Source organism: Chenopodium album, chromosome 18 (assembly GCF_948465745.1).
Source record: "Chenopodium album chromosome 18, dcCheAlbu1.1, whole genome shotgun sequence".
Classification (NCBI taxonomy): domain Eukaryota; kingdom Viridiplantae; phylum Streptophyta; class Magnoliopsida; order Caryophyllales; family Amaranthaceae; genus Chenopodium; species Chenopodium album.
In genome coordinates, this window is record NC_137851.1 from 44,730,846 (window position 1) to 44,802,934 (window position 72,089).

Genomic DNA, 72,089 nt, shown 5'->3' on the forward strand with positions numbered 1-72,089 from the left:
AAAGCCCCTAATTAGAGTATTTATATCCTTAATCCTTCCTATACTCTAAAAACAAAAGAACTATCAAAATGGACTGTAAAAGACAGTGAGTCGACGCGAGAACGACCACAAGTCGTCGCGCACTCACGCACCAAGCCTTGCATAAGGCTTTGCAAGTTACTCTGGGTTGTGTATGGTGTGAATGTGGGTTGTGTATGGTGTGAACTGGAATCTCACTCTAATTTCACTAAGAACAAGTGAATTCAATGAAGAAACTCCATTGATGAGCTGAGAAGAATACAAGGATTTACAGAGAGAATGCTGAGGAAGAAGAAAGTGATTTTATTTCACAAAATGATTGAATGAGTTTATTACAATGATTAAAGGCATTTATACCCTATAAAAGACTTAGAAATATCTAAAAATATCTCTAACAACCTGTCACACTAAGTACATGTATAACTAACTTTGCTGACTCAGCAAAGCTTATAACTAACTGATTCCTCCTATTACAATGCTCCCCCATTGATATCAAACTTGTCCTCAAGTTTGAATTACAAAGTTAGGAAACTTTTCCTAAAAAATTTCAGCAAACTCCCAAGTGGCCTTTGAAGCAGGACAATTTTTCCATTTGACCAAATACTATACATCAGCTTGATTTTGATGCTTAACCACTCTTCTCTCCAAGATAGTCTCAGGTTCCCATTCCTCTTCTTCATCCTTACCATGCAACCAAGATGGAATATGAGCAACTGCAGGGATCACTCCTCTAAATTTCTTAAATTGAGAAACATGAAAGATTGGATGTATCTGAGCATCCTGAGGTAATTTCAGTTTATAAGCCACCTTCCCAATAGTTTCAGCAATCAAAAGGACCATAAAACTTTGAACACGGCTTATCATGTGAACCCAACATAAGAGATTTCTGTTTGTAAGCTTGTAGTTTCAACTAAACCCAGCTTCCTACAGCAAACATTCTGTCATTTCTCTTCTTATCAGCTTGAGCCTTCATCATGTCTTGAGCTCTTCTCAAATGAAATTTTACTTTTTGCAACATTTCTTCCCTTTTTTGTAGAGACCTATCAACAACAGCAACTTTAGATTCTCCAGGAAGATATGACAAGTGCAGAGGAGGTGGTTGACTGCACGAAGTGTGAAAAGTTGTATTGTACCACCACTCAGCTAATGGCAGCCATTTACTCCAATTCTTAGGGCATTCACTAGTCATGCACCTCAAATAGGTCTCCAAACACCTATTCACTCTTTCAGTTTGACCATCTGTTTGAGGATTGTAAGCTGAAGATAACAATAAATTAGTACCCTGCAACTCAAACAAAGCTTTCCAGAAGTTGCTTAAGAATATTGCATCCCTGTCACTGACTATTGATCTGGGCCAGCCATGTAACTTGAACACCCCATCCAAATAAGCTTGAGCTACTTCCAATGATGTATAAGGATGAGACAAAATACTTGCTGAATCTGTCAACTACAACAAAGATAACATCATTTCCAAAAGAAACAGGTAACCCTCCAAAATAAAATCCATGGAGATATCAACCCACACTTCTTGAGGAATTGGCAAAGGTTGTAATAAACCAAGACTAGCAACATTTTCAGTTTTATTAGCTTGACAGACTAAACAATTTCTCACAAAGTGAGTTATAAAAGTAGACATTCCCTTCCAATAGAATAACTCCTTAACTTTCACCAAGGTAGCATCTCTACCAGAATGTCCACCCTGTCTAGAATTGTGTAGCCATTGAAGTATTACTACTTTTAGCTCATCATCTGGCCCCACTACTAACTTGCCTTTCCTTCTCAATGACCCATCTTGAATAGCATAGTTAGGAGTAGTAATTCCTTGAGAAAGGGACTGAAACAAAGCACTATCATAACTATCTCATAACTATCTCTCAGCTTTTGTGCTAGATTAGAGTCAAGCACTGTGTAGACACCCAAATGTGTTTCCCCAAAACCAAACCCATTTATGAATACCTTTCACGTCATTTGATTATCAAACGAAGTGAAAGTGTGAAAAGTCTGGTGATGTGGATGTTTTTTTAAAATATCTCTCTTTTTGTTTTCAAAAATGTTTCTTCTTTCACTCTATTTATGAAAATATCCAGTCAATTTAGGTTGGTCTATGATAGGGTCCAATAATAGTGTAGTTGGATTGGGCTCGAAAAGAGTTTTCCAACGATATATTATAAGCCCAATTCCGATGAATAATGAGGAAGTTATGGATTAAATTAAATTGGACCTGAAATGAATTTTATATGCGGCTCAATGATCTAGAGGAGGGCCTATTAATTATTATTCCTAAAGTTATTAGAATTGATTTTAATCTTCTAGAATATTTAGAAGATTCTTTTTGATTCTAATAGTATTAGGATTAATAATTATATTTTAAAGAGTTTTTAGTTGGAATAAAATAAGTGTTTTAGGATAAACCTGATTTTAATTTGATAAACACGGAATTTGCTGCTTAATCATATTAAGAAGAGGATTCCGCGTACAAACGCGTTTTATCTTTTAATTAGCGCCAAACGACAGAGCCTGTCACCTGGTGCTGATGTCTGTCGCCTGGCGACAGATGCCAGTTTTATTCCGAATAGGACTTGATTTGTTTTCGGACTATTTTTTCTATAAATAGGGTTGTATCTCCCCATTTTCAATCATCAAGAATTCACAATCAACAATTTAGAACCATCATCTCTCTCTATTCTCTCTCTAAAAGCTAGAAGCTTTCTCTCTCTCTATTCTTTTTCAAAACCTTCCCTCATACAAAATTCCTCATACATTAGTTCTAGACACACCTAGCCAAGTTCGAAGTTACCTTCACCCTAGACGTGAAAGGTTGATAATTTCTGAGGGTTTGGTCCCAAATCTCTATTTCAATTATTTAATTTAATTGTTTATTATTTTCCTTGAAGTTACTAACGCGTGTATTTTGTTATTAGAAAGAGATACGAGGCATCAAAGTAAGTAATTGCTTTAATTGTTATTTTGATATAGAAAGCATGCTTTGATTATTTTAATTCCTAGTATCATGTTAGGATGCTTTTATTGATTTCTAATATCATGCATGTTTCTAAGATGCTCCCTATTCTTTCTAATATCATGTTAGTATCATGTTAGGAATAAAGCTTTAATCTTTATTGTTTAATGACATGCTAGGGTTTGTTATTAATCTTGTTAGTATCATGCCTAGGATCTTGCTATTATTATTAAGCGTTACTGAGATTATGATTGAGATGATGATGATTGTTGTTATAATATTATGTTTCTTGATATTTATTATTTGTTATTGCTTGATCACGCCCTCTCTTGCAGGTTTAAAGGGAATTTGTACTTGTAATCACGCTTAATAAGATAATTAATAATCTTGTTTAGGCTAATATGATTATAATTCAAGTGATCGCCAATAATAGATTTGTTTGTGCATTAATATTCAACCAACATAGACTAAACAGGTTTAGGGTTAACAATTGATTGTATGTTAGTCAGAAAGCGCACGTGAATATGAGAAGAATAAAGTAGAGGCCTATTTAGGGCAGGTTCAATCTATTTTAGGTTGGATTTGTACCTTCATCCCCGAACTTCCAGTCATGGTTCCAGACCTATTGGAGTTAACGATCTCCTAGATCGTTAAGGGGTTTAACCTTCACCCTGTGAACGGTTTACAAGTTCCTAAAACTTGTTGGCGACTCTTTTACTCTAGTTTCCTTCCCTTTGGACGCCACCATGCTTAAGTGTATGATCACAGTGGGGCTCAAGTGTGGGATACTTGAAATATTCCCTACACACTATCAAAGCCATGCACAATAATTCTGCACCAGTTACTCTTGACAAAGCATCTGCTACCACATTCTCACTTCCTTTCTTGTATACAATCTCATAGCCGAATCCCATAAGCTTAGACAACCATAACTGCTGAAATGGTGTTGAGATCTTTTGCTGTAAAAGCCACTTGAGACTCTTTTGATCAGTTCTAATGATAAAATGTTGCCTCATTAAGTACTGCTCCCACTTTTGAACAACTGTAACTACAACAAGTAATTCTTTTTCATAAACAGATAACTTCTGCCATCTAGGTCCCAATGCCTTACTCAAGAATGCCAAGGGATGACCAGCTTGCATCAGAACTGCCCCAATATCTTTATTTGAAGCACAAGTTTCAACCTCAAATACTTGTGAAAAATCTGGCAGAGCTAAACCGAAGCTAAACTCAAAGCTGACTTCAATTCTTCAAAAGCTTGCTGCTGTATATCAGTCTATTTAAACTCTCCCTTCTTCAATAATTGAGTTAAGGGTTTGCTAATATAGCCATAACCCCTAACAAACTTTCTGTAGTAACCAGCCAACCCCAAGAAACTTCTCAATTCCTTAACATTCTTAAGAATAGGCCAATTCCTAACAGCTTCAACCTTCCTAGGATCAGTTTCTACCCCCATTCCAGAGATAAAGTGACCCAAGTATTCAACCTTGTCAATAGCAAAACAACATTTACTCATCTTTGCATACAAAGTATGCTACTTCATCAAATCAAAAACAGCTTTAAGGTGAATCAAATGCTCATGGAGAGACCTACTATAGATCAATATATCATCAAAGAAGACTAACACACATTTCCTGAGAAGTGGCTTGAAAATGTGATTCGTCTAACTTTGAAAGGAAGCTGGGGAATTTGTAAGCCCAAATGGCATTACTAAAAACTCATAATGGCCATTATGTGTTTTAAATGTAGTCTTAAACACATCTCCATCATGAACTCTCAACTGATGATAACCAGCCCTTAGGTCAATCTTACTAAACACCCATGACCCAGCTAGCTCATCAATAAGCTCATCTACTACAGGGATTAGAAGCTTGTCCTTCACGGTCTTCTTATTAAACTCCCTATAATCCACACATAACCTCCAAGTTCCATCTTTCTTCCCCACCAAAACAACTGGAGAGGCAAAAGGGCTGCAACTATCTTGAATTATGCCCTGATCAAGCATTTCCTGCACTAATTTTTCAATGATATCCCTTTGAGCTAAAGGATACCCGTAGTGCCTGTTACTTACTGGATTTGTCCCAAATTCTAAAGGAGTTCTATGATCAAAAACTCCCCTACTATGTGGCAGGGACTTAGGTTCCTCAAAAATATCCTTATATTCCCGCAAAAGATCAGCCACAACAGCAGAAACACTAGAAAGCTCAATATTACAGCAAAAAATTCCAGAAATTTCCTGTTCTGATGCTATATGTAGAAAATATAGTTGTGCAGGTTGACTGAGTAACTTTTCAGTATTCTGACTCACAAAAACAACAGGTTTTCTAGGTTTCTCCCCCTGTAAAACATGGTGTTCAAATGTGTCTCCCCAAAACCAAACCTAGTGATGAATACCTTTTGCGTCGAATGATTATCGAATGAAGTGAAAGTGTGAAAGGTCAAGTGTTGCGGTTGGTTTTTATTAAAATTCTTTCTTTCTGTTTTCGAAAACAACTCTATTTTATGAAAACAGCCAATCCAGTTTAGTTTGGTCCACGACAAGGGTCCAATAATAGTGTAGTCGGATGGGGCTTGAAAAGAGCTTTCCAACGATATATTATAAGCCCAATTCCGATGAATAATGAGGAAGTTATGGCCAAAATACTAACTGGGCCCAATTTGATCTTTACATGCAGCCCAACGATCTAGGGGAGGGCCTAATAATTATTATTCCTAAAGTTATTAGAATTGATTATAGTCTTCTAGAGTTCTCTAGAGGGTTCTCTTTAATCCTAATAGAATTAGAATTAATAATTATATTTTGATAAAGTTTTATTTGGAATAAAATATTATTTTATGAAAAATACGATTTCAGTTTCATACGGACTTTACAAATCGATTTTGATTCATATGTGGACTCCGTGTTGAAAGCGCGTAGAAATCTAGGCTGTCGCCAGACGACAGGCCTGTCGCCACGCGACAAGGTCGGTTTTGCAGCGACAGCGTGGAGTTTTATTCCTTATCAAATTCTACCTATTTTCGGACTGTTTTCTTATAAATAGGGTCCTAAACCTCCGTTTTTAATCATCTACAATCAACAATCTCTCTCTTTCTCTCTCTAAACCTAGAAGCTTTTTTTATTCTTTTTCTAAACCTTCCCTCTTACAAAATTCCGCATTCACGAGATCTAGACACACCTAGCCGAGTTCGAAGTTGCCTTCGCCCTAGACGTGAAAGGTTATAATTTCTGAGGGTTTGGTCCCAAATATCTCCATATTTCAATTATTTAATTTGATTGTTTGATTTTATATTTTCCTTGAAGTTACTAACGCGTGTGTTTTGTTATTAGAAAGAGGTACGAGGCATCCAAGTTAGTACTTTAATTGTTTAATTGATATTATGATATAGAAATCATGCTTAGATTGTTATTTTGGTTCCTAGTATCATGATTAGGATGCTTTCCTTAGTATGATATTTAGGGTGATTTGCTTATATCAATTATGATTCCTGCGATGCTTCCTATTTTCTTTCCTAATATCATGTTAGTATCATGTTAGGGATAAAGCTTTGATCTTTAATGCTTAGTGACGTGCTAGGGTTTGTTATTAATCTTGTTAGTATCATACCTAGGATCTTGCTATTAATATTATGCTTTATTTTTAATGTGATTATGATGATTGTTATTATCATGTTGCTTAATGATTATTATTGTTATTGCTTGATTACGCCTTTTATGCATGTTTAAAGGGAATTTGTACTTGTAATCACGCTTAATAAGATAATTAATAATCTTGTTTAGGGGTAATATGATTATAATTCAAGTGATCGCCAATAAAAGTTTTTCTTGTGCATTAAATTCAACCAACATAGATAAACAGGTTTAGGGTTAATCCTATTGATTGCATGTTAGTCAGAAAGCGCACATGAATACGAGAAGAATGAAGTAAAGGCCTATTATTAGGGCAGGTTCAATCTCTTTTAGGTTGGATTTGTACCCTCATCCCCGAACCCTATTTGGTTCAAGACCTTTTGGAGTTGACGATCTCATGGATCGTTAAGGGGTGTAATCTTCACCTTGTGAACGGTTTACAAGTTCCTAAAACTTGTTGGTGACTGTTTTGCTCTAGCTTCCTTCCCTTTGGACGCCACCATGCTTAAGTGTATGATCACAGTGGGGTTCAAGCTTAGGGTTAATGGCTTGAAATATTCCCTACAGTTTTTGGCGACTCCACTGGGGAGGATTTCTATTTTAATTCCTAAAATTTGTTTTGGCAATGATTTAGAATGAGCGGATGAGACTCGAAAAGTTCTAAGTATTTCATGTGCGTAATTTTGATTAGCATTATTGTCATATGCATAAAAAAGGTCCTTATTGGATAAACCATCCGAAATGAGTCAAAAACATAGGATTTTTACACGTAGGAAACTTGAGAAATATCTTTCACAACTAGAATTGAAATAATACTGCGAAATCTGGAAAACTCTAAGAACGTAGATACCTGCTGAGGCATGTAGGAACTAGCGTCTAGAAAACAGGGCTTGTCGCCTGTAAAGTGCTTTTGTCACCTGGCGACAGGGGCACTTTTGCGGCGACAGTCCCTGTAGTCTGGCGACAAGTTCTTCCAATACCGAGCCAGAACTCTGCCTTCTTGTTTTGACCATTTCTAGCACTGTTTGCTCGATTCTACTTCCCGATTGAGTTTTTCTCACTATTCTGAAACCCATATGTGTTCTACATATGGACATAACCCTCTGGGGGTTCACGCTCCATCTACCCAATCGAACGCTCCTGGCAACGATGGGTACATCCGAGTTTGTGAATCTACCAAACCATGGAAGCAAGTTTTTAACTTGCGGGATCCCATCCACTCGCGCCAACCCTTCCAAAGGTAAGGCTTCCGCGCGGTGCATCCGGACTCATAACCATGGACCCTCTTTGACTAACCCATATCCCGAACTTTAGAGAACTAGAGCCATGATTAGGTTGCAAACTCATTGCATCATGTCGTGACTACTTGACTATTTGTGCATTCTTTGCTTGTGCATACCTTATATGTGCTAACCGTTTGTTTGACTTATGTTTAAGTCTAAATAAACCAATTAATGACTAAAAAGGACTTTGTCTAATTAATGAATTAATTAATTAATTTGACTAATTAAAGACCAATGAAATAATTAATCTAACTTAGTACGACTTTAGGCATGTCCCCTTAGAGTACAATCATTGGAAACAGTCCCAAATTAATGTTCCAGAAATGGCGCAGGAGTTTGGGCTGTGGCGCTGCAGTTTATTGTTTGTCGCCTGGAGACAGGTTTGTCGTCTGGCGACAAGCTTTAAATTGTGGCGACAGTTCTGTTGTTCCGGCGACAGTCCAGATTTTTACTCGAGTCATCACGACGAGTCTATTTAACAGTCTAATAATCAGTTTAATCAATTTGTTAAGTCCTTAATTGAGTCTAGGCACCTAGTCCCATGGTCATACACAAGAGTCAAAGCATGTCACTTGCACTCACTTATAAAACACACACTTAACATGTATGTTACACCTTGATCATGTCTAGAGAGTCTTGAATGCGTGTTTTCCGTCATTTTTTTTAGGGGGGTAAGTCGGATATTAATCCTCCAATTAAACCACTTGTTTAAACCCATTCCCAAAAATACACACCCTATTTTTTGTTTTTAACCATAAAGTCAAAATCGATTTGAGTCAAGTCATTAAAACAAATATGGTTTAATCTACAGCGCGTGGTTAAGAAAAGAAGGGCGTCTAATCAAGGACAACACTTTTTTTCAAGTCTCACTTTTTGACAAGCCAATCAATCGAAGAAGGAAAGCTAAGAAGACAATGGCAAGTCAGGAAGAAGTCAACGAACTCAGGGGATAGGTAGCTAACATGGCTGAAATGTTGAAGAGTCTGACTCTTCAAATCAATGATCCTGCAAGACAACAACAGATGGAGCTCATCCAGGAAAGTTTGAGCAGATTATCTAATGACTATAGATTGCAAGGCATTAGCTCACAAGGGGTCTCGGTGGACAAGGATCTTCTTCCGCAGAGTTTCAATGCCAACGACATCCCGAAGTTCAAAGCAATGGATAATCCTTATTTTCACTTAAGAGCTTTTGAAACTATAATGAATATTAAGGGAATAGACAAAAAAGCTTTTCATTCTGTATTTTCTCTATCTTTAGAAACCGTTTGTCAGCAATGGTATTTCTCTCTCGATAAAGAGAAAACCCTCCAGTTGGGAGTCAATTGTAAACGCTTTCATCGATAGATATAAATGCAATATTCAAGTTGAAACTGATCATAGGGAACTTGAAATACTCAGCAGAAAGAGAATGAAGGCTTTACTTCTTTCTTTAATAAATGGAGAGAAACTTCTGCAAAGATGGTCGAGGTTCCTAGTGAGAAAGAATCTGTGAGGATGTTTATCAAGAACCTCCAAGAAAAATATTCTAAGCATCTCAAATACCAAAATAACTTGCACACCTTTAAGGCCGTCTATGACATTGGTATCAATATTGAAGACGACCTAGCTAAACAGAAAGCTGCTAACAGTACCTCTAGTAGTGGCTGGAAAGGCAAGAAGAACGACAATCTTTCTTCTTCCAAAACCACCCACTCAAATAATGTTAGCACCTTTAATTTGAGTGAAGTCCTCGCCATGAATAATCAAGGACAAAAGAAACCACTTAGGAGGAACTTTACTCCTATTGGTATGAGTTATGACACCGCAATCGATCGCTTACATGCAAAAAGGTTTTATAACTCCCATAGGACCGTTTGGGGACCCACCTGTCGAGAAGAGGACGGCTAGCTGGAACCTCAATGCACATTGCAAATATCATCACGGTAGGGGCCATCTCACAGAAAATTGTTGGAAGCTAAAGGAAGCAATCCAAGATTTAATTGATAACAACAAACTTCCATTTCCCCCTGCAAGCAAGAAGCCAAGTATCAATAGCGCACCACTGTCAGATTCCTTAGCTATTTCCGATGAGGAAAATCAGGTTGACCCCTCAAACCTGTCGAATCTATTGAAGAAGAGGAGGAAATCTTCGAAGATGTCGAGGATCATTTTCCTTGTGGACAAGAACCTGCGACAAAGAAGTGTGTATCCTTATTCAGGTTGTGTTGGAAGCAAGAGAATTATTACGCGAGGCCATGGAGGTGGTAAAGGAACGAAACGAGCTACTCAAAAGTAGACCTCTTCCTAAAGAGAAGAAATCATTCTCCCTCCAAGTAATTGACACACCTAAAAGGAGCAATAGGCCATACACTCCAATTGGAACTTCTTATGCAAACATGTTCAAAATGCTCTCCGAGAATGGTAAAATTCAACCTCTCGAACCGAGACCATTTGAATCACTAAAAAGGACAGATAGGTACTACTGTCCATATCATCAATCGGGAGGACATACTATAGAAAATTGTTTCAAGTTCAAAGACTTGGTCCAAAGATTTATTGATAACAAGAAGCTAGTTCAAATCCCACAAGAACAAGATGCTACCATTAATGGGGTTTGGGATAGTAATGATGAGGATGTCTACCTTAAGGACGTCGAAGAAACTCCACTCTCGACAATATACCCAGTAGGTGACATTTGGAATGAAGAGGATTCACCAATAGATGTCCTCACAAGATCTAGGAGAATGCAACCTCCCATTACTACACAACCTATTCCCACTACTCAACAAGTTCCCATACCAATCATAGAAGACAACGATGTTGTCAAACAATTAAAAAAGACTAAAGTCAAAATGAACGTATGGAAACTTCTAGCTACATCCCGAGAACATAGAATCGCGGTCATGGATGCCTTAGCTAAAGTAGGGATATAATCGGACACTACTCCTGAGGGGTTGGCTAATTTCCTCACAAGTGACCTCCCAAGTCCTACTAATTTGATCACTTTTTCCGACAAAGATCTATCGCCGGAAAGTGACAAACACAACAAAGCTCTCAATCTCACAGTAATTTGCAAGAGAATGAACGTCCCTATGACTCTTGTAGATAATGGATCGACAATTAACGTTTGCCCACTTAGAACTGCGAGGATGTTGGGGATAAGGGATGAAGATTTATCTCCATCAACACAAGGGATAAGAGCTTACGATAACTCACGTCGCCAAGCATTGGGCACAATTACCATGAACATAACGACGTGAGAAATTGAGCATGCCACCACATTCCAAGTGGTAGATATTAAGGCTTCGTTCAACTTACTGTTGGAACGCCCTTAGCTTCATGGCCTCAAGGCCATCCCTTCATCTCTTCACCAACAAGTGAAAGCCATAGTTGGAGGAGTACCAATTACAATCGATGCTTCACCTATGAGGATCAAAACAGTAGAAAACCCACTAATCAATGTGGAGCACGATGAGAATGACGAAGATCCGTGGGGCTTTAATGAAGAGGTCTCCTTGATCGAGGAAGATGAAAGGACCCCTCTTCGCTACGACCTCCACTCAAACATGATAACCAATGCTATCCTGAGAAAACAAGGACACTTCCCCGGAATGACCCTAGGAAAGAAGAAAGGGATAGCAAAACGGATGGGACTACCTGGCCTCCCTAAATTAGATACTTTCGGACTTGGTTTTGAACCGACTCTCGAAGATCTAAAGCGAGCCCAGGAAAAATCAAAAGCACGTAGAAATGCTCGCGCATAAAAGAAAGCAATCCCAATGGATCAATACCCTCTTACGTTCAATGGACAATTCATAAGAGAGGGAGAAGATTATCCATGTTATGAATTTCCAGAACCCTTCGTTGTAAACGGCATAAGACAACCTGGGTTCGAAATATTTCTGGATTGTTGCTTTCTAGATGAGATTCCAACTCCCATACATAAAGAAAAAGCACCCCCATGCTTTGACTTTAACGTCATGGGACTTCTCTTTGGACAAGAAAAGAATGAGCCAAGATACATAGAGGATAACTCTTCACTCATTCAAACAGTCCTACAAAGCGAGAACTTTGATCCCTCCAAGCTCATCACTCCAGCAGAGGATTTAGTGCGAGGATGGCGCAAGACGGTAAAAGTAACTACTGCAAACGGAGAGAAGATCTCAATAACTACAGGACAAGGGCCAATGTTCGAAGAATCGTCCGAGTCAGAGTCTGAGTCTGAGTCTTCCCTCATCGAGTCCTCTAAGTCTCTAGTTGTAGCACCTCCCTCTAATCCTTCTATTTCATCATCTACTCCTAGGATAGTTAGCAATCAAGCCCCAACGGACATTTCTTTATTCGATGTAATGATTTCAGAGTTTAATAATATGTCTTCTTCCCCTTATTCCTCGTGTTTCTCTTTAGCTCCAGATGACGAGTATTGCTTAACTAACGATGAAAATGACAAAGAAATCATTAAAGCAATGGAAACACTTGAAAATAAGACACCAATAATTGAGGACACTGAAATGGTTGATATCTCAAAAGATCCAACCATCAAAAGAGAAGTTAAAATCGGACTCACATTAAACAAAGATGAAAGAACCGATTTAATTAATCTACTTAAAGAATTCATCGATGTATTCGCTTGGTCATATGAAGATATGCCAGGCATTAATAGAGAAATAGCTCAACACACTATACCACTAATCCCAGGAATGAAACCTATAAAATAAAAGTTGCGTCGAATGAAACCCGACGTAGCTCTTAAAATAAAAGAAGAAGTACAAAAGCAAATAACTGCAGGTTTTATCAGGGTATCCAAATACCCCGAATGGGTTGCAAATGTAGTCCCAGTTCCAAAAAAGGATGGTAGGGTTCGAATGTGTGTCGACTATCGAGATCTAAATAAGGCAAGTCCAAAGGACGACTTCCCTTTCCCACACATCGATATTTTGGTAGATAATACAGCGAATCAAACACTTCTCTCATTTATGGATGGATACGCAGGGTACAACCAGATCCCTATGGCCGAGGAAGACATGGAGAAAACAACATTTATAACACCTTGGGGTACTTACTATTACACGGTAATGCCATTCGGGTTGAAAAACGCGGGTGCCACTTACTAACGAGCAGCAACTGCCCTACTCCATGACATGATGCACAAAGAAGTCGAAGTATACGTGGACGACATGATTATGAAACCTAGAGATCGTCCAGGACATCAAGAGGCCTTAAGAAAATTCTTCGAGAGGCTAAGAAAATACAACATGAGGTTGAATCCATCCAAGTATACTTTTGGAGTAACCTCAGGCAAACTCTTGGGATACGTCATAAGCTCTAGTGGAATAGAGATAGACCCAACCAAGATTAAAGCAATCATGTCAATGCCACCGCCCAAAACCGAGAATCAAATTCGAGGATTTATTGGCCGGTTGCAATATATAAGTAGGTTCATATCTAAGCTAACAACAATATGCGAACCAATATTCAAGAAGCTTAAGAAAAATGCGCCAGTAATATGGGACGACGAGTGTCAAAAAGCCTTTGAGAAGATTAAAGCCTATCTCGCCAATCCTCCCATATTAGCCCCAGCGCTTCCAGGAATTCCTCTAAGGCTGTACTTAACAGTCACCAAAGAAACAATGGGAGCTATGCTCGCACAAGAAGTATAAGGAAAAGAAAACGCCATCTACTATCTAAGAAAAAAGATGCTCGAATATGAAGCATGCTATACACCACTTGAAAAATTGTGCCTCGCATTGGTGTGGGCCACAACCAAGTTAAGACATTACATGCTTGTTCACACAGTCTTTGTAGTGTCACGAATGAATCCTCTCAGGTACTTATTCGAGAAATCCACGCTTAACGGACGCATCTCAAGGTGGATAGTCAACCTAGCCCAGTTTGATGTAAGGTTCATGCCTCAAAAGGCCATTAAAGGATCTGTAGTCTCGGACTTCTTAGCAGACTTTCCAATAGAAGATTCGACACCAATACACGACAATGAATTTCCAGATGAAGGCTTAATGGTCACGGAAGATGATACTTGGACTTTATACTTCGATGGAGCCTCAAACCAAAAGGGATGTGGCGTAGGAGTCCTATTAGTATCACCTAAAGAAGAGCATGTTCCAATCTCAATAAATTTAGATTTCGACGTTACCAACAACGCTGCAGAGTACGAAGCATGCGTGGTAGGCCTCGAAACAGCTTTAGCATTGGGTGTAAAAAAACTTCGAATATTCGGAGATTCTTCCTTGATCATCAACCAAATATCCAAAAGATGGAAAGTAAGGAGCGAAAGCTTAGCCCCTTACCAAACCTATCTGGAAACTCTCTCCCCCAAAAGAAAAAATGGAAAATAAAACTCTCTCACCGATCAATTGGAAAAGGTGGAATACACATATCTACCTAGAGAAGAAAATCAATTTGCCGATGCCTTGGCAAGACTAGCCTCAATGGTTAGGATTCCTAAGGAAATTGAGCAAATGCCTCTAACAATAGAGAAAAGACACAAACCAGCATATATTCAAGCTATAGAGGATGATGAAATAATCCAAGAAGAATAAGAAGAAGAACCATGGTATGCCGACATACTCAATTATGTCACCAAAGGAGAATACCCTCCTCATGCTGACAAAAGAGCAAAACGCGCTTTGAGACTTTTGGCTTCCCAATACGTACTCATAAATGATGAGCTACACAAAAGGGTACCTAAAGGTCAAGCCCTATTATATGTAGGCAAGAAGGACGCTCAAAGAACTATGAGAATATTCCACGAAGGAGTATGTGGAACACATGTTAATGGCAAAATGCTAGTCCAAAAGATAATGCGAGAAGGATATTATTGGACTACCATGAATAGGGATTGTCATCAATATGTAAAACGATGCCCTAAGTGCCAAATTTATGCAAACTTGCAACATATTCCTCCATCCCTTCTCCACACTTACACCTCACCATGGCCATTCTCAACATGGGGAATCGATATAATTGGAAAAATCACACCTCCTGGAACAGGAGGTCACGAATACATCTTGGTAGCAATCGATTACTTCACAAAGTGGGTAGAAGCACAATCATATTCTAAACTCACTGCAAAACATGTAGCACTCTTTATCGAAAGGATTATAATTTGTCGATATGGAGTCCCACATGAGATGATAACCGACAATGGAGCTCACTTTCAAGCCGAATGTGAAGAATTGTTACAAAAGTATGGTATTCAACATCACCATTCTTCCCTTTATAGACCTCAAGCAAATGGAGCAGTTGAAGCAGCTAACAAAAATTTAAAAACTATCATCCAGAAAATGACAGAAAATTACAAGGATTGGCCTGACAAACTCCATTTTGCACTTTGGGGTTATCGCACGTCAATTCGAACGTCAACAGGAAACACGCCATTCGCCTTAGTCTACGGAATGGATGCCGTACACCCTGTAGAACTAGAAATACCTTCTCTACGCATTGCGTTAGAAAGTAAACTCGATGAAGTTGAATGGACTAGAGCACGGTATGAAGAGTTAATTCTACTTGATGAAAAACGACTAGAAGCTCTACATCATACCCAATGCTACCAAACTCGTATGGCTAGACACTTCAACAAAAAGGTCAAGACAAGAAACATCAAGGTTGGAGACTTGGTAATAAAAGCACTAAGGAAGAACGTGTTGGATCCAAGAGGAAAATTCAGGCCCAATTGGTCCGGACCATACATTGTCAAAACAATCCTGTCAGGAGGCGCAGCTCAGTTCACCGACATGGACGGCAATGAATTCTCAAACATGACCAATCTTGACCAACTTAAGAAGTACTACCCATAATTACTTGAGTAGGACACTCGAGAGAGCTACGTTTGGCCTGATTCCTTAAGAAGGATACGTAGGCAACCCTTTAAAAAGGGTGCGGCCACTTTAATTATCAAGCATTTCGCGTCCTAACATCGAAAAAAAAAATTTGTCGCCAGACAACAAGCGTGTCGCCAGGCGACAAGGCAAAAGTTTGGCGACAGACTCGTATGAGCGACGCCAATTTTCTACGTATATCTGGACAACTTCGGTGCATTCTGGAAATTTTTTCGACTTCCGTACTTGAAGAAATTTTTCGGAAAAAATATTTTAAGTTGTTTTCATTACTTCATATGAACAAATGTAAATTTAATTTAATTAAAAAGCTGAAATTACATTAATAAGTAAAAGAATTACATCATTGATGGAATTTAAATAAAGCTTAAAAAATTAAAATTAACTTAACATGTCTAATAAATCGAAGGAAAAGCAATACTCTAATCTTTTTTTTCTTTCTTCATCCTTTTCCAATTTTTTTCAGAGGCTTCTTCTTCATCCACTCTTCTTTTTAGGTGTCACAGGAGTCTTAAACTCAACTCTTTCACCTAGGCGTTCCTTAGCAGGCATTTTCTTGTCACCAAGGCGAGTCTTCACATTGGTCTTCTCTATTTTGGTTCGGTCCTTTTGAGATCTACCAGTCCCATTGCTTCACATCATTGGACAAAGAAGGTGGAGCCTTTTGGTTAATCACTTTCCATAAAGGCCTAGCACACCAATACCCGTCAAATCGCTCAACTTCTTGTGAAACTGGGAATTCATAAGGGCGACGAAGATCTCCTGTAGGAATGGTTTGAGCAATCCCATATTGTCTCTTTACTCTGCAGGGAAAATAAAAGGTCAATTTTGACAAACTAGGAAGACGGCAAAAGGGTTGGGTATTACAACAAATCATCTTTTCAAGCTTCCACCAGGGAATGACCCATTTAATGGAGAAGTCACAACAGGCAAACACTTTGCCCCACTCATGGTGACCCATCTTCAAAGAGAAACGTTTCTTTCGTCGAACAAAGCAATTGGGGGTATATTTATCAATATTATCAGGAGGACTAATCAATTCTAGTCTCTCCATGAGCCACATCTATAAAACCAATGCACATAATCAGTATTGCTATACAAAAATATATTTTTAATTTATGTAATTAAGAATATTATTTTTCTACCTGTAATAAAATTGGAGAGCCTCGAAGAGGTGCTTATGGATTCTTTTTCAACTCATAAAGACTAAGCATAGTCTCTTCAACGATTAATGGCATTGGATTTCTCCCAGATTCAATTTGTTCTAGCACAGATATTATAATTGCTTGACCATCATTATTTTTACCATTAGTAAGAAAATATTGGCTAAGCATGCAAAAGAGGAAAGCTCTTCTCCTATAGACATGAAAAGATTCGGAGCCTGGTCTATCAAAATAAAAACGTGCAAATTCTTTTAAATCAACATTATTACCATGCACTATGTTTTTTAGATCTTTACCCCTAAGGTCAAGGAAACGCTCATAATCTTTGTAATAATACTCACTCACCGAAGGCATTACCACAAGATTTAATGGAGGAAATCCTAGAATGGCACCAAACTCTTCTGGTAAAGGGGCAAATTTCATCATAGCCTAATCTAAAACAATGAGTATTAGGATCCCAATATTCTAAGGCGGTACGAATGAAGTCTATATCAAGATCTACCCCCTTTATACCATAAATACCCCCCATATGAAAAAAGTCGAGTTCTTTTCTCTCCTTAGAAGTTAAAGAACGACACCACTCACGAGTGAAATCACAAAAACTCTTTTTAATTAAAGCCATGATTAATTTCTGAGTTAATCTGTTTGACTTATACTGAAATCGACAGATTTGGGGGCTATTTAAAAACAATTTTTTTGGCAGATTTCGAATTCTGTAAGGATTTGGAAAACCAAGTCTGTCGCCAAACGACAAGTTTGTCGCCTGACGACAACTACTGTCGCTTGGCGACAAAGCTTGTCACTTGGCGACAAAAGGATACGCGTGGCGACAACGCGTCGGAGCAAGCGACAATTACGCGCTATGCAACCCGCGTTTTTCTGACTTCGATTCGACTTTGATTTTGCACATTACACCCTGTTATTCAAATTCATTCCACATTACCTTTCTGCCTGTTGATTGAATTGAGCTTAGGCTTATTTTTAGTCGACATCATTTTATTTTTCATTTTTTCTTTTGGGGGAGAGAGTCGGATACCCTCCATTGATAATAAAAATGACGAAAACTTTTGCGCAAAAATTAAGTCACAGATGCACACACTCACATGCACATAAAATGAAAAATAAAATGCAAAGATAAAATAGGCTTAATATAAGAGGTTTGTATATACAATATGAGTCATATAATACGAAAGACAAAGTCCTATGAAGTCAAAAATAAGTACAGGTACAAACTACGGCGCCGGAGGCCATAAATGATGAGGTATGCCCATCATATCAAAGAACGATGTAGTCCGGGGAGTATGCTCCTCACCATCTCCTGATCCGTCAGTCGGCGGAAATCTTAGATCAGGGCCAGTCCACCCAGGCTCACCCATCGACAACGGCTGAGGCTGCAAGGGCTGCTGCGACGACGAGCCGACCTTGTACGTCCCACCACCCATCGAAGGAGCCGATGTTGCACCTCCTTGGCCCGTCGGCCCAGCAAAGACATCCTCAGGTGAAAAAGCCGAGCCCTCGATCGGAGCGGCCTCAGACCGACCACCTCGGCCGCTATCAAAAGTACGGCGACGCCTTGAGCCAGATCTACTTAGCTCTCTCCTAGCCTCGGGTCTCGACCGAGTGCGAGGTGAAGGAATAGGCTGTCCCTGTAAAGGTAAATCAAGTCAGACACTAAGGAAAGCATATAATGAAAAAGAAAGATAAGAGAGATACCTCCTCAACGTCGTTCCTCCGACAGGTAGCTCGGTCCCGTAACCTCACGAGCTGGCTACGAAAGGCGTTTATACACCTCGCCATAGCATTCACCACCTCGCGAGAAAACTGTCAAGGGAATAATGTCAGTGATAATACAGATCAAATACAAAAGCAAGAAAATAAGATAAGCTCACTCGAGTCTGGTGACGAGGAATGGAGCGCTCCACAAAATGCTGATCCTCATGGGCTGGAGGAATCATCTCCTCGATCGGTCTGAACGTGCCCTGGTAATAGATCGACATCCTCGGAGGGACGAACTCCCTAGGCCCAGCCTGATGAAATAAAATTCAAAAGATTAGAATTCACTTAGGGGCTACCTAAAGAGAAACAAAAGCTAAAGCATACCGCTGCCTCCTCAGACAAAACAGGGGCCGGCGCTAGCAAAGGCAGTAAGTCATCCTTGTAACTCTGCCCTGAATGGACATGAAACCGCCAGGGAGTGCTAGGAGACGATCGACTCGCACAGTCACGCATCAACGCCTCATGAAACATATGTTGAGGCGGGCCAGCGGGGACGACGAAAACATCCGAGGAGTGCTGAATAGCCACCCTCTCGCCAAGATACACTGTAGCGTCATACGTCCCCTGAAAGTAACGACGGCAGTATACCGCGCGGCCAGCGCAGGTATAGCTAAATCAGCCCACGGTCGGTATACCACGTCAGGCTCCTATAAAACAGCTATGTAAGATCAATGCACTAAAAAAAAAGTAATATCAAAAAAACAAATGTTCACGAAAACCTACCGAGAGGATCAGATCTCGAATGCTTGCAGTCTCGACCTGGCCAACACGACCTCCCCAACCAGCGCCAACGAGAAGCTCGCGAGGTGAAGGTCTAACCAGTGCAAGCGAGGGGAAGTACTCGTAGAACCAAATCTACATGGATGAGGAAAAGTCAGAAAATGCTTGCACAAGTCTAGAGCTAATTTCAAAAGAATGGAAATATACCTCTACGACCCTCCAGAAACTGGAAAGTGCGACCTCTCCAGACAAGGCCCTATGACGGCAGGAACGTCGCAGGCCCAGAAGAAAGTCAGCATAGGCCAAGCTGGCCCAGTTATACATCCCGACCAGAGAAAGGTCGCGAACAGCTCTTAGGTAGTAGAGAAGTACTCGACTACCCTTGTCTGGAGAAAAGGTCCTTGACAGCAAAATAAGAACAAAGATGCGCACCCGTTGCTCGCGAGTGGTCGCATCATCCTCAAAAGCCGCTACTAGGGTAGAACGACGGATGCACCGGGAACTAAGCTGTCCCGGCTGAGCCTCGGCACGGGCCCGAACAGCAATCGGACCCAATAAATCCAAAACCATCGGTGAGTAGACAGTGATATCACTGTCAAATAGCAGTGGAGAAGAACGAAACTCCAAACATGTGATGAGACGGAAGTCGGCAGGAGTGGCCGTCATCTCACCCCAGGGAAAGTGAAAGGTGTTGGTGGTGTCCCAAAAGAACTCAACCAAAGCTCGGACAACGAGGTTACCCCCATCATAGGAGTACATGGCCTGAGTGGCCCGAAAGAGGGGAGTCAACCCACAGGACTCCCAGAGTTGTCGCAACACCTCGTCTCTGCTGAAATACACTTTATATAGTGTACCGATGACATTGTTGCCTGAACCATGACTGTGAGTCCTCCCGCTGATGAGCCTGCGTCGCACCCGCTCGGAAATGTGGTGCTCAGGAGAAAAGAAAAGAGTGTGCTCATCCCACTCTGGAAGAGGTCCAAGTCTAGTAGAGAGGTCCTTACCCTTGCCGACGAGCTCGTCCTCCTGGCGTGCATCCCTCGACTGAGAACCAGAGCCGCGTTGCCTAACCATGCTATATTATGCAAATAATAAAGAATGAGGCTCTATGGTATCTAAGGTTCGCTTAGCCGCATGATACTATGTTCGCAAAAAAAATGGAGTACGTAGTACAAAAACAGAGCACAATTTTAACATGAGCATAATTAGCATTTTCAAGTAATCAAACAATTTCTTGCAATACTATGACAAATATTGTGACAAATTGTACAAGAAGAACTAGTAAAAACATCAAGAACGGATCACATTGTTCTTCACGACCTCAAGAGGTCCAACAATGGTGAATCACTCATTTCCTCACCAAATTGAGTCAAACAAGTCTCAAAACACTCCCAAGGCAATGCATAAACATAATCAAGCAATTTTAAGGCATAAAATTCAGCAAAAGAAGCGAAATAAGCAAAAACATGTTCGAATTTCCGGAAAATTCGTGAACAAAGAACGCCTAATTCAGCGAAAACCGAGTTTGAGTTTGAATAAAACTTACATGGATCGGGAAAATAGATGGAATAAGCTTTGATTTGCAACAAGTTTAAGCGGATTCGGTTGATAATTGACCGAGAACGAGAAGATCGAAGTTCTTGAGCGAATACGAAAAACAGAACAGCAGCGACGAAAAATGAAGAAGAGAGGGAGGGTATTTTAAAAACCCGACTCTGTCGCCAAACGACAATTTTGTCGCCTGGTGACAAATCCTGTCGCCTGGAGACAAGAAGAAATAGCGGCGCAAGAATACTAGGCTCCATAATATGGTTATGTGAACCTCATGCAGCAATTTCGGGTTCCTTGGTATGCCAGTTAGCCCCTCTAAGCAACTTGACATGATTTAAATGATCGGCTCGATTACGATTAAATCAAGTGATCGACCTGATAAAAGATCATCTCACTTAGCTTAAAGCGCCTAAACATTCGCTCATTACAAGGCACCGAAATAATGGTTCATAAACAGCAGAGGCACCTACATAATGGTTCATAAACAGCAGAGGCACCTACATAATGGTTCATAAACAGCAAAGGCACCGACGTAATGGTTCACAAGCAGCAAAAGTGCCGACGTACTGGCATAGCAGAAGCAAAGTTCAAGCGAGCTTTAAAAGATCAACATGCATTAGTCTTCGGTGATATTCTTCGGAGTATTGTCGCAAAAAATGAAGATTCCTACAAGCAGAGTTGTCTTCGATCGTGTTCCCTAGGATGTGGAAGATGGTCACAAGCGGCGGAAGATGGCTACAAGCAGAGTTATCTTCGATCGTGTTCCTAGGATGTGGAAGATGGTCACAAACAACTGAAGATGGCTACAAGCAGAGTTATCTTCGATCGTGTTCCCTAGGATGTGGAAGATGGTCATAAAAAAACTGAAGATGGCTACAAGTAGAGTTATCTTCAATCGTTTTCCCTAGGATGTGGAAGATGGTCACAAGCGGCGGAGAATGACTACAAGCAGAGTCATCTTCGATGAAATAGGAGGCAGCTACAAGCAGAGCGGTCTTCAACAAAATCCAACAAATCGGTTACCTTCAGAGACGTGTGCTCGACGGTGCAAGATACGCGTTTCTTAACTCTCTTATCTGTTTAACTAATGCTAGTTTGCAAGTATCGGCGTTACAAGAATGATTTAGGATCGTAGAACGTTCTGAATCATTCTCCGTCACTATCGCTACTTTGACTTTCGTTTCTCCAAAATCAGTCAAAGTGGGGGCTTCTGTAGACACCCAAATGTGTCTCCCCAAAACCAAATCCAGTGAAGAATACCTTTTGCGTCGAATGATTATCGAATGAGGTGAAAGTGTGAAAGGTCAAGTGTTGCGGTTGGTTTTTATTAAAATTCTTTCTTTCTGTTTTCAAAAACAACTCTATTTTATGAAAACAGCCAATCCAGTTTATTTTGGTCCACGACAAGGGTCCAATAATAGTGTAGTTGGATGGGGCTTGAAAAGAGCTTTCCAACGATATATTATAATCCCAATCCCGATGAATAATGAGGAAGTTATGGCCAAAATACTAACTGGGCCCGGTTTGATCTTTACATGCGGCCCAATGATCTAGGGGAGGGCCCAATAATTATTATTCCTAAAGTTATTAGAATTGATTATAGTCTTCTAGTGTTCTCTAGAGGGTTCTCTTTAATCCTAATAGAATTAGAATTAATAATTATATTTTGATAAAGTTTTATTTGGAATAAAATATTATTTTATGAAAAATACGATTTCAGTTTCATACGGACTTTACAAATCGATTTTGATTCATATGTGGACTCCGTGTTGAAAGCGCGTAGAAATCCAGCATGTCGCCACGCGACAAGGTCGGTTTTGCAGCGACAGCGTGGAGTTTTATTCCTTATCAAATTCTACCTATTTTCGGACTGTTTTCTTATAAATAGGGTCCTGAACCTCCGTTTTTAATCATCTACAATCAACAATCTCTCTCTTTCTCTCTCTAAACCTAGAAGCTTTCTCTATTCTTTTTCTAAACCTTCCCTCTTACAAAATTCCGCATTCACGAGATCTAGACACACCTAGCCGAGTTCGAAGTTGCCTTCGCCCTAGACGTGAAAGGTTATAATTTCTGAGGGTTTGGTCCCAAATCTCTCCATATTTCAATTATTTAATTTGATTGTTTGATTTTATATTTTCCTTGAATTTACTAACCCGTGTATTTTGTTATTAGAAAGAGGTACGAGGCATCCAAGTAAGTACTTTAATTGTTTAATTGATATTATGATATAGAAATCATGCATAGATTGTTATTTTGGTTCCTAGTATCATGATTAGGATGCTTTCCTTAGTATGATATTTAGGGTGATTTGCTTATATCAATTATAATTCCTGCGATGCTTCCTATTTTCTTTCCTAATATCATGTTAGTATCATGTTAGGGATAAAGCTTTGATCTTTAATGCTTAGTGACGTGCTAGGGTTTGTTATTAATCTTATTAGTATCATGCCTAGGATCTTGCTATTAATATTATGCTTTATTTTTAATGTGATTATGATGATTGTTATTATCATGTTGCTTAATGATTATTATTGTTATTGCTTGATTACGCCTTTTATGCATGTTTAAAGGGAATTTGTACTTGTAATCACGCTTAATAAGATAATTAATAATCTTGTTTAGGGCTAATATGATTATAATTCAAGTGATCGCCAATAAAATTTTTTTGTTGTTCATTAAATTCAACCAACATAGATAAACAGGTTTAGGGTTAATCCTATTGATTGCATGTTAGTCAGAAAGCGCACATGAATACGAGAAGAATGAAGTAGAGGCCTATTATTAGGGCAGATTCAATCTCTTTTAGGTTGGATTTGTACCCTCATCCCCGAACCCTATTTGGTTCAAGACCTTTTGGAGTTGACGATCTCATGGATCGTTAAGGGGTGTAATCTTCACCTTGTGAACGGTTTACAAGTTCCTAAAACTTGTTGGCGACTCTTTTGCTCTAGCTTCCTTCCCTTTGGACGCCACCATGCTTAAGTGTATGATCACAGTGGGGTTCAAGCTTGGGGTTAATGGGTTGAAATATTCCCTAGAGTGTTCACCATGGTAATCAAATTCCATGATCAACCTCTTGAAATTCCAAATTACAGTTCCAAGTGTACTCAGCCACTGTACTCTAAGCACCATATCACAGCTTCCTTAGGAAATAAGAAGCATATCAGACTTGAGTTTTTAATGTTGAAGTGACCACACAAAATCCTTATATACACTCTGACATGCCAAATGATTCCCATCTGCAACAGTGACAACTTGGGGGTAAATGCCCTCAGTTGTAACCCCAAACGTTTTTCCACTTCCAAATCAAGAAAATTGTGTGTACTACCTGAATCAACAAGTATATGTAAAGGTTTCTTCCCAACAAATCCAGTAACTCTCATAGTCCGAAAATTGTGACTGCCACTCAAAGCATTCATGGAAATATGAGGTTCCATATTATCCAAATCATCACCCAAAGTATGATCAACTTCAACCATATCTTCCCTATCACTTTCATCTTCACCAGGTATCTCAACTAAAAACAATTGGGTCTGTTTAAGTGGGAATTTTGTGACTCCTCTCATAAGGTTGATCACAAAAATAACACAATCCCTTGAGTTGTTTTTCTCTCCTCTCTGCTGCAGTAAGGGTGGTATGGGGTTTCCGAGAAGATTTACTAGGTTGAAAAGGAACCATAGTTCTAGAATTTACAGTGTTGGGTTTGGAGGTGGAAGTGGTAGGAAAGGAAGTCTTAGAACTATTTGAATTGAAAGGTTTAGCCACACTCTTAGCTGCTTCTAAACTTTCCTCTTGTAATCTAGCAAACCCAACAACTTCTGCTAGAGGTTGAGGCTTAAAAGCCTTAACAAAGGGCTTAATAGCAGGTTTAAGACCCCCAATATAACTTGCAAGAAAGTAAGAATAAGTTAACCCATGATTCTATTGCAACATCAAAGATTTCAACTCTTCAAAATCATCAACATAAGATTCTATTGTACCCACTTGCTGCAATTTATTAAAATTTTCTACTGCATTATCAGCTTTATCAATCATATTCAAGCTAGCAAGATCTACTCACTTTTTGTTCATCACCAATCTTACACAACTTGAAATACTTGTTGCATTTCTTAATCCATATTCCACAATTCTTGCCATCAAATCTAGCATTGCTCAACAGACACCATTCTTTTGACATAAATTGGTGCCAAGATTCAATTTCAAGAATCAAAAATTTTGAAAGAAAAATCGAATTTCAATCGATTTAGGTATTTTCAAGAGATAGGAACTCTTGAAATGGGTTTGCTTTGATAAAAATGTAACAGTACACTCAATGTGAACTGGAATCTCACTCTAATTTCACTAAGAACAAGTGAATTCAATGAAGAAACTCCATTGATGAGCTGAGAAGAATACAAGGATTTACAGAGAGAATGTCGAGGAAGAAGAAAGGGATTTTTATTTCACAAAATGATTAAATGAGTTTATTACAATGATTATAGGTATTTATACCCTGTAAAAGACTTAGAAATATCTATCTCTAACAACCTGTCACACTAAGTACATGTTATAACTAACTTTGCTGACTCAGCAAAGCTTACAACTAACTATTTCCGCCTATTACACCATGCTTAGTCGAAATTTCAGTTTTAGCTTAATTATTTTAGGGATTATTTCCTAAATTCATATCTTTTCTATGAAATCTATTTGAGTATACTTGGGTAACAATTTAGTTTTTTTTTTATTAGGGTTTTCTTATGTTATAAAAGGACCCTTTAGTTGATCAATAAGATCATACCTTTTGAGCCATTAGATTTAGGACTCCTTGTTTATTCTCTCGTTCTTTCTCCATTATAGTGAAGAAGCTCTCGAATCTCCCACCCTAGGATGTAGGTCTATTTTGATCGAACCACGTAAATCCTTGTGTTCTTTGTTTATCTCTTCTTTATTGCTTTTCTCGTTCTTAATTTTCATGACTTGTTCCGCATTAATCAAACACAACTACACCGACCCTTATTTCCTAAAACCTTCATATGTGTCTGGCCACACATGTGGCCAGCCACAATTTTTTTATTTTTTTATTTTTTTGAAAGAATGGTCAAGGTTACTTGGTCAGGGTTTACTCGTTTGGTCAGGGGTTGCTCGATCGGTTAGGGGTTACTCAGTCAGGGGTTACTCGTCGGTCTAGAGTTACCTAGTCAGGGGTTACTAAGTCAGTTAAGGGTTACTCGGTTAGAAGTTATTCACTCAGTTTGAGGATTCTAAATCGGTCAGGATTTACTCGATCGGTCAGGGTTTTGGGTTCAGATCAACCCAATGGGTTTTGAACATTTATTTTATTTAATTTCTTTTTTACTATTTTTTTTATTTTTTTAACGTATTAAATAGAACATTTCCACCAACATTATTATTAGCCATTACATGCCTACTAGATAACAAATTGTCACAAAAGCACATCAATTCTTAACTAATTTTGTATCAATGATATATTTTAAAATATGATATATAGATTAAAAATTTATCTTAAAATTCAATAAATAACCCGGGCATCGCACGAGGCACAAAACTAGTATCTTTTTAAATATATAAAGTATTAATTCCCTACAAAGTACAATAGAAGATTTTGATGAATCTTTCCAAAATAAAATATATTGACAAATATAAATTTAAGCAAAAAAAAATAATAATAATAAAATAAATAAATAATAATAATATTCTTAACATACTAATTTTTATAGACTATTTTTGTAGGAAATACATATTATGGACTATATACGTTTATTACAACAAGATCATATAATTTTTTGTTAATTTTTTTAATTATGTAATAAAAGTTAGGAGTACAGGCTTAAATAATGAAATGTGAATATATAAGGATTATTTTGACACATATGATGGTAAATAACCGAATTCGATTGATAGATTTGTTTAGAATAAAAAAAATTACTTTAGTATTTTAATTTTTACCAGATTTCTATTATTCCATATAAAACGAATTATAACTTTAAAAAAATATCTTATAATTATGTTATTTACCTCATAAATAAAATTTAATAAAACTAAATTTTTAGCCAGAGCATGAGACAACGACATTTGGCCTTTTAACTTTTCGCCAAGTATCACGTGACGTAGGCGATATAAGGATTATTTTGACATGTATGATAGTAGATAATCGAATCCAATATATTTGTTTAGGATAAAAAAAGTTATTTTAGAGTTTTAGTTTTTATAGGACTTCTAATATTCTACATGTATAAAATAAATTATAACTTTTAAAAGTATTTAAATATTAAATAAATAACTCAGGCATTGCACGGAGTACAAAAATAGTATAATATATTGGTGTACCATACTAAGGTGGCAGCAATATCTCACCACATTAATTTTAGACCAAATTACCTTTTTTAAACAATATAGGTCGAAGGTTGGCCCGATAATGAGACTTGTAAAAATACTTGCGTGGACCTGAGTAACAATAATATTATTGTGGACCTGAGTTTTACACGTACTAGGAACATAATGACCTTAATTTAAACATAGTGATCTCTACTAGAACTTGTGTGGACTTAGGCCCCGATCACTTCACCTTAAAAAAATAATATTAAGTAAAAATAATTTCAGTTCAACAAAATTAAGTTCAGTTCAGTAAAAATAAGTTCAGTTCAATAAAAATAATTTCAGTTCAGTAAAAATCAGTAAATTCAAAGAAGAAATATAACATAGAAACAGTAAAAATAATTTCAATTCATCAAAAATAATTTTAGTTCAGTAAAATCAATTTCAATTCAGTAAACATAATTTAAGTTCAGCAAAATTAATTTCAGTTCAGTAAAAATAATTTCAGTTCAGCAAAAATAAGGTGAAGTGAATGGGGTTTTAGTTCACAATAATATTATTGCGGACTTGAGCTCCAAACGTGCCAACCAACGTTATGTTGAATACATATAGTGACCGTGATTTTAACTTAGCTTTTCTTATTCTTATTGACTAGTGTTTAAACCTCTCATTATTAAATATATTAATATCTTATGACCTTTATCAATAACACAATGATTTTATTTTACTATAATGCTCTTTAATTTGACATTGTAATTTTTATATTAATATAATGAACTATATTATAAATAGCAACAATTAAACATAGTGTCCCTAATAATATTTGTAGTCCATAATAAATCAACGTGAAGCAATTTAAGAATAATATGAGACTTTTGGTTAAAATCATCCCTAATTAATCCTATTTATTTATAAGATTCTTACTTATATAATTGTAGAGCTCAATCTATCTTATATAAATTGTCCATTTAGGGCTAGAGCAATATCAATCAAATATTGGCTTTTATGACATTTTTTGGATTCAACTTTGCATTGAACAATTAAATTATATAAATTAGAGTGAATTATATCCTTATGATTTTTACTCATCTAACTTAATTAACTAAACTTGTCTAAACTTATTTTATTTAGTTATTATAAATTGAAGTAATATAGCCCTTATTAATTTCTTATTTAAACTTATTAACTTTTAAGATCTTATCTAAAACTAATTTTCCTAATATATGAATCTAGGTGAGCAAAACTTAATCCGATTTATGTATGTCAAGTAATTGATGTCAGGGAAGTCAAGTGAACAATGATAATAATAACTAGATCCTAAGGTAGAAAAATCTCTTATTTTTTAATGTTTACTTTCACAAAAGGTGTAATGATCTAGACTTGAATAGAGGCTTAGTGAATTAGACATACTCCCAACATTCTTAAAAATTCGCCTCACTTAATGTAGACTCTTCACCCCTGAGCCGGCGCTTGACATCCTCAGCCGTCCCCGAGCAGTCCCCATAAGTGGTCAAAGAAGTACCCGCCCCCAACTAGTCATACCCCATTTCTCAACGTCATTCCTGATGCGTACACGGGCCATACACGTACTTGTACCCGTATCGGGTACTTGAGATGGCACTTAAGAGACGTACCCACGCTTAATACAATAAATAATTACTCCAACAGTTGGGGTTTTTTTTTCCCTTGTCCAAAGGTACAACTACAAGTGCCTATTATTCTTCAAGGTACAACTACAAGTGCCTACTATTCTTCAAGTGAAATATGAAGGCAATACAATAAATAATTACCTTCATATTTCACTTTCTCTAGAAGATCATTCTCAATTTCTATCATCGCCAATCCATTAAGTTTTTCTTGTAACATTGTAGAACGAAGATATTACTTCAATAGCTTCAACTTTGAAAAACTTCTTTCTGCATTTGCAACTGTCATAGGAATAGTTAACAAAATTCTATATGCAATAGTTGCATTAGGAAAACACTCCACATCTTTCAAACGTCAAAATATCAATAGGATATGTCATCACGTAAAATTTCTTTAAGCAACTTTAACTCCACATATAATTCATTCCTATCAATATCTGATTGTTCATTAGACATAAGTGCATTTTCAAATTTCAAACAAGAGGACTTCAAACTTAAATCATCCAATGAATTCAACTTTTGAGAAGTAAATAAGAAATCAAAATTACTTTCATATTCCTCAAATTGCTCAAATCTTTTATAAAGAAAACTAATAGCTTGATCAACAATGTAAAGAAAGTAATCAACTCTAAATGATTCTCCAGGAGATAGAGGAGCATTTGAAGTACTTAGATTTTAATCAAAATGTTTTTTTTTCTTTGAATTTCACACTTTTGGGGAAATATAGGATCAATATAATAAAGGATAGTTAAGAATCTTTTCTTTTGATAATACTTGACTTAGTTAGCTAGCTTATCATTTTAGTAGTACCTATCTTTTTAGATTATTTATCATTTTAGTCTGCTGATTTGTTATACAATGTAGCGACTACTTTTGTTACGTCTTGTAATGTGAGTTTCCTATTTAAGCTCATGCTAGGCATCTTCAATAATCATTCAAAAAATCATTTTCTCTATATGGTATCATATTAAAAAAGATCTTGAGCCTACAAAAATACACCATTCGCAAACAATGACCAACAACAACATCATCATTACCAATCACAATGACTCGTCGAAGCCTTTCACTCTTATACAAGTTCATAACTCCATCAAGCTAACCTCAACGAACTTCGTTGCATGGAAAACTCACATCCAGGCCACCCTCTTAGGATATGACCTCTGGAAATTTGTTGATGGAACCTATCCTTCACCTTCGACCTCGATCATTGCTGCTGATGGTTCGTCCCCCATTAATCCCGTTGCCTTGACTTGGTTTCGCCAAGAAAGACTTGTCTTTGGTGCAATTGTGGGCACCTTATCCCAAGACATTGTGCCCTTGGTCTCTCAAACTTCCACGGCGGAAGAAGCTAATTGGTCAGTCCTTGCTAAGACTTACGCCAATCCCTCGAAAGGCCATTTCAAACAAATAAAAATCACCCTTAACCAAATTTCTCACAAAAATCAGTCCATAACTTCCTATATGCAAGCGATCAAGCAATGCACGGATCGTCTTGCGGCCATGGGGAAACCGATGGACCATGAAGATATTATGATAAGGTGCTCTCGAGCCTTGCCTATGAGTAGTACAAATCGATGATAGATGCCGTCAATGCTCGTGATACTCCCATCTCCTTTGACGAGCTTCATGAGAAGCTCATCAACAAAGAGGTTACGACCTCCATCAAGGTTGCTCTTGCTTCATTCCCGGCCTCCGTGAATTTAGACCAGCACCATGTTAAGGCGAATACATCTAATGGTGTCACTGCCTCCAACGGGGCACAACAATCTAGACGACCCTATCTTGGGATATGCCAATGGTGTCGTGAACAAGGCCACTCCTTGTGCTGTGTTCAAGAGCCAATTCCCAACTATCAATGTGCCTACACCAGTGTACATGAAGAATTTCAAGAAAGGCACTCAACCGTCAACTAGTGCACATCAAGCTCACATGGCCACTGTCTCAGATCCACCCTCGGATGCACGATTGCTTGATAGTGGAGTATCTCACCATGTCACAAATGACCTTGCAAATTTGTCTCTTCATGCTCCTTATGATAGCACTGAAGAATTGGTGATCGGTGATGGCTCAACCCTTCCTATTTAGCACACATGTTATTTCTTATTAAACACAAGTTCTGCCAAATTTCACTAATCAAATATCTTGCATGTGCCTTCCATTTCTAGGAATATTCTCTCTATCTCTCAATTTTGCAAAGAAAATAACACGAGTATTGAGTTCTTACCCTCTTGTTTTCGTGTTAAGGAGCTTTTATAAGGGAAAATTCTTCTACATGCCCAACTAGAGCTTGAATATATGAATGGAACCCATCTTTGCCTCAAGTATTTTCTTCAATTAAGCTGCCTTCTAGTGAATGGCACCATCGTCTAGGAAATTCATCATTATCTATTCTTAGGATTTTAAATTCAAGTTATAATTTGTCAATTCCTGCCTTTGCAATGTCAAATTATAATGCTTGCAACATGAATAAAAGTCACAAACTACCTTTTTCCCTTTCATCTTTATGTTCACAAAATCCACTTGACCTTATCTTTTCGGATGTATGGACATCCCCTATTTTGTCTACCGAAAATTATAAGTACTATGTTATTTTTGTTGATCACTTCACAAAATATGTTTGGTTTTATCCACTTAAGTATTTGATGTCTTTAAGAGATTTAAGGAACTTGTTGAGAATTATTTTAACAAAAAAAGTTAAACAATTTTTTTCTGATAATGGTGGTGAGTTTTTCATATTAACTCCGTTCCTCACATCAAATGGTATTTCACATCTCACATCTCCACCCCACACACCCAAACATAATGGCTATGCCGAACGTCGTCATCACCATATGTAGAAACGTGTCTTTCACTTCTTTCACATAATAATATTCGAAATCAATATTGGCCAAATGCACTAGCTACTGCCACTTATTTGATCAATCGTCTACCTAGTCCATCACTAGATAATCAATCTCCATATCTCAAGCTTTTTGGTAATGCTCTAAATTATAATAAGTTACGCAATTTCGGTTGCCTTTACTACCCTTGGTTGAGACCTTACACCACTCACAAGTTAGACCCAAAATCTCTTCTTTGTAACTTCATTGGGTATTCATCAACTCAAAGTGCATATCATTGCTTAGATCCCTCCACTAATCGCATTTATACATCAATACATGTGAAATTTGTGGAAAATGTGTTTCCTTTTAATGAGATGTGCAGGGTTTTAGGGTCATCAACAACATCTTCATTAGATGAGTGGGCTGAATTAAATGTGCCCATTTTCACAAATGATCCCATCTCCACCCCCACAAACATAGACACCCACTCACTTCCTTCCTTCCCTACTACTTCTGCCACCAATTCACTCCCTCCTTCCCCTCCACAAAATAACTCACCTCCTCAAACAGCCAACCCGCCACAACCTTCTCGGTCAATGATCACAAGGTTACAAAATAACATTGTCAAACCAAACCCAAAATATGCCAATACGGCCACCTTACCTATCACCCCTTGTGAACCCACAAATATCACCCAAGCTCTCAAAACCCCTCAATGGAGAGAGGTGATGATAGCTGAATTTGAGGCTCTCACTCGCAATAACACTTGGGAACTTGTCCCGCCATACCCCTCTCAGAATTTGGTTGGAAACAAATGGGTATACCGCATCAAATACACTTCGAAAGGTGATATCGAACGTTACAAAGCTAGACTTGTTGCTAAAGGATTTCATCAACGCCCGGGTATTGATTTCTCGGAGACATTTAGTTCGGTTATTAAGCCAACCACGGTTAGGGTCATGCTTTCACTTGCGGTTACATGAGGTTGGCAATATATTGGATATAAACAATGCCTTTCTTCAAGTTCACTCAAGGAGGATGTATACATATCTCAACCCCCTGGTTTTCTTGACAAAGATAAGCTAACACATGTGTGTAAATTGCGTAAGGCAATATACGGTCTCAAGCAAGCACCTCGAGCTTGGTATAATGAGCTACGCCATATTCTTCTGTCATATGGGTTTACGAACTCCATTGCCGACTCCTCATTGTTTATGTATCATCATCATGACATTGTGTTTTACTTACTTGTTTATGTGGATGATATAATTGTCACAGGACCTTCCCCAAATGCATTACAAGAGTTTATTAGCTCTCTTGCATCACAGTTTTCATTTAAGGATCTTGGTCCTTTGTCGTACTTTCTAGGAGTTGAAGTGGTTCCTACTGATCAAGGATTGTTCTTGAATCAACAAATATATATTGGGGACTTATTAGCTCGAGCAAACATGGCAGCGACTAAGCAAGTCACTACCTTAATGATTGCTCATCCTCCTCTCACCATTGATGTTGGTTCACCCATTTCGAATGCCTCTGACTTCGTGCTCTTGTTGGTGGGTTGCAGTACCTAGCTCTAACTCGCATCGGCATTGTTTTCACTGTCAACAAGCTCTCCCAATATATGCACAGGTCATCGGACCTACATTGGGCAGCCCTTCATCAATTGCTACGATACTTGAATGGCACTATCGACCATGGTTTGATGATCTATCGAGACTCACCTCCTCGTCTCCATGCCTACACTGATGCTAATTGGGCTGGTGATCGAGTCTCCTTTGTGTCTACATCTGGCTACATTGTCTACCTTGGCTGAAATCCCTTGTCTTGGAGTTCTAAAAAAGCAACAAGGAGTTGCTCGTTCGTCCATTGAAGCTGAATTTCGGGTTGTTGCCTCCACCATGGCTGAGCTGCTCTGGTTGCAATCCTTACTCACTGAAATTCGTATTCATCTCTCCTCATCACCCAGCATATATTATGACAATCTTAATTAATGTCACGCACTACTCCAAGAATCCTGTTTTCCACTCAAGAATGAAGCCCCTTGCTCTTGCTTTCCACTTTGTTAGAGAACAAGTTCAACTTGGTAAGCTACGTGTGTAACACATCTCTGGTGATGATCAACTTGCTGACGCTCTCACAAAGCCACTTGCTTTAGCTAGTCTCTCCACGTTGCTGTCCAAAATTGGTTTAGTCCACCGATGCTCCAATTTGAGAGGGGATAATAAAGGACAGTTAAGAATCTTTTCTTTTGGTAATAGTTGACTTAGTTAGCTAGCTTATCTTTTTAGTAGTACTTATCTTTTTAGAGTATTTATCATTTTAGTCTGCTGATTTGTTATACAATGTAGCGGCTACTTTTGTTAGGTCTTGTAATGTACTTTGCCTATTTAAGCTCATGCTAGGCATCTTCAATAATCATTCAAAAAATCATTTTCTCTATACAATATCCATTTCAATAGAAATTTCTTTACCACTATTCAAAACATCATAAAAACCAATTTCTCTATATCCCTCAAAGAAAGAAATCAACCCTCTTATTTTTATAATAGCCACATCAATAAACATATCTTTTGATTGTAATAGCTTGCTTACCGAATTAATTGCACAAAGTATTTCATACCAAATTACTATTGCAACTAAAAACTCAAAACCACCAAGCTCATTATTTGCTAAGGATTTAGCCTCATTCTTTATATTGTAATCCTTATCATTACTATCAGCTACTTGAAGTAAAGCTTCTCGCATATCTGACATTTGAAATCTAATAGCCTTAATACTTTCAACACGAATTTACCAACGAGTAGATGACAAAGACTTTTACATTGTCCTTTTACATTGTCTTTCAATATTTGCCATCTCTTAGTAGAAGCTGCAAAAATTGTATATATCCGTTGGATGACTCTAAAAAAGTCTCTAGCTTTACTACATGTGTTAGCCATATCACATAATATCAAGTTTAAACTATGACAATTACAAGGAGTATAAAAAGCATTAGAATTTAAATCCAAAAATTTCTTTTTAACTTCTTGATCTTTTCCTTTCATATTAGATCCATTATCATGGCCTTGTCCTTGCACATTCATTATATCAAGATCAAGATTTTTCATTTCATTTTATAAAACATCAAAAAGCCCTTGGCCAGTTGTATTATTTACATTCAAAAATCCTAAGAAAGATTCTTGAACGCAAATATCATAAGCAGAGGCATTCACGTATCTTAATATCAATGACATTTGCTCTTGATGGCTAACATCGGGAGTACAATCAAGAAATACCAAGAAATATTTTGTTTGCTTTATCTTTCTAATGATTTCATTTTTTATTGCAGAACCAAGCAAAATTATCAACTCATTTGGAATTGTATGACCTAAATAATGAAATTGAATATTATTATTAGTAATACGCTTGACATACTCTTGAATAATTGGGTCAAACTCGGCCAACATTTCAATCAAGCCCGAAAAATTACCATTATTGTTTTGGTATAGTTTTCCATTTGAACCACGAAAGACTAGATTATGCTTAGCAAGAAATTTGACAATTGAAACAATTCTTTGCAACACTTTCTTCCAATGGTCTTTTTCTTTTTCAATTAGCATTTGAGTCGTCTTATCAATAGTTTGATTCTTTTGAAACCTAAGACGCAACTCATACGAAGTAGTCATATTCTTAACATGATCTATGCTTGTCTCATGTTCTTTTAACCTTAAGCATATGTGTCTCCAATCAGCAAAACCTTCATTTGTTAATTTCCCTTTACCAATCCCTTTTCTTAAAGATTTTACAGCTAAAACAAAATATTCTATATCAAGCTCTTTACAATAAACTAGCCAATCCCTATCACATTTAATTTCTCACCATTTGACAAGACTCTAGTATATAAATTAGCATTAAATCGTCTTGAAAATTTATTTTTATGCCTTTCACAATATTTAAATCTCGTTTAGGACCATTTTTCACTAACAAATCAATCATTTTGGAATCTAAACCATCCCAAAATCTTGGATCATATATATCAGGCAAATGAATAGGCATGTTATCAAAGTTATCATCACTATCATCAACATTAAGTGTTATCATTTTCATTAGCTAGTTTATTGAAAAGAGCTTGATATAGAATCTTTTGTTTTTGCTGTAAAATCTTTAAAAAGGGATTGGTAAAGGTAAATTAACAAATGAAGGTTTTGCTGATAGTATATATGCTTAAGGTTAAAAGAACATGAGACAAGCATAGAGCATGTTAAGAATATGACTAATTCGTATGAGATGCATCTTAGGTTTCAAAAGAATCAAACACAACTATTGATAAGATGACTCAAATGCTAATTGAAAAAGAAAAAGACCATTGGAAGAAAGTGTTGCAAAGAATTGTTCAATTGTCAAATTTCATGTTAAGCATAATCTAGCCTTTCGTGGTTCAAATGGGAAACTATACCAAAACAGTAATGGTAATTTTTGGGCTTGATTGAAATATTGGTCGAGTTTGACCCAATTATTCAAGAGCATGTCAAGCGTCACTACTACAAAAATGACCAAAGGAACCACTCTAAAGGCACCATATAATTTAAATTGCCGGTTTCTTTGATTAAGAAACCACAATTAAGAGAAATCCGGTTTATTAGGTAAAAATAAGGAACCGCAAATCTTGAAAATATGGTTTCTTTGTGTTTATTTGATTTTTGAAAATAAAATCTTAAAAAATTAACCAAATTAAAAAGTGAAAACCTAATTTATTGTATAAAATAACAAACCACCCACCTTCCCCTAAATTATTATACTAAAAAGTAAAAAGGAGTAAAATCAGTTTTTCATTTAACTTTTCAACTTCCTCTAGAATCCCTAGATCTCTATTTCACCTCTATAATTTATCAAAATTTTTACTCTACACTTTCTCAATCAAAAGATTAGTTGTTCATCAATTTCATTACTGTTTTACAAGCAATTGTTTAAATTTCTTTCTTCATCACCGTGGAATTATCATCGTGCCTTCATATTTGCTGTCATCTGCTCGTCGTGTGTGATTTGGCGTTTCCGGCTTGCGGTGCCGTCAGATTTATTGTCAAGTGTTCGTCATGCTATCATACCCATGCTTTTCCTTTCATCCTCATAACTGGGTAAGAATTTTTTCCAACTAATTTTAATCATTTTTCATTGATTTATTTTTTTTCTATTTCAAATTCGCTAATTATGTGAAATTATAAACTACAAAGTAATTAATTTATTGGTGAATTGTGTGTTTGATTCAATATCCATTGAATTTTAAAAAGAAATATTAAGCATGCTACTTGGTGAGATTTTATAGTACTAAGCATGTCACCTCGATGAATTTTTTTAATTATAGATCTCTTTTTGAATTAGAATTATTATATTGCTGTAATTATTATACTAAATTATTCTAGAGGAAGTTGAAAAGTTAAATGAAAAACTGATTTTTTGCAAGTTGATTTGATAATTCATATTATCTTTTCTGTAATTTTGCAGTGAAATGGATCCATACAAAAAGAGCATATGTGCAGTTGACGGAAGTAATCAAGCGAAGCAGATTAATGCTAATGGATTGAATGGTTATGGTGGAGGTTGTAATTAGAGTATAATAGTGTAGTTGATTTGAATTATGTCAAATATTTTTCATGTTTTATGTCACCGAATACTTGTAAAATATGAATGGATATGATGTATTTTAATATCTTTGTACTTTAATATTTTCAAATTTAATTATAAATTTGTAATTGGGCGATTTGTTGGTATTCAAGATTCCATTATTCCTTGTTGAGATTTTATCATGGACGTAGGATCAAATTTGATCTAGCATTATTATTAATTTTGTTATTAAAAAAAAGGGCAAAGAGACCGGTTATCTATATACATTGGTCTCTTTGGCTTTATCAAAGAAACCGGTAAAGTAAAGATGCACGATGCCTTTGTCTCAATAATTTAATGCTTTTAATAGGACCTAAGAGACCGTTTATAAGGAAGAACTGGTCTCTTTGCTTAATCTAAGACACCGAAAATACGGTTTCTTATGCTAAGAGACCTACTACCTAGGCACCGGATTTTTTCAGGTTTCTTAGGCCTTTTTTATCAGGTTTCTTAGGCCTATTTTGTAGTAGTGCGTATTACTAATAATAATATTCAATGTCATTATTTATGTCATACAATTCAAAACGAGTTAATACTTTTGCTTGGTTCTGCAATAAAAAATAAAATCATTAGAAAGATAAAGCAAGCAAAATATTTCTCGGTAATTCTTGATTGTACTCCCGATGTTAGCCATCAAGAACAAATGTCATTGATATTTAGATATATGAATGCCTCTGCTTATAATATTTGTGTTGATGAATCTTTTTTTGGATTTTTGAATGTAAATAATACAACTGGCCAAGGGCTTTTTGATGTTTTACAAAATGAATTGAAAAATCTTGATCTTGATATAATGAATGTGCGAGGACAAGGCTATGATAATGGATTTAATATGAAAGGAAAGCATCAAGGAGTTTAAAAGAAATTTTTGGATTTAATTTCTAATGCTTTTTATACTCCTTGTGGTTGTCATAGTTTAAACTTGACAATATGTTATATGGTTAACACATGTAGTAAAGCTAGAGACTTTTTTGGAGTCATCCAACGGATATATACAATTTTTGCAGCTTGTACTAAGAGAAGACAAATATTGAAAGACAATGTTAATGGACTAACTGTTAAGTCTTTGTCATCTACTCGTTGGAAAAGTCGCGTTGAAAGTGTTAAGGCTATTAGATTTCAAATGTCATATATACGAGAAGCTTTACTTCAAGTAGACGATAGTAATGATAAGGATTACAATATAAAGAGTGAGACTAAATTCTTAGCAAATAATGAGCTTGGTGATTTTGAGTTTCTAGTTGCAATTGTAATTTGGTATGAAATACTATGTGCAATCAATTCGGTAAGCAAGCTATTACAATCATAAGATATGCTTATTGATGAGGCTATTAAAAAAATAAGAGGGTTGATTTCTCTCTTTGAGGGATATAGAGAAACTGGTTTTTATGATACTTGAATAATGCTAAAGAAATTGCTATTGAAATGGATATTGATCCTATATTTCCCCAAAAGCGTTAAATTCGAAGAAAAAAGCATTTTGATGAAAATCCAAGTACTTTAAATGCTCCTCTATCTCCTAAAGAATCATTTAGAGTTGATTACTTTTTTTACATTGTTGATCAAGCTATTAGTTCTCTTTATAAAAGATTTGAGCAATTTGAGGAATATGAAAGTATTTTTGGTTTCTTATTTACTCTTCAAAAGTTGAAGATATTGGATGATTTAAGTTTGAAATCCTCTTCTTTTAAATTTGAAAATGCACTTATGTCTAATGAACAATCAGATATTTATGGGAATGAATTATATGTGGAGTTGAAGTTGCTTAAAGAAATTTTACGTGATGACATAAAAGGACCTATTGATATTTTGACGTTTTTGAAAGATATGGAGTACATGTTTTTCCAATGCCACTATTGCATATAGAATTTCGTTAACTATTCCTGTGACAGTTGCAACTGTAGAAAAAAACAATTCAAAGTTGAAGTTATTGAAGTCATTTCTCTGTTCTACAATGCTACAAGAAAGACTTAATGGATTGGCGATGATAGCAATTGAGAATGATCTTCCAGAGAAAGTGAAATATGAAGACTTGACTGATGATTTTGCCTCAAAGAGCGTTAGAAGAATATCACTTTTTAAATAAATAGAAGTTAATATAAGTTGAGTTGATATAAGCTTTGATTTGTATTTGTTGCTATTAATAACATGAATAAAATATCCGAATTAGATTTTGCGTAATTGAATACATCATTGTTTTATGAATTCATTTCCATTTTGTAATGTGTATAGGGAAGTTGTGCATTGCCTAAATTATAGATAAAAAAATAATTGTATAATTTTCACATTATGAAGGACCCCTTTTTTCAATTTGATATAGGGCCCCCAGAATCATTGCTACGACCCTAATTATAATTAATAGACACATCATCCTTACAATCAACAGGCACATCACTACTAACATTAACATTATCATTGGGCAAATCATCACAATCAATAGGCATATCATCTAAATTATCATCTTAACAATATCAATATCAGCATCAAGGCCACCAATACTTTCAACATTTTAACCCTCATTATTTGGATTGACAGTAGAAACTTTGGCTCTTTTACAATAAACTTATCAAGGGCCTTTCTTTGAGACTTGATTAACTCTTTAACTTTTTTCTTTTTACTACGCTTATTATGTCTAGAAACATATTTTCTAATCTTAGGAGGCATAATTGCAAATTATAAGTACTTCCTCCGTTACACATTATGTGCAACATTTTCCAAAAATGGAAGTTACACATTATGTGCAACGAACTGAAACTTTCTTATTTCATTAAACTTTTTAAAATAAAATTACCATCATGCCCTTACTAAAATCCAATTAACACATTAAAACAAATATTATTAACTTATTAATAACTCAAATTAATCTAATGATTTACATCTAATTCAACCCCAAACTAATCGGATTCATCCTTTCAACCCCAATCAACCCTTGTACTTTCATTCTTACTTATTTCTCAACCATCTTCAACCATCTTCTTCAACCACCACCTTCAATAGCAAACACCGTACCACCACCAGTCCACCACTACCACCACCACTACTACCACCGTACCGATCTCCACTCTATCTTTATCTACCCATAAATTCCCCCTCTCTTTGTTCATCTCCCCTCAAATTCAACAACCACCTTCGTCAGAAGTCGCTGCCGCTTTCATGCTTGTCGGCGTCTCTGCTTTCTCTCTCTTCCTTCTCCTCTTGTTTCATTCTTGTCACTAAAGCTCAAATTTGAATGTTTTATGGTCAAATTTAACCATGAAAATTCTACATCTAGAATTTTAATGGTTAAATTTGACCAAATAAAGCTTTAATTGATGATAGAGAAGGTAATGCTTTTTCATTTGTATTATTAGGGTTAGTTTTTTTCAGGGTCGGGATTCATTCGATTTTTCCGGTTGGAGGTGGTGATTTTGGGGGTGGGTACGACTATTTAGGGAGGGTAAGGTGGGTATTTCGAGATGGTGGGTGAGGTTTTTTGGAAGGGTTTATTTGGTTATTGGTGGTTTCTTTGTGGTTTATGAGGTTGGGCGGATGTCGAGATCTTGGTGGTGGCGTGGTGGGTCTGTGGCTAAAGTGGTTTTCTTCGGTGAGGTGGGCTCCGAGCAGCCTGGTGCACTGGGGGTACGTGGGTGGCTCGATGGGACGATCTGGTGGTGGTGTGTGGGCGATCTAGTGGGTGGTGGGTGGTGGTGTGGGCAGTCTAGTGGCCTGGTGGGTGGTGGTGTGGGATGAATTAATTAATCATCCACTTTACCCTAATAACATGTAATTAGGCTTTTCTATTTTTTTTTCTTGGGAAATGTGCACACCTCTTTGTTGCACATAATGTGTAACGGAGGAAGTAATAAAAAGTAAATAATATGAACATGTAACTTAAAGCCAAAAAAAGATTGAATAAACCTGGGATTCGAAACTATCGGAAGGCGAAAACTTTGAACAATATAAAAAGAAAATTCATCCTCAAATTGCCATCATAAATCCTTTCATAAATCAACCTTTAAAAAACAAGAAAAAAAAGAAAATTAGTAAATGTCATAAAATAGACCATACGGCCCTGCAACTGTGCAACAAAAATGCCAAAAAATTAATTAAAAAAAAAAAAGAAAAACATACATACTTATAAATTGTCAAATTGCAGCAAGAATATAATGTAATCCTGAAGATCGATTAGCAGTAGTGATGAAACCAACTCAGGAGTAATAATGTTTTACCCCAAATTCCCAATATATATGTAATTGAATTTTTTTTTTTTTTTTTTTGATACAAAGATCAATAATTTCGGATGATATATATAGGGGGAAGATGAGAAAGATTCAACTGTTGCTCCAAAATTTTGTTGAGATATTGAAAATTGAATTATAATTCCCGTTGCTATGATAGATTGATGTAAACATGGGGAAAACGATTTGAATTCCCATAAATAATTGAAGTTTCATGAAAAAGAGAGGAAATTAATTTATTTGATTGATAAAAATTTGAAAAAGAATTAAAATTTAGAGTCAAATTTAAGGAAGAACAAGAAAATTAGATGATTTAAGAGGAAAAGATGAATCTGGACTTTTAATTGATGAATTGGGACAAGGAAGCGTGAGAAACAAAGTTCAAATTTGATTGAAGAGCAATAAAAGGATGAGAGAGAAAGTATTAAAGTCATTAAACCCAAAAATACCGTCTAACAATTTATTAATTAAGCTGATTAAAAAAATTGGGCCATTACAATTGTTGGGTTTTTATTTTCGGGGTCTTGTACAAGGGTACACCTTGACACCCTTTTCTACGGCCCTGGATAATATTAAAGTACAAAATACCTTAACAACAAAAGCACAATAGATAACATGTTTATTCTTAACTATAATGTCATTTGCACATTCAAAAATCTTGTCAAGCATTACTTTTGCCTAACAAGTATGTTCAAATTTATCAACATCTTGAACAATCTCGAAATCACAATCAGTCCACGAAATGTTAGGACTAAAAAAAGATAAGTAAAAAGGTGTATGGGTGTAAGAAAAGTTATCAGAATCGGGATTCTACTTTGAATCGGTGAGTGAAGTAGAATCGAATAGGTAAAATCGAATCGTAGAATCGTACGGTTCTACCAAAATGTAAAATTGGGCTTCAAAATGTAACAAATGACTAAATACATAATTTTATAGCAATGAGAATGATAATAATATATATTGTTAGTAACATAATATTGACATACAAACATAAAATAGTTATTCAAGTAATTTCGCAAGGGCATAACTCAAACAATACAATATAAACTATAAAGTCAGATTATTGGTACACATTCTTAACCATGAGAGTACACGACACTTGTTAAATTATGAAAAAAAATAACGTTGTTGACTCGTAAAGTTGTTTTCCCTCGACCCATGCATAATAAAAAAAAATCCAATAATGATAGAAAACTAAGTGTCAAGTTAGTTCATTTAACGAGATAGCTAAAGAATGACAACTACAACAAACTCATGTTATGAAAGTGTTTTTTATATGCCCAAAGTTGAGTGCATGAGACTCATGAATACATTCTTATGCCCACAAAATTTAAATGGTTGGATAGAATCTTAAAAGTTATTTAAATTGATGTTTCATAAGCTTTATTATGATTTAGATTGAATAATATGTAAGTCATTGACTAAAGTTAGGTTCAACTATGACACCCTTACACTCTTTAGTCTATAACATAAAATATATGAACGATATAGGTACGAAACCAATTCTATTAGAAAGTAGACTTCAAGAGCTTTCCAATGACATATTATAAGCCTAATTCCGACTTCGGAATCAAAAGTTATGGGTTTCGAAAAATCAATTTTTTTTGCAGGAGTAGAATCGGTACGGATTCCACCGATTCTAACCGATTCTACCGATTCTATGAGCGATTCTATGAGCGATTCTACCAGCGATTTACATCGTTTAGGTGGATTAGGATCGTAGAATCGTACGATTCTACGATCCGAATCGCGATTTTAATAACATTGGGTGTAAGAATAAGATGGGTATATAAGATACTCCCTCTATTCTTGAATAATTGACACGTTTGCCTTTTTTCTCGAGGTGGCCATTGAGCGGGTCGGGGCGAAAAAATCAGCTCATTGCTCGGGTCAGGACAAGCTTCAGGCTAAAAATTGTGTGCCCAAACTACCCGGGTCGTGCGGGATTTTCAGGTCAAGTAAAAAAAAATCAACTAAAATTGCATAAAATTGTTTCCCCAAGCTCGCCCCAAAAAAATTAAAAAGTTGGGCCGGAAAGGAAAAATTGCCCAAAACCCGTCCAAAAATCAGGTTGGGCCAGTGAGTCAGGTTCACTTTGTTCAGCTCTACTTAGACCTGGCAATTCTGGCCCAAACCCGATGACCCGACCCATGACCAAAAAATAGTGACCCGAAATTGACCCAAAACCCGACCCATACCCGACCCGATGTGGAATTGACCCGACCTTAACCCGAAACCCGAAATGACCCGACCTGAAGTTGACCCGAGACCCGAAATGACCTGACCCGAAGTGACCCGAGACCCGAAGTTGACCCGATACCCAAAGTGACCCGACTTTCAACTTGAATTAATTGACCCAAATAGACTCGAAACCCAAAGTGACCCGAACCAAAATTATCTTATACCTTAAATGACTAGAATCTATTTAAGCTAAAAACTTGACCTGAGCAAATCGAAATAGAAAAAAACCGCAATCAAACTGACTTAATTTTTTTTTATTAATTTGTAATGTGTAACAGTGTAAGTAATTTACATATTTTGAGCATTACTTTTATTGATTTCTTCGGCCTTTTATCTCTATAAGTTATTAAAAAATTGTAAAAAGATTGAAATTTAACGACTATTCTACGGAGTTTGTCCATAAGATTAAAAAAATTAACTATAGCTCGAAATAAAAGTCACAATTCTCACATGTCTAGAAAAAAAAATAGTACAATAATAATGCGTACATAACATAATGTTCAATACCAAATGAAATTACAAAATAATCTAAAGTCAAACAATTACTGTATTCCATGAAAAAAAGTAGCCTTAATAAATATAGTGAGTTTCTCGTCAAAAAATACATAAATATATACTATGTATATAGAGTTGAATTTAACCCAATGCATCGACCTAAAGTTGACCCGAAAATTGGACCCGAAGATTGACCCGACCGAACTAACTCGACCCGAAAATTGACCAGACCCAAACTGACTCGACCCAAACTTGACCCGAAACCCGACCCAACCTGATTATCAGTTGACCCGAAATCAACCCGAAACCCAAAATGACCCGACCCGAATTTGACCAAATAACTTTTTGACCCGAACTTGATCCGACCCGAATGACCCATTTGCCAGGTCTAGCTCTACTTTTTTCATTATTCATATACTAAGATCCTGTATAGTTCGCATTATATTAGCTTATCTGAACTTATCTGATCTGATCTGATCTAATCTGATCTGTCTGATTGTCTAATTTGACCAAACTTTGACCTTAATTGTACGATAATCTATAAAGAACAAATGTATCAAGTGGGATCTTGTTAGATTTGTAATAATGTGTATTTTATTAATACGTAATTTTCATAATTTTTTTCATCACGAAATTAAACATATTTAACGATAAAAAACTGCACATAAAACAATGATATAGTCTGAACTTATTTTTTCTGATCTGAAATAAGCTGAACTAAATAGGGCCTAAATTTGATCTTCGTTATTTAATAACGTATTAAAAACAAATTTTATCTTGACATATGCTGTTAAATAGATATTAATATAAAGTTTCACAATATGAACTTTTCATATATTTTACCAATACATACAAGTAATTAATTTGATGTCAAATTAGTACATTGACACGTATGTCAAGTTTGACGGTGTCAATCATTCTGAGACATAGATAATAGTGTGTAAAAAATGTAAATAGTAGGGATCGAAGTAAATGGGTAAGATAGTTAAAAATAAATAAATAAATAAAAGATTTTGTATATAAGGTACAGTATAAAATAGAAGTGAGTTGAAGTTTTTGAAACATCTAAAAGGAGTATATTAAAATGTGTCACTATGGAAGGGCCCTAAGAACTGTATTTCTTCTAATCTCTTCCTTTCTCTTATGGATTATTTGGAAAGAAGGAAAGAACTGGAAGTTTTGCTTGATTTTAAAGTTTGCATGAAGATTTCCACAAAATTTACTAGTTACTCCGTACTATGTTAGATACAAGCTCTCAATTTCAAATTAAAAAAAGAAAGGTTTCATGTTACACGAGTCATGAGATGTCAAATAATTCACACCATAAAAGTGTTGCAAGCAATTGATAGTTTCAAAAAATATAATGTCACGACTCCATTAATACATTTAATCACATTGAAGTTCTCTATCATCAACTCTACCCAATTTGAAATTAATAAATACTCCGTAAGTAAATTTACCACGGGGCAAACAAACGGGGATATATAGAGTACTTGGGGTTTCCTTAATAGAAGAGTATACTAATGCAAAACCTAAAAATAGTGTCCGAACAAAGCTAACGACTTCAAGGGTAAGCAAATCACAGTTCATCCAACACACTAAAATTAACAACTTCAAGAGTAAGCAAAACACAGTACTGTAGTTGACTTTAATACGACTTGTAGTCAATTAAAGTCATTTTTATAGTAAAAGTTATTCCTATTTTTTTCAGCCTTCTTTGCAATTTCCACAACCTTTCTGGCTGTCCTTTCCTTAATTTAAACCAAAAGGAGCTCTATTTAAGCATCCACTCACACTCATAATTCCTCAACCAATTCTCTATATTCTTCCTCTCACATTTTCCTTGTTGAATTTCCTCCTCAAAAGTTGAAAAATGGAAGAGACCAAAACACTTACAGTCAACTCTGATGAACATCCGCTGCAAGCCAAGTACCCACCACTAATCTCCTCCTACAACAGCCAAATACGACCACTCCTCGACGCCATTGATGACCTCCGTCACCTTAATATTATGAAAGAGGGTATCCAACTACCCACCATTGTTGTTGTGGGTGATCAATCCTCCGGAAAATCAAGTGTACTCGAGTCACTTGCTGGCATTAACCTCCCACGAGGTCAAGGTATTTGCACTAGGGTGCCTTTGATCATGCGCCTTCAGCATCACCCCAGTCCTACTCCAAACCTGTGTCTGGAGTACCTCAATAAGTCTGTTGACACGGATGAGCAAAACGTGGCAGAATCCATTGAATCTGCCACGTGGGAGATCGCCGGGTCTGGGAAGGGAATCTCCCACACCCCATTGACTCTTGTAGTCAAGAAGAATGGTGTGCCTGACCTTACTATGGTTGATCTCCCTGGTATTACCCGGGTGGCCGTGCAAGGTCAGCCGGAAAACATATATGAGCAGATACATGATATCATAATGGAGTATATTACTCCAGAGGAGAGCATAATTCTGAACGTGCTTTCTGCTGCCGTTGATTTCTCTACTTGTGAGTCCATCCGGATGTCACAGAAGGTGGACAAATCAGGGGAGAGAACTCTGGCAGTCGTCACCAAGGCAGATAAAGCACCCGAGGGGCTTCTTGAGAAGGTCACCACTGATGACGTGCGAATCGGATTGGGTTATGTCTGTGTGAGGAATAGAATTGGTGATGAGACTTACGTAGAAGCTAGAGCAGAGGAAGTTTCCCTGTTTCAGTCTCATCCCCAGCTTTCGAGAATCGAAAAATCAATGGTGGGGGTTCCAGTGCTTGCTGAGAAACTCACAGCAATCCAGGCAACTAGCATCGCAAGGTGCTTGCCACGGATTGTGAAGCAGATCAATGACAAGCTAAACTCTAGCATTACTGAGCTTAATAAGCTCCCTAGCTCTCTCTCCTCTCCTGCAGAAGCGATGACCGCGTTCATGAAGATACTGGGGTCATCCAAGGAGTCTCTCAGGAAAATCCTTGTCAGAGGAGAGTATGAAGAGTACCCTGATGACAAAGAAATGCACTGCACAGCTCGTCTTGCAGAATTCCTCAACGACTTCTCCTGTAAACTAATGGACAAAGAAAGGGTTGACAGTGATGATGAGGATGAAGATTTTTTGGTGGAAGAGATTCGAGTACTTGAGGAGGCAAAAGGGATCGGGCTCCCCAACTTTGTCCCTCGTGCAGCTTTCCTCAACATTATGCAAAACAAGATCAACCAGATATCAGTAATACCAGAAGATTTTGCTTGCAAAGTTTGGGATTATGTCGAGAAGATTGTCCTCTTTGTTCTAGGACAACACTCTGAGAATTACCCCCAGCTAGCATCCTCAACAAGGAGAGCTGCTCAGAACATGATTCTGAAAATGAAGGGACAATCATTGAGTAGAGTGAAAGAGATAATAGAGATGGAAAAAGTTGCTGATTATACTTGCAGCCCAGAGTACATGGTGAAGTGTAACAATCTTATGGAAAACCTAGCCGAATTCACTAAAACTGTGAATGATACAAGGAAATGGAGTATGGAAATCGAAGGCATGGGGGAAGTGGCAGTTCATCATTTGCGAAAGTTTGAAAACATTCTGCAGCCAGCCTTTGAAATGAAAATGAGGGTGACAGCTTATTGGCAAATTGTACTGAGGAGATTGGTGGATTTTATGGCACTGCATTTGCTACTGAGTATTCATAATCTGGTGGATAAAGAGCTCGAAAAGGAAATTATTGGTGAGCTGATGGGTAGTCCAGGTCATGGTAGCGGCATTGAGAGGTTTCTGGAAGAGTCACCAGCTGTTGCCGGAAAAAGAGAGAAGCTAAGCAAGAGTGTTGAGTTGCTCAAGAAATCTAAGGACAAGGTTGCTAATATTATGGACAGGATTGCCGTTACTACTAGTAGCTAAGTGAATCCAAGTCCAATGTCATAGATTTTTAAATTGCGTCAAGTCCTATGTCAGTCTGCTAATTTGTAAGCCCTCCTGTTATTTTTAGGCTTTATTTTGGTGTATGAATGATCTGGTAATGCATCTAAACCTTAAAACAATATGAAGTGATAATAAACAAATCCCGATTTTTAATAAATATGGTGTCTGATATCTGTAATGAAATCCATGTTTTTGACATGCAAGCATGTTTCCCCATAGTTTTGATTATAGAAGGTTTAGTTAAGACTGTAGAGTAAAAACATGACTTCATAGGATCATATCCAATATCTATTTAAACTGAAGCATAGGGAAGTTAAATAGCATGATTATTACAGTTGGTCCGGTATTTCAAATAGCTCTTTGCTTTATTCAAGAAGGAAGCAGCCGGGTAATGCATCTCAGCCAACAAGAAAATGAGATCTCACAGTCCCTGCGCGCAAGATTGTAGGACATCTCAGAAGCAAATTAAGAAATTAAAAGTCTCAAAATCCTGAAACAACAGCCTAATAATTAGGTCTTAAAGAAGTTAAATGGTTAATGCCTTACCAAAACACGCTTCTTGAAGGCAGAGGTGAGTTTATTGATATCCCATTTGCTTTGTTTGTAGGCGTCCAATTTGTTCAGTTCCTGTATGTATGTTTCAGCATTAGAACTAAAGAAATAAATTCCACATTTGCAAGCTCACCCAATTAGCATATCATTGCTGCCTCATTATCATAGGATCATACCTCAATCCATGTGCCTAACTTAGGCCTCCCAGATGTAATATCATAGTTCTTCAACTCTAACAACAGTGGCTGGAATCTTTCTACAAAGGGAGCAAAGGCAATATCCGCCTGAAATGAAATTTGGTTTGTATTAATAGCTTGATCCTTACCGAATACAGAGTAGCACTTTTGAGACACTGAAGTATTTAAAAGCAGGTAATGTGATCTGTTACTGTAGCACTGTAAGCTACTACTTCCTCAGTCCAATTATTATGCTGTATTATACAAACTAATAATATTGCAGCTTAATCGATGCATTTATGTCAACCTGGGGGCATGAAGCTCAATGAAAATGATGCTATGGAAATACTAAGAGAAGACACTCTAATGAACAATGCTAATTTAGGTTTTGTGATTTTAGGCTGTGGACATGGGAACTTCAAGTTTTATGGAGAAAATACATTTGTTCAGTTAGCTCACATTTATTGAACTTCAACTTCATTGTGTTTTCATATTAAACTTACAAATGGAAACTTAGTTCAAATTCACTTACCGAAGAAAGGGCATAGTCAAATTGCGGCACATTCAACAAAAATGAAATTACGATAAAGCTATTGTTGAATGCAAACTCAACAGTAAACACATTCAGAATGCTAAATCAGATAGCATCATAGCATGCTACTTCAGAAAATAAAAGCATATGATAAATAATTTCGTATAATATTTAATCAACTCACTAGACCAATCAACTTGTTCTATTAGATTAATCCACAAAAACTAGCACAAAATTATGTTCAACTCGTAAGGAGTATTGTTATCTTAACTTACCGCACTAAATTGGCCCAGGAAGAATGGCCCATCATCAAATTTAGCAAGAGCCTCTTCTAATTTGTCAAGGGCAGCAACTACAAAGGTAACAAAATAAACAATTGGATTTCTTCGCATTAGGAAACATGGAGAAACTTAAAAATAAAATAAAATAAACCAAAAAAAAAAAAAAGAAGGCCTTCAATCCGTACTCATTTCACTGTTAGGACCCCCTTTGAGATGAGAAAGAACAGCTCCGCCAAATGTGCCAGCATAGGCCAATAACTCCTCTGCAAATTCTTTTTTAGCAGGATCCTGCGTGCATTAATTTACATGAAATCCCAATTAGAAGGTAAGCTAGGACTGGAACTTCAACAATACATGATGTGCAAAGAGGCTTGCTTACATCAGGAAAAAGCTTAGGTCCTTCAAAGTGGCTATCAAGATATTTCAGCAAATCAAGGCTCTCTCCCTTCACCTCATTGTTGTGCTCCAGAGCAGGAACCTATATTGAATAATAATGCTAAATTATCTTCTTTGATAGAAAAGAATAGTAAATACATATAACGCCCTTGTCCAAAAGGCTAAGACACAAAAAATAAACACAAATTCTGCAGTTAGGAAACATGTTTAGTTTGTGACTTGGGAAAAATATACTGATCACGCTTTCTTTACCAGGGAAAATGCACCTAAGATTATTTATTTCAATTTGCTACTAATAATATTCCAGCCCCTCGAATCCTCACTTGAAGGCTCTTTTTAAGGACTGATAAGCTGCATACTATTATCTAAAACAAAATAAAAGCACAGAAAGCAAAAGGGAGTTAGCAATAAAGCAGGGACTCTAAAATGTTTGATCACTTTAGACTATGGTCATTCCCTTAAATGCATAACCGTTGTCTTCTGTCAAAGAAAGCACTTAATAATTAAGCATAGCAGCGATTCGAGCAAGATAGTGAGCAGTATACTGCAATCTATTAAAGACTTTTGTGACTTGATCAGTGCGACGACTTACCTTAGCAGGAGGGTAAACATCCTTGTACCATGTTGGTTTATCATCTAAACTTATGGGGACCAATTGGATTTTATCCTGCAACCCCTGTAAAGTTGCAGAACATATGATACAAGAGTCAGAGAAGCAGGCCACTTAACAAATCTTCGCATAGTTAAATTTGACCTTAAAAAAACAATGGAAGAAGATGGAAAGCAAACCTTGTAATTTAGGCCGATCCAGACACGCTGGGCATAAGGACATGTGTAGGCAGTGTACAACCTGATAAATTGAAGTTCGAAACATAAATTATGAAGTTCTTATCATCAAACCAAATTGGCTAAACCTTAATTGTACAATCATCACTAGACAAAACTAGAGGTGCCAATTCAGGTGTCCGGGTTGGGTTTAGTCAGGTCGGGTTTATTTAAAACTTAAATTATTGTTTCCATGCCAATCAAAATCTAAATAGGATGTTTTTCGGGTTAGGTCGGGTTTTGACACCTCTAGACAAAACCTATATTGGCCTAAACTACACCGAAATCAAACTGAATCTTCTTTACCCAAATTTGACTCAACCCAGCTAAACCCAATCCGTAGGAGCATCTTTAACAAATCGATATAAAACTTATCAAGGAATAGGACTCCTAGAATTAGAGATAGAAACCTCTTGATTCTGGTTTATTTTTATGATAATTGAAACCCAACTCACTCAAAAACTTAATTTCATGATTAGAGGCCTAAACTGTGATATTATATAAAAATAATAATTTATGCTTAACACGTCCGATGGAAATTAATTAATTACTTAATAGTACAATGAATTAAGAATAATAAATCAAAGAGCATGACAAAAATTCTCCAGAATTTCAATATCATCACCAATAAAATAATAATAAAAACACTAACACAAAATATTTAAAAAAAAAAAAAAGCAAGAGAGAAAGAGAGAAGAAGCACCTAGTTGTTCCGTCAAAAAGAGGAGGTCGCGGTGATTTTGAATCAAGAGTTGGTGGAAGAGCAACTTCAGCGCCTCTATAAACACCATTAATTTACAAAATTTTGAATCAAAATTACAAATAAAATGTAGAAATTGCATGCAATTTAGCAGAAATGAGAAATAAGAGAATTTTCTTACGGTGCAGCCATGGCAGAAAGCTGACGAGAGGGATGACGTATGTAGCTCCTTCTGGTGTTGGATGAAAAATTGGGAAGATTCAAAAAGAGGAGAGTAGAAAGAAGAATGCAGAAATGAAATAAATTTATAACCCCAACCTGTAAGCTGTGTAACGTCTACACATCATTCCAGAATTCAATTCTTTAGTAAAACCCCAAACAAAACGGATGACACATGTCACTCTACAAGATTAGTGCTAACTGTTAAGTACTTTTTCCGTTTTAAAATACCGAGTACTTTGTAATATACTGTATTCATTGCACTTACGAGTACTTTGCGCATTCAAACACCAAGCATAGATTGGCCTACTGGTCAACTTTGTATCTCACAACCAAGAGGTTGTGGGATCAAATTTCGCTAGAGACAGTTTGGGGGTGGAGATTCCTTATCTTTCCTCCTCACTTTTAAAAATTCTAAATCTTTAATATTCGGTAGACGAACGAAAAAAGAAATTAAACCTAATCAAATGACCATCATCTTAAAGATGGGATCAATTGAAAGCAATTACATAAGGGGTCTTTTTTTTTATTATTTGGAATGGGTTGGAAACTTGGAATAGAGGTAGAATCTATTCCATTTATTTATTTATTTAATTTTTTTTTTTTTTTTGCTTGAGTTTTTTTTAGTAATGGATCTCATACTTAAAGGTTCTAACTCCGCAAATTCTTAGCTACACACTTGTGTAGCTAAGCTAGATGCACCACTACATCTATATATAAACATATATTAATTTAAAAATGAACATACGTTTTTTTTTCCTCTTTATATCTTAACTCTCTCTCTCTTCTACTTTCTTATCTCTATTAATTTTCTCTCTCCTCTGTTTTCTACTCAATCTGAAATTTTCTCTCTCCTCCTTTTTTCCCCCTTTTTTTTTAAAAGCTAATTTTCTTTTTTTACCTCACTTTCTTTCAATCTTTATACTTCTTTGTCCTTCTAATTTGGATATTCTCCAATTCATCACCATTGTAGCATTCTCCATCATCATCATCATCATCATCTTCGTCACAATCATGAAATTTGAGGTAATTTTGATTTTTGATTTTTGATTTTTTAATTATAAATATACGAATGTTGTAAAATTGTTGATTTTTATCAATTTTGCATGTGTGATTCCTAATCTACTAGGTTATAGATCGATAATTATTGTCTCTATGATAAACTAAGATTAGATTTAAGGTGGATATTCAAAATTTTAGAGTTAAAATAATTACAATCGAATTTTGTGTTCTGTAAATAAAAAAAAATATGAACATACAGTACTTAAAAGTTGAACATTTTGTACAAAATAACATTTAGTACACAAAAATGAACATTAGTATATGAAAAATGAGCATAATTTAATAATATATTTTATCTTTATTTTTTGTTAATTATTATATATAATGATTATAAACCCATATGAATATACGAAAATCATGTTCATTTTTAATATACTAAATATTCATAATTTTTTTAAACGTGTTCATTTGTTTATGGGTTTATTTTTTTGTATTAAATGTTCATTTTATATAATGTATGCATATATTTTTATGAAATGATCGTTTTATTAGGTATGATTCAGCTATTCTATGATTGTATGATAAATGTTCATTTTTACTATACTAAATGTTCATATTTTTTAACATGTTTATTTTTTATTACAAAATATTCATTTTTTTACGTGTTCATTTTTTAATTACTAATGATCATTTATTTTTACATGTTCAATTTTTTTTATTATTATTATTTTTATTTTTTTTACTAAATGTTCATCTTTAAGGCCATGGCCCATCAATTTTATGATTATATGATAATCATGTTCACTTTTAATATACTAAATAATCTAACATGTTCACTTTTTAATGCTAAATGTTCGTTTTATTTTACGTGTTTATTATATTATTACTAAATGTTCATTTTCTTACGTGTTTATAGTTTTTTACCAAATGTTCATATTACATGACCTGTTGCAGCCAAGATGTATTTTTCTAACTCTACCCCATAGGCCCATATCCGTAGAATTTCATACCTGCCTCCCCCAACATCAAAACTAATTAAATTTAGACTAGTATGGGTTTTAAAATCCATACATATCTAGTATGAGATTCCATACCAATTCATTCCAATATAATGAACCGAACACCCGTTTAGATTTTTTTTTTTTTAATTACGAATCATGTTTCAATTTGACTAAATACTTATCAATCATCAATACTTTATACTAAAGTAATCATCAGCATTATCCAAAAAGTACACACGTCACCCTCTCATTGAAACTTTTACCGCCCAAACTTTTATTTTTTTTAAGTTTTCTTTATTTTTTAAGTTATCTTCTAAAAAAGTTTGTTACAATACAAGAAATAAATTGGTTGTCTTAGGGCATGTTTAAATTTACTGAAGTGAACTGAACTGAACTGATTGGAGTTGAACTAAACTGAACTGAACTAAGTTGAAATGAATATTTTATGAGAGAAGGAAATTAGAAGTTGAACTGAACTGAACTGAACTTATTGGAGCTCAACTGAACTGAAATGAAGCTGAAGTGAACCGGCCCTTAGTCTTCTTTTACTTATCAAAAAAGAAAATTTTCCCATAATGTCTCTTATATTAATTTTTTTTTTTTAAAAAAAATACTTTTGTTAATTATAAAAGCAAAAAAAAAAAAAAAAAAAAAAAAAAAAAAAAAAAATTGTTACTATGTACTACTTTGAGATAATATTACTTAATATATGGCTTAGATAAAAAAAATAAGATAAAAAAAATAAAATAAAAAAATAAAAATAAAAATGTTACACTTTGAAATATTACATTATATATATATGGCTTTATATATTTATTCTTCATATTTACATATTTACGTTCATAGCAATAATACTTATTTTCACAACAATATTCCACTATTTTCTTGCATCTTAATTGGCACAAGTATGTGATTTGTTCGAAAAATAAATCCAACGAAAGAAACATGGAGTATTAGAATAAAAGTGATTCGTATTAGAACTACTCCTAATTTCAACAAACCACAAGATCATTATAGTGTTGAATTGGTTGTCATGGATAAAAAGGTAATACATAAATTAATTAAAGGTTATATCATTTACTTTTATTCAATTTTGTAATATTTCTTAAACTAATTAATTGGAAATACTTCGTACTTGGGTTTGTTTTTTAGGGTGATAAAACACAAGTTAGTGTGAGAAAAAAAAATAAAAATAAAATAAAATAAAATAAAATAAAGAGACAGACTTGGATACATAGGTTTGAACATGCTTTTAATGAAGGAAGAATTTATTCAATGTTAAGATTTTGGGTAATCAAAGCAACCGGAAAATATAGGTCAACTCAACATGCATACAAAATTAATTCTTATTTACACTACTATGTCTTGATGAGGAAATTAAATGACATAGATTTTCCATGTTGCCGTATACAATTTTGTATCCTTTGTTAATATGGAGTATCATTTAATTTCAAATCATAGAGATGATAAATATTTATTGTGATATATGAAGTGTATATATATATATATATATATATATATATATATATATATATATATATATATATATATATATATATATATATATATATATATATATATATATATATATATATATATATATATATATATATATATTTTCTAACTTTTCTAAAAACAAGTAACGAAATACTATTGTAAAACCGTGCATGACACGGATTTTGAACTACATGTAGTTTTTTTAAAAATTAAATATTTTCCCTACTTGCAATACTTGCATTTTTCATCTGTTTCTAAATACTTACAACACTTCTTAACATATTTTAAGCTTTTAACACGAAATTAGACTTATTTTATTGTTTCTCTTCTGTAATTGTTATCTCTCCGCGAATGATTTGGACATGGTAGGAAGCTTACAAAAGGGATGACATATCCACCTTGTTCTTAACTTCGTATTATGGGCGAAAAATTGGGAAGATTCAGAGAGAGAGGAGTAGATAAACAAAGGTACAAATGGAAGAAATTTATACGTACCCTACATTGATTTGCGTCAATTACCTCAAATTGAGTAATATGTATACATCATTCCAAAAATATTCCTGTACTTTTAGTCAAACCCCCCAAAAAAGGGAACATATCTCAATCAACAAGGCTAATTGTAAAATTACTTCAACTTAATTCCTGAACTTCATTAAAGGGAAATTCCCATTCTTTAATTAGTACCCCTTTGTCCCTCCGTTTTACTCCCTCCATTTTTTTTTCTTTAATCCTCAACTTTTGCACTGTTCGCATGTCATATTTGATTTAATTTTTTGCAATTATAAAATAAATAGGTACTTCTATTATATAATAATCATTAGACTCGTCACAATGTCTACTTTTATAATATATATTTTTTTTTGCAATTTTACAACTCGTAATAGACAGTTAATGATATTAATGGTCAAAGTTATAAATTGGCAAAAATATCGGTCAAATTGAAGCATTTAAGAAAAACAAAGGGAGCATTGTTCTTTTACTTTTTTTTTTTTAATTTTTTTCTGAAAGGATTAAGTATGTGCTAGCAAGTTTATGATTAACGACAACTAACAATAATCGAAGAACGAAACAAAGTAAAACAAAGAACTGGAACGAATTTACCGTGGGAACCTGAGTGCCGGGAGAAAACCCACCAATCCACTATGGAGTAACTAGATGATGATGATTACAAGCTCTCAATACACTATGAAAGCTCACACCTTTCTTAATTCACTCTCTTAAACCCTAAGAAGATGAACTAATCTCAAGAGGCTTTTTCTCTCTTTTCAATCTAACATCATGACCTAATTAAAGACATACATGACTATATATAGTCCAAATACAAGCAAATACTCCAAGGGCTAAGATTATAAGTTACTAACAAAGGAGAAATCAAGACCGTAAAACCAAGGCTCAAGTGCGAAAAATAGAGCCCCGAGAAACCTAGTGGAGTGGGTGCTCCACAGAGAGGAGCGGCTGCTCTGTATTCCCCTACTGGACAGCTTCTCATAAAACAACCATATCTTCCTCGTTTCTTGGCCAAATTGAGCTTATGACCAGTCGTTGGAAAGCTCTTGAGACAAGCTATCACCTCCAACTTTAATCATCTCAATATCATCTCTAGATCTTGAGATATGCCCATTTAAATTCAACCCTTGCCTTTCATTATTGCTTTGTACCAAGCAAACAACCCATAGCTTAACTTCCAAAGTTATGCTCTCCTTTGCCATCTTGAACCACTCTCCACACACTACAGAACCCAAAATTTTCCAGTATAGAAAGAGTCATAATTGCAAATTAATATAGGTGGAATTTAAACTCTTATATTGATATCATCTTTTACAGAAGGTTTTGTATGAGATCGTTTCACATGAGTCCTGTTTATAATGCACACACCCATCCCCCACCCACTATCACTGCCAGTACCTAGACACTTGTCGAAGGACGACGACCACCCTCCCCCTCCCATCCCCCGGCGCTGGTGACCCTCCCCCACCCATTCCCCGCACCGATGACCCCAACCCCTCCCTCTACGTATTTGAAAACTTACTAGTAGTACTCAATTCGTCACTATCAGATTCTGAATTTGGTTCCACGAGGAGTTCTTCATATAAATCTTCATAATCGTCATCATCATCACAATATTCAACATTAACCTCTACAAGCTGCTCTTCCACCACCATTGGAGCTTTTCCTTTAGCGATCATCTTCCTCCTCACAATTTTAGCGGCTTCTTCTGAAGAGATTGCTGTCTCCCCTGCTTCTTGAGAAGAATCATATGTTTTCTGATCAACCTCCTGTAACACCCCCAAATCTCCCTCTACGGAAATACTAGTATAATACGTATAATTATACCGTAGAGATAGACTTAGGCGTATTACCGCCGCGTGATTACGCAAGGCTACTCAACTTACTAACAAAACCATACTTTGCAGCGGAAACTTCAAAACTCTTCTTTACTAATAATAACTATAGATAGAAACCAATGTTATGAGTACTCAAAAATAGATACAAAGACCAAGATTCCTAACTTAGTGAAACCAAATCCCGGGACTCAAATGCATCAATTTATTCACTCCACCTAAAATAACACTGCTTACCATTACGGTAAACAGGGCGAACCAAAACAAATAAGAAGTACGGGTTAGCAAATATGCTAAGTACGGTAAGTGCAAGATAATTAAATTCGATTTATTTGCAAACATGCTTTTGAAATCAATTCCAATAATTATTCCAATAATTCCAAACTCATGATTCAAAACCAATTCTCAATATTCAAATCCCAATAATCAATAAAACCAATTCCAATTATTTTAAAACCAATTTAACCAATTCCTCTCCCAAGTGTGCACACCCCCCAAGCTAGTCTCCTTATGTTACAAGGCTATTCTTGAGGAAAGACCTGGTCATACAAAGTCCAAGGCCTTATCAAAATACCAAATCCGCATAGTGGGATTACTAACATGCTTATAAAGCATAAATAATAAATTTAATTCAATGATTAAATATATCCTCTTTAAATCCAATAATTCCAACTTTTAATAATAATAATAATTCAAACTCCCTTTTTTTTTTATAAAAATCCAACAAGCTTTCAAAACCAATCCTTTTTAAACATGAATAATAAATTAATTAATCAAAACATGTTATAAAAATCAATACTCCAATTTAATTATTAAAACCAATCTTTTAAACATACTTTTATTTCATAAACCATAATTCAAGTCAATTTAATTCAATCACCATAAAATCATTCAAACATGCTCATTCAAATCGATCACTTTCAAGGTATCTAGCCACCTAACGTACCTTGATCCTTGCTTAACCAAAAACACTTCAAAAGAACTCTCAAGTAGCTTGATCAAAAACACCCTACAAATAAATATAACCTTAATTAATATAAGGTTAACAAATAATAACAACAATGAAATTAAAAACCCCCAACTATATGTACATGAACCTTTTAAATTAATTTTCATAAACATCATTAAAAATCTAATTTATATAATTAAAACTACTCATAATAATTTTTATAAATCCCCCATAATAATAATAATAATAATAATTGAATAAGAGAAAAGAAAGAGAAAAGATAAGAAACCAATGAAAAGAGAAGAATTGGATTTTCGTTGGAAAGAATAGGCAGAACTTGCAGAGGCTATAACTCCGAATTGGGTGATTCTTGAGCCTAACCTCAAGGATTTTTCGAGAGAAACAATCTTCTGTGAAACAGCAATACCCCCAAAAACTGACCAGAAGTGCCCGAAAATTGGATTTAAAGATAAACGGGATGATTTGTGTAAAAAGAGGAGAAGAAAAGAAGAGAATTGGTGTGAAGAATGTGAGAGGTATGGAGGGGTATTTATAGGTAGCTCATGCAAGAATTATGGTAAGAGAATTTGGGAAGAGTTATGGTAAGTAGGGTTTAAGGGATTACTTGGAGAAGTGAGTAAAGATTTAAGGAAAGTTTTGATATTGAAGAGATTGTGTATAATTGAATATGGAAGGTATGATTGTCATGAAAAATATTAAGGAAATTGGAATTACTTGGGGAATAATTAAGAAAAATAGATGGCAAGAAAATATAATGATTGGATACTAAAAAGATGGAGAATTAGATTTAAGGAAAATAGGAGATTTTAAGGAGATAATTAAAAATACAATTTACCAAAAATATTTTTCCCAAAATCTACATGGGATGGCCGAAATTTTTGAGCTTTCCTAAGCTCATATTTTCGGCCCTCCTATTTAGTACTTTAGGAAATTATTTTGCTAGTTTTAAGGAATTAAAATAATTGTGTAAATAATATTTATTATAATAAATAATTAAATAATAAAATACCAAATATTCACCAAATAATTTAACTAATAAAATCAGATTTTCTCTTAGGAAAATCCGAAATTTATTAGCCAAATAAATGGGATTTTTGGACTTATTAAAATAATAATAAAATATAGCTTTTGCCTTAATTAAAATATCCAAAATATATAAATAATCCGGTTTTTAAAATAGGATAAATGGATAATAAATCTTATCCAAAATAATAATTTGTTTTTAAAATACTTTTGGCGCCAAAATTCAAATATCGTTTTGGCTCCAAGATTTAAATAGTAAGTTAAATTACTAAAATACCCTTTTTAGAAAATAATAATTAATTAATTAATTAGGAAAATACGTATAGAAATACGGGGTATTACACCTCCATTTTGGCGGTTTCTTTAGAGGTTGCTGCTGTTTCAAATATATTGATCAATATTGTCTAATATCTGATACTTATAAACCAATATCTGACTATTATAATCTAATTTATGACACTTTTAATCTAATATCTGATAATTATAATCTAATTTCTGACAATTACAATCTAATATCTGATAATTATAATCTAATATCTGACTATTATAATCTAAAATTTCGAGAAGTAAAACCTAATATCTAACACTTATAATCTAATATCTAATAATTATAATCTAGTATCTGACCATTATTATCTAATTTCTGATACTTTTAATCTAATATCTGATATTTATAACTTAATATTTGACCATTATTATCTAATTTCTCAAAAATAAGAATTTTATTATTTTCTGTTTGTAAGACCGGACTCACGTGAGTCCATTCTATACAATACTTTTCCCATCTTTTAAGATTTTAACAATTTAACTGACTAAGATAGTAGCAAATTATCCAATTAGTCCCATCGTTTTACAATACTTACAAAGTGGGGACTTTTGTTTTACATATATCCATATGTCTACTATTAGGAAATTTTGGATTTTAACACCACAAAAAAACAAAAAAATGGTTTTTAAAACTACCGAAAAAAACTTTTATTTTAACACCACAAAAAATTCACAAAATTGGATATTACCACTACTTACCAGTTTTCCGTCCCAAAATCCGTTAAGTGGGGTCCATAGTGTCACGTGTCACCATATTATTATTTTTTTTTAAAAAAAAAGAAAAATTAAATATTTAAAAAAAAAAACAAAAACCCTAAAACTTAAACAGCCACCCACTCTGCTACCCCCGACAGCCCGCGTCACTTCCGTACCCCACTCTAACACCCCCGTTCCCAGCCCTAGCCATCGGAATCTCCACCCCCTTTTCCTCGTCCCTAAAATCGATAACCCTACCTCAATGGCCACAAAAAACGGGTGGTCGTTCTTCAACCACCTAGAAACAACCACCATAAACGATAGCTAAGGGTCGAAAACGACCAGTTTAGGGCCTAAGTGGTCAATTTCGACCATACACTGGTCGTTTTCGGCCCTTAGATCCATTATTGGTGGCCATTTTTAGCTGGTCTGAAAAACGGTCGCCTGTTTTAAGCGATTGTTGGGGAGGTTCAGTCGGTTTTGGGGAGGGGGGAAGGGAGGAGGCAGAGTTTGCGGTTGCTAGGGCTGGGAAAGAAGGTTTTTGGGTAGAGCATTGGCCGGCGCCGCCCAGCTGGCGGTGGGGATGTGGGTGGTTGGATTAGTTTAGGTAAACAATGTGGACCCCACTAACGCATTTCATCCATGAATTAGTTAAGTGGTGATAAAAGCCAATTTTTTAAAAATTTTGTCGTGTTAAAATAAAAGTTTTTTTTTTATTTATTTATTTATTATTTTTTTTATAGTGTTGAAAATCATTTTTTTTTTGTTTTTTGTGATTTTAAAATTCAAAATTTCCCTACTATTACAATATTTTTTTAATTGAATATTCTAAAATCAAATGCATTGAGTAATGATGTATTGTATATTTTACAAATATTTTAAATTTTATATAGATTTGATTTATACTTAGTAGTATTTAAAAATACAAACCTAATCCGCAAAAGTCTCTAAAATGTTTGTAAATTTTGTGCACGATGAAGATGATGATTAAAACTAAAAAAAAATTGAGGAGACTAGGAAGGAAAACTTAAATTCCAAGAAAAGGAAATTAAAGGTTGTAAGAATATTCAGGAAAGTTACTACAATATATTTGGTAAAGAAGAATTTCGTAATTTCATATATAACTATCATGCATTTGTAATGTTAAATGATACACAAGACCATAAAATTTAGTAAATACGAGGTACTTCCTCTATTTCAAATTAGATGACACGTTTTAAGCTTTGACACTATTCATTGACTTTATTTTGATTAATATTTGTGATACATAAATTCTTATTGGCTGGCCATACCGTGTGGCCAACAATTATAGGGGTTACTTCGTGAGTGGTTAAGGAGTTACCCGGTCGATCTGTGTTCAGGAATTACTTCGTTAGAGTTATATGGGTTACTTCATTAGTGTTGTAAGGATTACTCAATTAGTGTTAAAAGGATAACTTGGTCAGTGATTTAAAGGTTACTTTGTTTTTTTACAAGCGGCCACACTATGCGGCCACATTGTGCGGCCAACCGCGCACAAGACGTGTTGTTTGTGATTTATAGGTTTAAAAAAATATAGTCATGTGGGATTTTGTTAAATTCAACTCAATGTATACTTAATAAAAACTTGATCTTTAATATTTTTTACAATAATATAATTAAAGATATTTTCAATTGAACTTTTGAATTGGCAAGCGTGACAAATTAAAAGAAATGCATCATCTAATTTGAAACAGAGTAAGTATATACGAAGTATATAATTACATTCATTTATGTGAACCGGAAATTGTGTTATTCAAATAGTTGCAAGTATAAAAAGAGAAATGGTACGGCATACAATTCATTACTCCCTCTATTCTTTTTTTATCTTCCATTTATAATTCATTTAGTCAAACTCTGATAAATTTGAAAACATTTTATAGTTTATAAACGTAGTATAATATTAAAATTATCATAGGGAATTTATTTATTTATTTATTTATTTATTATTTTTTTTTTTTTGAGGAAAAGCTCCCAAGGAGCAACTAATTCTCATTCAAGGGAAGATCATCATTCAAAAGAGCTACAATATTGGTTGGGAAATCTGACACCCAATACCGACTCCCTAATTTCCATGGCGAACAATGAGCAAGCTCATATGCCACTTTATTACCCTCCCTTCTAACAAAACTCCAAGAAATACTATCAAAAAAACTACTAACATGATAAATATCGTCAATAATAAGTTGTAAACTACTACCTCCCATAACTTGTGACTCAATTGCGTTAATAAGGCTAAGACAATAACTCTCGACCACAATCTTCGTGAAGCCATGATTCATAGCAACCTGGAGGCCAAACAACATGGCCTTTGCTTCAGCTATCTCAAGCAGCCACCTGTCCTCCACCATATAAGACGCAACAAGCAGCACAACACCCTTCTCATCACGCACCACAGCTCCAGAATTCGAGCCCAACCCATCAAGTGTACCTCCATCAACATTGAGCTTTACCAGACCACTGACAGGGGACTGCCATCTCTGTTTCACACCACCCCTCATCCTCCCTTTGCAGTTCCCGCATTAGCTTACGGGCTTGCTCCAGAGTTTGCTGCGGCTCACATGCTTCACCCTCGAAAATCCACTTGCTGCGGGCATTCCAAATCAACCAGCAGATGGTCATAAATAAGTCATGAGCTGACTTCGGAAGACACTCAAAACACGCTGCAGCCAAATCACCAAAACTACGAAAATAACCCCCCACGTCCTGTAATAACCCACTGGCATCCCAGACCATTCGAGCAATAACACAATCTCTCAAACAATGAAGCTCCGATTCCTCTGCCCCATTACACAAAGAGCATAAAGGATCTCTATTAGGCAGCCGCTTGAACAAACCCTACAATGTGGGAAGAGCACCACGACAAGCTCTCCAAAAGAATAATTTTACTCTCGGTAAAGCAGTAGTATGCCACATTTTACTCCAAAAATTCGTGTGACTGGAAGAAGAAGTCACATACTCCGAATCAAGCTCTCCATAGATAGCCCTATAAGCTGACCTCACAGAGTAGTCTCCACCCTTTTCTATATCCCAACAAAGAGAGTCATCAGGGAGGCAGAGACTGAGAGGTATGCTCAAGATACGTTCTCTGTCAATAGGTAGAAAGAGATCATTAATCACCGTGAAATTCCAGGTTGCAGTAGGAAGATGAATCAGATCACAAACTCTCAAATCCTAGGTGAGTTACCTCTAGATGAGATAATCTTTCTAGATTGAGTACCGGGAACCCACGGGCTATTCCACACTAAAATGTTTAAACCATCCCCCACTCTCCACCGCATTCCTCTTTGCACAACCCATTTCACTCCCCATAGCCCACGCCAAGTATAACTCGGATGTCCCCCTAACTCCGAAGACAAATAGTCACCTGATGCTACTAAACTATTAGGATATTTAAGTATCCTCTACGCTTGCTTTCCTAGGAGGGCCAAATTAAAAGATTTAAAGTCTCGGAATCCTAAACCCCCCTTAGCCTTTGGCTCGCATAATTTCTTCCATGCTACCCAATGAATTTTCCTCTCTCCATTCTTTTGCCCCCACTAAAAATTAGCCACTAAAGAACGTAATTCATCACAAAAAGAAGAAGGGAATGGAAACACACTCATCACATAGATCGGAATAGATTGGGCCACCGCCTTAATCAGGACTTCCCGACCCGCCTTAGATAAGACACCCCCTTTTCATCCTTGAAGCCTACTCTATAGCTTCTCTCTAATCCCCTTAGTAAGTACCCTCTTTGACCTCCTTACCACCATAGGAAAACCAAGATACTTATCATGCACATCTACAACATTCACACCCAAAATCCCTGCCAACTCCCCTCTTTTTGCTTCTGAAACACCTTTGCTAAAAGAAACGGTTGTCTTCCCAATGTTCACCAGACAATGCCTTAGGACACAAAATAGATAAATACGGGGATAGTGGATCACCTTGACGTAAGCCCCTAGTCGGAACAAACTCCCCTGAAGGTGCTCCATTTATCATAACCGAAAACGACACTGTCAAAATACAGTGCATAACCCTATCAATCCATAGCTCTGCAAACCCCATTTTCTTCATCACCGCCCACAAGAACCCCCACTCCACCCTATCATAAGCTTTTGGCATATCCAACTTAAGAGCCATCGAGCCACTCCCACTACTCGAAATTTTCATATGGTGAAATAACTCAAAAGCAACAAGAATATTATCTGAAATCAATCTGCTCGGGACAAAAGAGCTTTGATTAATGGAGGTATTATCAGTCAGAAAAATTTTCAGCCGGTTTGCCAAAACCTTAGTAATCAACTTATACACAACATTGCACAAACTTATCGGCCTAAATTCAGACATTTTATCCGGCTCCTTCTTCTTCAGAATTAACACGATAAATGTATTATTAATCGTGGTCAAAATAGCATTACCATTGAGTACACTAAGTACCAAAGAAGTTACGGAAGGACCAATAATATGCTAATAAGTTTGAAAAAATAAAGGGCACATACCATCCGAACCCGGGGCTTTTAATGGGTTCATTTGTTTCAGAGCTACAAGAACCTCCTCCGCATTATAGGGCGCACAAAGGCCGGCGATCATATCATTAGTCACCCCAGTGATCAATTCCATCAAGAGCTTCCTCAAAATTTGAAGGGTAAGACGACCCAAACAAATTCTGAAAATAATCAACCGCAACACCACTAATGCCAGCCTCATCCTCGTGCCTAGTACCATCATCAGAGATCAAATGGGAAATTCTGTTCTTGCTTTGCCGTTGAGAGGCTTTTCGATGGAAAAAACTAGTATTACGATCACTCGAGGCCAACCATAGAGCTCTAGAGTGCTGCCTCCAGTAAATTTCTTCTTTATGCAGCAAATCATTTATCTCTCGCACCACCTTTCTCCTTTCACGCACCTGCGCCTCAGACCTTCCCCTTTTATTTAACTTTCCCAACTTCTTCCTCTTCTTTCTGATTTCTCTAAACACTTTGCCAAACTCACTTTCGCTCCACGTACGCAAATCTGAAGCACAAACGGCTAGCTTATGTTCGAAAGAAGTACCACCCTGCCAAGCTTGAGAAATAACCCCCTCGCAGCCATCGTGTTCAGTCCAAATCTACTCAAACCGAAAAATTTTCTCCACCCTTCTTTCCTTCGATCCATTCTTCGCATCAAGTTTAAGAACAATCAGGGCATGGTTAGACCATTCCCTCTCCAAATTAACCAATTTCGCCTCTGGGAATAAATCTAGCCAAGGTTTAATAGCAAGAGCACAATCCAATCTACACCGAACATTGTCCTCTCCAAACTGTCCATTCTCATATGTGAAATCATAACCCGAAAAAGGAACATCAATTAGATTATGAAGATCAACCACTTCACGGAAATTTTGCATTTGCCAAAGAGCCCTATCACGACCCCCCTTCTTCTCCGAATCAGAAAGAATTTCATTAAAGTCCCCGATACACACCCAAGCATCAACATATCCAAGAGCTAACTCTGACAACAATTTTCAAGAGAGATGACGTTTATGAACTTCCGACCAACCATAGAAACCCGTAAGTCTCCAACAAGTCGACCCCAACCCATCTTTCACCAATACATTAATATGGTGAATAGACATAGATCGTAGCTCTACTTCAATTTCCTTTAACCAAAACAAAGCCACACCACCCAATCTCCCACAACTATCAACTGTTAATCCCTCATAATCCACCAATTTCGAACAAACTTTAGACATTTCACTACCACTCAACTTCGGCTCCATAAGAAATATGAGAGACGGGGCCTCTCTCCGTACTAAGTTTCAGAGATTGCTAACTGTAGAGGGATTGCCCAACCCTCTACAGTTAAGACTTAACATACTCATTGAGCTTGGCGGGACTGTTCATCGACAGTCTCCGCCATTCACCATCCATTAGAAAAATTTTTAAGCAACACTTTCTTCGAAGCATTCTCCGAATCCCCACTCTCACCATCAGCCTCCCTGGTTCTCTTCCCAAGTAAATTCTCCCTATCTACCTCCATCTCACACCCCCACTTCCACCTTTTTCTTTCACCCCCTTTCGCCATTTCCTTCCAGAAATTTTCTTCGCTTTTCCCCCTTCACCAGCCGCAAAGATTACAACCCCTTTCCCCCCACCTTCATCATCCTCTCCCCAAACATTGTCTCCCCCTAAAACACTATCAGAGGGAATATTATTAGATTCGTTTAGTAAGTAAAATAGTTTCATATATAAAATAAAAAATTTCAGTGCTCACTTAATCGAAATGGGATAAATTTTAGCACAACAAAATCAAATTAAATAGGTAGAATTTGAGAAATATTAACATGGGAAAAATGATAGGAAAAAATCGACGAGGACCTGAAATATAATCCACTATAGGTAAATAAGAGAGTACAAGCTAATTAACCTAGTATATTAGGTGTCGGTGAGTATTACAATGATTCTCACCATAACTCACAAAGCAATAGACAAAAAGGAAAATGGTAGATTTGAGAGAGATTGTGTGTATGTAGTGACTCCAATCATGATTTCTTAAAGAGCTTCCGAATATAGGGAAAAACCTCTTCCGAATGTAGGTAAAAACCTCTCTAAGCCAAAATTTTATTTGTTGGAAGGAGCCCTCAAAGAGTGTATGACAGGAATAGGGCATTAGAGGATGATGTAGGTAGATTACATACTCTCAAATAATGCCCAACACGACAACCCTTATCTTTATAGGTGACGCATAGAAGTGGAAGAAGTGTGCAAAAGCATCTACAAACAGATATGCTCAGATCCTAAAATTATCCACATAAATCTAGAAGTTTCATGAAGAATCACCAATTCTAGTATCTTCTACAATTTTCCTCCAATTTCTCCACATGGCAACATTGTGTAATTAGAAACCTTGAGAGATACTTTGTCCATTTTTATTTACTTGCAACACAGGCTTATGACTAGCGTTTTGAGGTCGAGATTAAATAATGTAAACAAAGAAAATATTCAAAATAATTATTACACATGATACCTAACCATACTCTAATCCCCACTTATGTAAAAATTATTGTGATAAAACCGCTTGTTTACCTTCGCTAATCATCTTCCAAAACTGCATGCCTAAAAGGTGTGTTGCAAGTAAAAAGAAACAGAGGAACTAATAATTAAGCTTAGAGGTGATAATTCTGGTGTCCGGATTGGGTTCAATGAGGTGGAATTGGGTCGGGTCAATTTTTAAAGTTGAGTCATACTAAATTGTTGTGTAATTGCGAGTTGAAATCTGAATCGGTTTCGAATCGGGTCTGGTGTGATTTTGAATACCTCTATTTATTTTAAGCTTAAGAAAGGGGGCCACAGTAACCCAACACTATAGAATTGTATAACATCTAAGGATCCCACCAGATACAATAATTACAATATAAAACATATAGATGATTAATTGAAGAAAACTAGTTTTTGGCCCAAACGATGTCCCAGGTCATTGCTTGTATTTTACTGTAGTTATTTTTTTAATTCAATATTAAATGATTTTTCAATTTGATTAGACATTAAAGGGAAGAAACAAAAAAAATTTTGTGGTGGGAATATTTGATGCCCATTAAGGATTACAAAATTTCAATAGTGAATTGCAATTGAAACATAAAAATTAATAAATTTAGGTTTTCTTATTAATTGACGAATAATAAGTAGTAAAAAAAATATATAGAGAAGTTAATAAAAAGTTGCGAAATAAGAAACGATCAAACTAGAAAGTTACAACTCGTAGTTTAAATCATTCTATTAAGAACATTAAGTATATATTAAGAGACATTAATAGTTTAATGGTAAATGTCATTCTTAACTTTAGTGGTTCAAATTATAATTAAATTATAAATTTACATTGAATTTTGGTATTTTATATAGATGATTAGGTATTGACATGTCACTAATCATGTGGCGCCAAATAAGGCAAATATATTAAGGGGATGACACATAGAGATACCATGTTATCCCATTGAATTTCAATAATACTAGATGAAGCCTGTGCGATGCACGGTTTGTTTGTATTTTTTCAAAGAAAATATTTTTCCAAATATATATTTATGTGATAAACTTTGTGATAATCGCTTAGCTTGTTTACTACTTGATTATTTTATTATAAAATGAATTATTAATTTTGTTTATCATATTTAGATAAAAATTCCTAATATAAAAAGACAATGTTTTATTTCACAAAGTTTTATATATGACTAGTCACACCATGTGGTCGGTATTACTTGGTCAGGGGTTAATCGGTTGGTCAAGGGTTACTTAATCGATCAGGGATTACGCATATGGTCAGGGATTACTCAGATAATGTTTTGGTGTATCTCAGCCGGCAATACAATATGGCCAGCCACACAAAAAACTCGCTGATTTTATTTTTTTAACTAATATAAAATTTTGGATCTAAAAAAAATTGCAATTCTTTTTTTTCATTGGCTAAAATATAACATTTTCTTATGTGACACTCTTATTTATTATTATATTCCTATGTATCGCTTTAAAAAAACTAATCTTACATGACATAATCCTATTGTAGAGTTTTAAAATTATTAATCCTACATGGCAATTTTTTTATATAATCCTACGTAGCGCTTTACAAAAAAAAAAAAATAAAAAAAAAAATAAAGAAATAAATAAATAAAAAATAAATAAAAAAAAAACTCATCTTATGTGGCAAAATCTTATTGTAGCGTTTTAAAAATATTTATCCTAAGTGGCGCTCTAATAATTTTTTAAAAATTAAAATCCTACGTATCGCTCTAAAAACTTGGGAAAAAACTCCGCTTTATTTATATACTAGTTTTGTGCCCGGACGATGCCCGAATTATCCTAAATTTTTTAGCTTAAATACAATCATATAACCCCTTTTGATAATGTAAAGTATTTAGACATACGATATCATACCACTTATTTATATAATAGTGTACTTTTTGAAGTTTTATTTGTAAATAGATAGCTATGTTATTATTAACTTGATATTTTTTATTGTACTTGAATTATTTCAAATGAACTGGAAGTATTTTTACCCAACTAAAATTATTTTTTCTGATTAAAAATTAATTTTACTGATTTTCTATTTTTATTAAAATATATTATTAATGGAACTCATTTTAAAGAACTTTTTAAAACGAATTTTATGATGGAAATAGTACTGAGTTATAAAATATTAAAGTTATAATTAATTTTGTATACTACCTCCGTTTCATAAAATCTGCAACAAACTTGGTTGAACATTTCACAAAGTAAAATTTCTTAAGTAAAGATTAGTAAAAAAAAGGGCATGTGATTAATTAGATGAGAGAAAAAGTAAACACCACCACTCCACCAGCACCCACCTTGTAACCCACCCTCTCACCACCAGATCTAAAACCCCACCACCAGCCCACCACCCAAAACCCGGCTAACCAACTCGCACCACCATCAATCAACTCTCACGACTTTGGAAAGGGGAAAAGAGGGCGGCGACGACGGCCAACTTGCGAGGGGAAATGGTCGGAGACTTGATCTGAATGGTGGTGGTGGTGCGGTGGTTGTGAGAGAAGAGAGGATATGACTGCTGTAATACCCCGTATTTTCATATGTATTTTCTAATTAATTAATTAGGAATTATTTTAAAAAAGGGTATTTTAGTAAATTTATTATTTGGAGCCAAAATGATATTTGAATTTTGGCACCAAAAGTATTTTGAAATCTAATTATTATTTTGGATAAGATTTATTATCCATTTATCTTATTTTAAAAACCGGATTATTTATATATTTCGGATATTTTAACTAAAGCAAAATTATGTTTTATTAATTATATTAAATGGCCGAAAATTCCCATTTATTTAGAGGAAATTCAGATTTTCTATGTATAGAAAATCTGATTTTCTTAGTTATTTATTGGTGAATAATTGGTATTTAATTAATTAATTATTCTATATTATTTACACAATTATTTTTATTCCTTAAACCGAGCAAAAATCTTCCTAAATACTTCTAAGGGAATCCAAAAATCTGAGCTATGGAAAGCTCAAGATTTTCGGCCCTCTTGAATTATTTTGGGGGAAATTATTTTGGTAAATTGTATTTTTAATTATCTCCCAAAAATCTATTATTTTCCTTAATTCTATTTTTCCATCTTCTTAATACTTGATCATCATATTTTCCTACCTTTTATTCCTCTTGATTATTCCCCAAGTAATCTTCCTTGCCATATTATTTTTCATGACAAACATACCTTCCATATTTAATTATACACAATCACCTTATCAAAACTTTTCATATTTCTTTCATTAACTTCTCCAAGTAATTCCATAAACCCTACTTGCCATAATTCTTCCCATATTCTCTTGTCATAATTTTTGCATGAACTAGCCTATAAATACCCCTCCATACCTCTCACATTGTTCACACCAATTCTCTTCTTTTCTTCTCCTCTTTTTACATAAATCATCCCGTTTATCTTTGAAACCAATTTTCGGCACTCTCTGGTCAGTTTTTGGGGTATTGACGTTTCTCAGAAGAATGTTCCTCTCAAAAAATCCTTGAGTTTAGGCTCAAGAATCACCTAGTTCGGAGTTATATTGAAGGAGTTACAGCCTCTGCAAGTTCTGCCTATTCTTTCCAACACAAATCCAATTCTTCTCTTTTCCTTGGTTTCTTATCTTTTCTTCTTCTCTTCTCTTATTCAATTATTATCATTATTATTATGATTATTATTATTATTATTATTATTATTATTATTATTATTATTATTATTATTATTATTATTATTATTATTATTATTATTATTATTATTATTATTATTATTATTATTATTATTATTATGGGGGATTTATAAAAATTATTATGAGTAGTTTTAATTATATAAAATCAGATTTTAATGATGTTTATGAGAAATTAATTTAAAAGGTTCATGTACATATAGTTGGGGGTTTTTAATTTAATTATTGTGATTATTTGTTAACCTTATATTGGTTAAGGTTATATTTATTTTTAGGGTGTGTTCGATCAAGATTCTTGAGGTTATTTTTGTGTGATTTTGCTGAGCAAGGATCAAGGTACGTTAGGTGGCTAGATACCTTGAAAGTGATTGGTTTGAATAAGCATGTTTGAATGATTTTATGATGATTGAATTAAATTGAATTGAATTATGATTTATGAAATAAAAGCATGTTTAAATAAATTGGTTTTGATAAATAAATTGGAGTATTGATTTTATATCATGTTTTAAATAATTAAAATTATTATTCATATTTAAAAGGTTTGATTTTGAAAGCATGTGGAATTAAATAAAATGGAGTTTGAATTATTATTATTAAAAGTTGGAATTATTGGATTTAAAGAGGATTTATTGAATTA

General features: G+C 35.4%; 3 protein-coding genes and 1 pseudogene across 3 annotated transcripts; 2 read left to right on the forward strand and 2 right to left on the reverse strand.

Annotated features, from left to right (window-relative positions):
• Nucleotides 1-34,154: 34,154 nt before the first annotated feature.
• Nucleotides 34,155-34,825, reverse strand: LOC145592195 (uncharacterized). The gene is made up of 3 exons (XM_081648656.1): nucleotides 34,693-34,825; nucleotides 34,513-34,587; nucleotides 34,155-34,465 (listed from the first exon to the last, which is right to left on the reverse strand). Exons 1-3 carry the CDS (start codon nucleotides 34,823-34,825, stop codon nucleotides 34,155-34,157), a joined length of 519 nt encoding a protein of 172 aa, XP_081504782.1.
• A 3,470-nt stretch (nucleotides 34,826-38,295) lies between these two features.
• On the forward strand, nucleotides 38,296-39,617 carry LOC145592196 (uncharacterized). Its single transcript, XM_081648657.1, has 4 exons — nucleotides 38,296-38,643; nucleotides 39,006-39,172; nucleotides 39,225-39,417; nucleotides 39,591-39,617. Exons 1-4 carry the CDS (start codon nucleotides 38,296-38,298, stop codon nucleotides 39,615-39,617), a joined length of 735 nt encoding a protein of 244 aa, XP_081504783.1.
• Nucleotides 39,618-45,860: 6,243 nt separating this feature from the next.
• On the forward strand, nucleotides 45,861-48,360 carry LOC145592436 (dynamin-related protein 4C pseudogene; annotated as a pseudogene).
• LOC145592437 (glutathione S-transferase L3-like) lies at nucleotides 48,308-52,027 on the reverse strand. The gene is made up of 11 exons (XM_081648890.1): nucleotides 51,984-52,027; nucleotides 51,847-51,897; nucleotides 51,669-51,743; nucleotides 50,930-50,990; nucleotides 50,733-50,816; nucleotides 50,124-50,222; nucleotides 49,930-50,032; nucleotides 49,739-49,815; nucleotides 48,932-49,039; nucleotides 48,750-48,830; nucleotides 48,308-48,633 (listed from the first exon to the last, which is right to left on the reverse strand). The coding sequence occupies exons 1-11, from the start codon at nucleotides 52,010-52,012 to the stop codon at nucleotides 48,625-48,627; spliced, it is 777 nt and encodes a 258-aa protein (XP_081505016.1). The 5' UTR covers nucleotides 52,013-52,027; the 3' UTR covers nucleotides 48,308-48,624.
• Between the last annotated feature and the right edge of the window lie 20,062 nt (nucleotides 52,028-72,089).

Bases quoted from the DNA above. Each gene is read 5' to 3' on its own strand.
- LOC145592195 (XM_081648656.1), bottom strand. From the start codon at position 34,825: ATGAAAAATCTTGATCTTGATATAATGAATGTGCAAGGACAAGGCCAT. The intron at 34,588-34,692 runs GTAATTGTCATA...CAATTTTTGCAG, and splicing joins TAATGCTTTTTATACTCCTT to CTTCTACTAAGAGATGGCAA. The intron at 34,466-34,512 runs GTAAATTCGTGT...TTCAAATGTCAG, and splicing joins TCTTTGTCATCTACTCGTTG to ATATGCGAGAAGCTTTACTT.
- LOC145592196 (XM_081648657.1), top strand. From the start codon at position 38,296: ATGGTTAACACATGTAGTAAAGCTAGAGACTTTTTTGGAGTCATCCAA. The intron at 38,644-39,005 runs GTAAGCAAGCTA...ACTCTTCAAAAG, and splicing joins TACTATGTGCAATCAATTCG to TTGAAGATATTGGATGATTT. The intron at 39,418-39,590 runs GTTAGAAGAATA...TAATGTGTATAG, and splicing joins ATGATTTTGCCTCAAAGAGC to GGAAGTTGTGCATTGCCTAA.
- LOC145592437 (XM_081648890.1), bottom strand. From the start codon at position 52,012: ATGATGTGTAGACGTTACACAGCTTACAG. The intron at 50,991-51,668 runs GTGCTTCTTCTC...TCAATTTATCAG, and splicing joins CTTTTTGACGGAACAACTAG to GTTGTACACTGCCTACACAT. The intron at 48,831-48,931 runs GTATGATCCTAT...ACATACATACAG, and splicing joins AGTTAGGCACATGGATTGAG to GAACTGAACAAATTGGACGC.